At 43.9% G+C, this 60,948-nt stretch overlaps 2 protein-coding genes and 2 long non-coding RNA genes across 14 annotated transcripts in view; 3 read left to right on the top strand and 1 right to left on the bottom strand.

The window, feature by feature from the left end:
• The first annotated feature begins 10,486 nt into the window (after positions 1-10,486).
• On the top strand, positions 10,487-32,433 carry LOC128321978 (uncharacterized). Its single transcript, XR_008305451.1, has 5 exons — positions 10,487-10,540; positions 20,934-21,003; positions 28,853-28,899; positions 28,981-29,123; positions 32,343-32,433. It is a non-coding gene; the product is annotated as an uncharacterized LOC128321978 (long non-coding RNA).
• A 1,622-nt stretch (positions 32,434-34,055) lies between these two features.
• MYOG (myogenin) lies at positions 34,056-46,562 on the top strand. The gene is made up of 3 exons (XM_053242593.1): positions 34,056-34,610; positions 37,982-38,063; positions 45,676-46,562. The coding sequence occupies exons 1-3, from the start codon at positions 34,056-34,058 to the stop codon at positions 45,795-45,797; spliced, it is 759 nt and encodes a 252-aa protein (XP_053098568.1). The 3' UTR covers positions 45,798-46,562.
• Positions 46,563-52,089: 5,527 nt separating this feature from the next.
• PPFIA4 (PTPRF interacting protein alpha 4) overlaps positions 52,090-60,948 on the bottom strand; it is a 211,518-nt gene continuing 202,659 nt past the window's right edge. For 10 of the 11 annotated variants that reach the window (XM_053243184.1, XM_053243185.1, XM_053243192.1 and 7 more), the window contains 3 exons: positions 56,735-56,912; positions 55,638-55,730; positions 52,090-53,267 (listed from right to left, as the gene is read on the bottom strand). In XM_053243184.1, the coding sequence (XP_053099159.1) occupies positions 55,672-55,730; positions 56,735-56,912 (237 nt within the window). In that variant the 3' untranslated portion in view covers positions 52,090-53,267; positions 55,638-55,671. Of the gene's footprint in view, positions 53,268-55,637; positions 55,731-56,734; positions 56,913-60,699 lie in introns of those variants that run through there. The other variant, XR_008305632.1, reaches the window with a different exon arrangement.
• Positions 60,899-60,948, top strand: part of LOC128322259 (uncharacterized) — a 37,138-nt gene continuing 37,088 nt past the window's right edge. Inside the window, exon 1 of the long non-coding RNA XR_008305633.1 lies at positions 60,899-60,948. This exon is cut by the window's right edge and continues 64 nt beyond it. This is a non-coding gene — a long non-coding RNA (uncharacterized LOC128322259).

The following is a 60,948-nucleotide window of genomic DNA, read 5'->3' as shown; positions in this document are numbered from 1 at the left end:
AGTCTAAATCCTTACCTTCCTTAGACGTGGGAGGTCGAGCAAAATGCCCTGGAGCAAACTGAGCACAGATTTCCAAATTAATTTCTAAAACACCTTGAGCCGCATTTTGTTTGCCAAGAAAGTCTGCTCTCATCAACAGTTTCTGCATCAAAACAATTAACCAAATGGATCAAAAGTGACCAGCTGTGACACGGGCATTGGGCATAAGGATCCTGGGGTGCACATAGCCGGTAAACAGGGCCGTGGGAATTTCTGCTTTCCTGAACTCCATCTAAGCAGGGAAAAACCTAGAGATCCTGAGAGGATCAGGACTGCTGGGGAGCAGAACAGAGAGTTGACATGTTTCTATGGAACGCTCTCTACTCTCCAAAAGCATGTAATAAATTGGCAAGTAATACATTTGCAAGATAACCCCGCATGATGACTTAACTCTCTTACCTACAGCTGCCAATTGTAAAGAGTCCAAAAGAGGCCGATTTGGACACCTTCATCTGATAGATAAGATCTTGATTCCTACCTTCAGTCACTAATAATTGAACCATTAAAGCCAAGGAATCCAGGGTGTATGTCATATTGCTAAAAACAAAAGCTCTACAATCTCTGTACTAAAACTGATCTGCCAGGTTCGCTATGGACATGATGATGCGGTCACCACATGATTCTGGGGTGAGTAGGCTCCGAATTGAGCATACAGAAACTATGAATCCAAGCTGAGAAGTTAACCTCAGTTGATTTCAATAGGCTGATAGTGCCCTCTCGTGATAAAGCATGGAAGAGCAAGTGTTAGTGGTGAAGGGCATCGCTCTTGTTTCCAGGGCATGAGAACAGCACACTGCAGGCTCCTTTACCAGGGAGGTGTCTGCATCAACTGATGATGAAGGCCCTGAAAGGAGACTTCTGAAATCTAGGTTCGTTTTGCTTTCAGGTGCACAACTTGTGCTGTGCCTAGAAGGCACTTGCTCGGCTTTTTACCTGTGAAACAGATGCAGTTCTCACTTTCAACAAAGCAAGATTACTCTCAGAAAACATTCACACCTCTGCCCTAACAAGAACAAGATCTAGCAGATATAACACGAACAATAAAACCCAAATTTACATTTGAATTAGCTGTAAGGGACCGTTTTGAACAGTGAATGTGAATAAGCTTGAACCAAGCTGGAACCCATTACTAATTTTAATTAGTAATTGATTAATCACGCCAATTACTTGATTACAGTTGGCAGCCCTATTCTAAGATCACCCATTTCTCCAGAACAGTATCCGGGACAGAGTATCTAGGTATTGTACTGTGAATTAACTGTGCATTGCCCCACTATGATGAACATAGTGCCTTGGGGGATTTCCCCCATCAGACGAGCACTCTAGGAGCCCGTCTCTGTGTCTCCTTGGGTTGCACGCGACCCCAGGGAACACATGATCCTGGCAGACAGATTAAGGGAGAGCTTGTTGCTCCCTTAACCTTGGCTAAGGGCTGGGTGGGAGCGCTGGGATCCGTGCAGATCGCAGTGCGCCACACAAGCAGCCTCAGTTAATCTTAAGGAAGAGGGTGAAGAACATATTTGAAAATAAGCCTCACATTGCATTGAGGTTTGCTTTCTGGTAAGACTGCAGGCTTAACCTCCCTGATGACCAAGTGTTTGAAAATTAAATTTACTTCCTTCTTAACGTTGCTACTTAGATGGGTCTAACATTCTAAATCTATTTTAATACCATTGGAAAGATTACCATAGCTTAATTTCAAGATTGTTGAAGGCTGATAGAAAATTCCACTCCCAAATACCTAACAGGTTGACTAGTCTGTTTCAGTTCCAAATGAGCTAATCTTTGCTTCTTCCTCTGGCATTGCACTTATAGCTACTCCTTCAGATCTTGATATTAAGCTATATGAATTCACGAGTCATCTATATTATGAAGCACCTTGAACAGAGGAACCTGTCCTAGACCAAACCAGTCCATAGGTCCATCTAGTTTAAAACTGTATACACTGACAGTGGCTCTCTAAGGATTCAGGCAGGAGCCTTTCCCAGCCCTACCTGGGGATGCCAGGACTGAACCTGGGACCTTCTGCATGCAAAGCAGATGCTCTACCACTGAGCTACTACAGCCCCTTCCCCCAAAGCAGGAATCCATCTGGAAGAATTTTCTGGAGCAGTGGTCTGGCAACTCACATTACCAAATCTCCACAATGGCAGCAGGCCTTACCACTTCTCAAGTATCTTTTTGCTAGTAACAGTTGAAGTCAACCAAAAATAAATGGTGTGGAAATAACAGTACAGTTGATTCTGGAGGAAATGGGGAACATATGTAGTATCTGGTCACATATCAGAGCTACTGTGTGACCACATACTACATAGTGATCTGATAGGAAAGAGAAGAAGGGGGAAAGGCCCAGGCCAGCCAGGGCATTGAGCAGGGCTGCTCAACTTTGGCTTTCCTGCAGATGTTGGCCTACAGCTCCCGTAATCCCTGGTTATTGGCCACTGTGGCTAGGGATTATGGGAGCTCTAGCAGCGGGGAAATGACTTGACAAGCAAGCCAGAGGTTGCCAGTTTGAATCCCTGCTGATATGTTTCCCAGACTATGGGAAACACCTATATTGGGCAGCAGCAATATAGGAACATGTTGAAAGGCATCATCTCATACTGCACAGGAGATGGCAATGGTAAACCCTTCCTGTATTCTACCAAAGACAACCACAGGGCTCTGTGGTTGCCAGGAGTTGACACCGACTTGACGACACACTTTACTTTAGTCCAAAAACAGCTGAGAGGGCCTAAATTGAACAGGCCTGACAGAGACTTAGGCTCAGCCCCACCTCTTGTTTCCACTAGAGGGTGTGATGAGGACTGTCAATACTAGTCTGCTCTATCTTACTTCTATCTCTGTGTTTGTTGAGACCTCTGTGTAGAAAGAATACCAAACAGTGTAAAGCAGTTGCAGAAAGGAATTGCTAGGCCTAATTCACTCTGTGTGGCCTAGTTCAATTATTATATCTCATTTGAATAATTGAATGCCAATTTAAAACTGCCTATTGCTTAGCACTCTCTGTGCTAAAAATGGCATCTGTTAATTCATTCAGTTGTCTACAAATTTATCATTGCCTAGCTTTTCAGCTGAGCTAAAGGAAATCTCAGTCAGATGGATGCGATACACGTATGTTAAATAATCTAGAATGGGAAACTATGACCTGTGATTCCTGACCAAGAAACAACATTGTAACTCATACAGATTTATTGCAAGTCCAATGTTTTTATGATGAGTTTAATGATGCATTTATAAAGTCTTAAAATGAGACATTCATGATTCTCTTTCTCTCATGTTTAGTCATGTATAGCTTTCCCTTGATTATTTTTAAGGCTAAAAACAGCCTCAGGAGGCTGTAGGTTTGAGCAGAGGAAAGGTAGGGGATGAATTTCTTAACCCTTTCCCTCCCTCCCAGCATTTTCCCACTAAAAAAACCACCATCTTCCTCGGTGCAATGGGGGGAGAAGATATGGGTGCATTAATCTTTTCCCCTAAAGGTGAAAAAGCAGCAGGTGAGAAGATTCTGAGCAGAAAAGCGGAGAGAAGAGTTAAGCAATCCCTCCCCTGCTTTCCCTCTCCTCAAATGTGTAGCGTTTCAATGGTTGTCTAAATTTCAGTTCTCATTTTGTTCATTCATTTGCTTATTTAGCACCTACAATTTTCTGTGCTGTACAAAGAATGAGGAGAGAAGAAGTAGTCTTCAAAAGGCAGACAGTTTAAAGCTGGTTCACACATGCATGTTCCTCATAGTACTTCATTTTTCATCATTTGATTATTAAACACTCGTTGACATGCAGCTGAATGTGTAAATAGACTCATCTGAAAAGCAGTGGCTGACATCCAAACTAAGTAGTACTACTCAGGAGTCACTCTAAAGGGCTACTTAATTCTGATGAGACTACTCAAGGGTTATTTAGTCTGGATGTCAGCTACTGTGAGATGAGATGATATGAAATTCTAGGAACATAGGAAGCTGGCTTGTACTGAGTCAATCTTGGTCCATATAGTTCAGTATTGTCCAAGCTCACAGGTTCCAGACAGTGGTCTTTCCCAGCCCTATCTGGAGACCCCAGGGATCTTTCTGCATGCAGAGATAATTCTAAAGCCTTGCAGTAACCTCTTCTGGCCACTAGAGGCATGGTGAGATCTGTGTTCTCTCTCATTTTTCCATCTGTTTGCGGAATGAGTTTTGTTCTGGTTGGCAGTATCAAGGCAGTGTGTGCACACATGCATTCAGAATGGGCCCTTCCTGATTCAACCTGAGCGGGATCTAAAATTAACTGACCAGACATTAGAAAATATGTGAGAACACGCACATGTGCACGCCTTAGAGGGAACAGTGGGTGAGATGTTCATAGGTCTGTCTTGGTCAAGTAGAGTCAGTTAGAACTGTTCAGTTATTGTGGAAAGCTAGTGCCTATAAGTTGTTCTATGGCTGGCTCTCTCTCTCTCTCTCTCTCTCTCTCTCTCTCTCTCTCTCTCTCTCTCTTTCTCTCTCTCTCTCTCTCTCTCTCTCACACACACACAGTAATGGAGGTTTTATTTTCTTAATAAATCTTTGTTTTCTGAACTCAGTCTGGTATCTTCAGATACTCTCTTGGGCTAAACGTCTTTACCAATAGAGCATACTCTGCTGTGTTAGGATTTATAATGTTTCTCCCCACGCCCCTCAACACAAAGCAGATCTCTTCTCCACTGAGATACACCTTCCCCAATTCAGTCTGGGATAATGGTTGAGAGCCAGACTAAATTGCTCATGAGAAGTCCCACTGAAGCTAATGGGACAAATTAGTCATGACATTTATCCCATTAATTTCAACAAGACTACTCATGAATAATTTAGTCTGGATGTCAGCCATTGTATGTGGGATGGCTCATTTCCACATGCAAATCACCACTGGATGCTAGTAAACAAGTGATTAACATGCATGTGTGAATCAGCCCTAATGAAATGGGACGGAGAGCTGAAACAGCTAAATCAAAGACAGAGCTGGAGCAGGCTCTCCAGCTAGAGAGTGCAGCTCCATAGGAACGAAGCAGAGACTTTAAACCGACTGCTCTCTAAAGAGAAATCAAGGACAGAGACGATATCTCTGAATGGGAGAAAAGGGATGGGGAAAGCTGGCAATGGGTTGAAAAGTGACAGTCCCCCAGGAATGGCAGGCCAGGCCAACATTTGGTCTTGACTGAAACATTGCCAACAACTAGCTAGTGCTCTGACCTGTGGGATGACATTAATGTGACCGAGGCCAGCGCTTAGGTTAGAATACAGGTTGGCAGCCTTCACCATGGGCCTGGCACCACATTCAGCAGCCCAACAGCTGAGAATCCTAGCATGACTCAGTGTGTTTACAATGCACTGTGTTGTGTGGGACAGAACCCAAAGCATGTCTCACATTCAGGAGCTTAGTTATCATTCCAGAAATCAGAGATGGGGGTGGGGGAATGCAGCTGCCCCCTAAGGAGGAATTAGTTGAGTGGAAGGGGAAGAGAAAAGGTATGGTTGGTGACTCCCTTTGGACTCGAGGCAGATAGGCCAGGAGAACCAGGATTCTCCTTTCACAGAAAGCCATCAGAGTCAGAGGGGTTCCAGTGCTAGTCCCTGAGGAGAACATAAAAGACTTCCTTGTCTCACACCTTTCCCCCAACCTCCCTGCCTGTTTTCAGTTACTCCACTTGCATTTGCTTATTAAAAATCAGTACTGCAAAGGATTTGAGTTATGTCTGGAAATTTTTGAAAAATAGTTTTTTTAAAAACAGGATGAGTTGCAAGTTGAACAGGTTCTGAATTATTCATTAAGACTGATTCTACACAAGGAAGCAACCTCAGTCAGTCTCTGTTAGGTGAAAATAATAATGATGGGTATTTTTTTAAAAAAGAAATATATACTGTACATTGCTCCTACCCACACGTGCAATAGGTTTAAAATGACCTCTCATGGAAGACAATTACAAGCTTTTTGACACTCATTCTCAAGCCAGCTCCTTTGCCCTAGTATTATTTATTATTATTGCTTACATTTCTATAGTGTCCCATACAAAAAAGTCCCTGGGCGGTGTCAGGGGCGTAACGATAGGGGGGGCAGGCAGGGCACGTGCCCTGGGTGCCACTTTGGTGGGCCATGTGGGGGGGTGCCAAAAAGTAGCATGACCCCCCCCCCAGATCGCGGGGTGGCAGGCAGGCGGTGGCGGGACTCAGGAGTGAGCGCAGCGGTGGCTGGCGGGCAGCGGCGGGACTCGGGACTGAGCGTGGCGGCGGTGGCTGCCGGGCGGCGGCGGATCGCCGCCGAGTGTAGCAGAGCGACGCCGAGGCCTACCTTCTGGCCCGGCGTCACTTCCCAACTGTGCAGGCGCGCCTGCGCAGTTCATAGACTGAACGTGCCTCCAGAGGGGATTCCCCCGTTCGGAAGCAGCCCAGATCCGAAGAGAAACTTCCTTGGGTCCGCGTCTGTCGAGTGAGCGTCCTGGGGTTTTTTGAGGGGATGGATCAGATGGCGCCGTTCCAGCTCACCCCGCCGCAGCCGCCCTATGCTACCACAGGCGCAGCCCCAAGAATGGGGGCCCTCCTCTATTCTCTTGCCTTGGCGGCGCTTGCTCGATGGGGTCGGTCCTGCCTGGGTGTCTGCTGCCGCCGCCTCTTCATTCTGCTCTGTGCTTCACTCTGCTCCGCGCTTCGCTCCTCTGCTCCCCCCAGCTCACTCCCCTGGCAGCCGGAGGCAGAAGGGAAGGCGGATCCCCCGCCATCCCCACCCCACTCCCAGCAGATCTCCCCGCTCCAACCGGCGGCCGCCCCTGGGACGTCCCATCCAGAGGAGGGGTGGGCGTCGGCTCATCTCTTGCGGGCGCCTCTCTCTCATCTCTGTGCGCAGCAGCCTTGAAATCCTAAACGGCGGCGAGGGGGGGAGGAGGAGGCGGAGGAGGCAGAAGGCTCAGGGCGGGGAGCGCGGCCAGACAGCAGCAGTGGGACGGGAAGGCTTGGAGTGAGAGAAGAAGGAGTTGCCAGCCACCGGGGCTTCGTCTAGGCCAGGCTTCCCACCGCAGTCCCTACCGGGGCTCACGCATGGGCGTGGAGAGGGCCTCTGAGCAAGTTCAGAGTCCCCTCGCCATGCCCACTGAGTAGCGCTGCACACATCACGGGGGAAGAGCGCGTCGCAGCTCAGAGGAAGAGGCTTCAAAATAGGCGACCCGCCGCCGCCCGCCCGCCCGCCAGCCACCGCCGCCGCGCTCAGTCCCCAGTCCCGCCGCCGACCGCCAGCCACCACCGCGGGGGCGCACACAGGTATGTGGGGGAGCGGGGGGAGGGCGCAATTTCAGGGCCAGACCTTGCCCTGGGCGCCGTTTCCCCCCGCTACGCCACTAGGCGGTGTACAATCTAAAAAGCCATTAAGACATTGACACAATTAAAACCACTTAAAAATACAGATAAAAACGCTAAAACCGAAGCTTTAAAACTATAAACTAAAAGCCTGACTAAACAGGAATGTTCTCAGGACCTCCTTAAAAACATTCAGAGAAGGGGAAACTCTAATTTCATTAGAAAGCACATACCAGAGTCCCGGGGCAACTCTAGAAAAGGCCCAGTTTTGAGTCGCCACCAACTGAGCCTGTAGCAACCACAACCGGGCCTCTTCAGATGATCTTAATAGGCGGTGGGGTTGATGAAGAAGAAGGTGTTCTCTGAGTAGAAGTTCTCTAGTAGATGAACTTATATTCATATGACTTTCTTGTCTCCTGCAAAAGCTAATGAGTCTCCTGCAAAAGCTAATAATCCTATCCTTCTGGTGGCTAACCATGTTCTATAATCTCCCTACAATCTAGGGCCAGAGGATGTGATGTAGTCCAAAACACAGGTCTCCCAAACTGAATTCATGTGGCAGGAAACTATGTCCAACAAGGAGCATGAACCCATATCAAACATGTGTAACTAAGTAGTATGTGTGACTAAAACAATAAGTTATTTTTCCTTTGTATACTGCTGCATCCACCTCTATTCCCTTTCTCTATAGTTCCTGTGAGTTGTATTTCAGGTTTTTGGTCCTATATTACTACTACTAACAGCAAACAACAACAATTAAAAATAATAAATTGTATTATACTTGGGATATAGATTGCAGCTCACTGGTAGAACATCTGATTTGCATGAAAAAGGTCCCAGGTTCAATCCCTCTATCTCTAGGTAGGGCTGGAAAAGACTGCCTGAAACCATGGAGAGCAACACAACCATGGAGAGCAACACAACTGAGCTAGATGGACCAATAGGCAGCTTCCTATGGTTTTGCATGCTCCTACTGCTGAACAATTAGAAGTTCCAGGCAGGGGTGTAGCTAGGGGAGAAGGGGCCCGTGTTAACCCTTCTCTCTGGCAGCCCCTTGGAGTGATGGAGATAATGGAGAAAGGGAAGGGTGGAGCTGGGGGCCCTCAGGAGCTTGGGGGCCCGGGTTATTTGAACCCATCTGCTCAATTAAAGCTACACCCCTAGTTCCAGGGGTACTGCAACATTTGTGTTCTGTTTTCCCGTGGAAGAGAGATCACTGGAGGCTCATGATCTCTGACAGATATACAAGCTGAGCACTAAATGGAATTCAAATAGCAGTCCACTCCCTACAAACAGCAATGGATTTCATCAGATCTCCAGAAAGGCATTCCTTCCCTGCTCTCTCCCATAGCTTCCATTCCCATCTCTGTCCTGCTGATTCAGCCTATCTGTCTCATTCAGATGCTGCCTGCTTGCCCTATGCTGCTGCTTTTGTTCTTTTCATCAGTCCATCCTATCAGGTGGAGCTGGATACATGCCACCTTACAAATCTCTTATGACTTCCCCCTCCAGGGCCATCTTTCAGTTACTCACTCACATTTAGAATCATCCGCTGGCATCCTGGAGTCTCAGCCCATGATCTGCCTAAGAAGATTAGGCCAGGTAGCATTCACAGTCATAACCCCATGCTCATTACAATATAAAACTACATATTACATCTGTAGTGCATACAATTAAGGTAACTGTTAAAACGTACAGGGACTCCTAGGTGCATATTGCTTAAATCTTACAGGCAACTTGCAAGCCCTGATCTTTCTTTAGATCTTCTCCATCCCTTAAATCATTTCAGTGCCCAGACAGCTGTCATTCTAGCTGCTGTTGCATATCACTCAGAATCCCCTTCCTTCATAACTTTGCCCCAGAACAGCCACCTGTCTTGTCTACCCGAGGGCAAGCAAACTGCTCTTGATAACTGGTGACATCACTATTGTTTTCCTCTTAAGTGTGTTTAGCAAGAGCCACACTGTTTTCTGTACTGCCACAGAAAATAAAAAGAGTGTGGAACCCTCTTTGCCCTGACGCCCCCCCCATGACATTTATTTCATGTGTTCCCCTCTCATTAAGACAGAATGAGAAAAGAGATCCGTACTTATTTAATTGGTATGGTACCTTTTTTCTCACCTTGTGCATGGGTTGCTGGTATGCATTGAATGTGCACCTAATACTTGTTAGAGAATACTTGCTCATTTGAGTTGTCAGCAGAGTTTGGAAATGAGGTCTTTTAACATGCATGCACTACATATTGATAATAATTTGGTGTTTGATTAACAGGATGCATAAGGAATTGGCTACGGCTCACGTAGAGCAAACGTTTTGCATGAAGAAGGTCCCAGGTTCAATCCCTGGCATCTGCAGGTAGGGCAGGAAAAAGCCCTGTTACGAATCCCTGGAGAACCGCAGCCTCTGTTGTTATATAACAACAAAAATGGTATGATATCTAGATATGAAATAATTGCATTCTGAAATCCCATGCACACAATGCCTTAGGCCAGTGACAGCTGCATTTTTTCAGGCCGCTCGTGCCCCCATGCTGATTCAAGTTCAAGTCACATGACCACAGGCAGTGACACAATGACATCACATCCTGAACTCAGTGCAGACCCGCTTTTGGGGACCTGATTACAATCCCAATGTAGGAGCATGAGAAACAGTTGCTCTATAAGCAAGAGCAAAGTGTGAAGGAAACCCCCAGAGCAGCCAATGTGAAACCCCCATCTTCTGACCAGTACTACCATCCGTCTCCTCACTTTGCAGTGCAGAGGACCAGTGAATACCGAAGGAAAGTGCAGTGTGGATCACAGGGACTTGGTGAGAATCTCCACACAACTGAACTCCACACAATAGCACACACAACTGAACACCTCAACTGAACACCAGTATTTTTATGCAGTCTTATCGTATGGAGAGTCTGACATATCTTTGATCCAGCCAAAATTGCAGTTGAGCTCACCTCATGTTATGCTGGAAAGTATTTGAAATATGGATAGAACCAGGGCACTGGTTCAGTGTGATTTGAAGAAAATTGGAGTATTCACAGGTTTGGTCATCATACACCATGGAAACATGAAGTGACTTCACTATGGTCACAAGACTCATTCTTGGTTCATCACCTATGATGTAGATAGATAGATAGATTCCTTTATTACAGTCATCGACCAGATAACAATCATTATACAGTTTAAAGGTAAAGTTTACAGCAAGGTAAGCATCTCTTGTCATATTTTACAGGCTATAAGGCAAGATCTAGCCACATTTAAAGAAATAGAATCATCATGATCAGACAATAGATGACCTATGATGCTATGACCTATGATTTCATACTTCATACCCCACAGACACAAGTCATAAGCCTTTATAAGAGGTAATGGTTCTTAAGCTCATTGGCTGACATGATGAGGATAATAATCCCACTGAAATAAAAAGGATAGATAGGCATTGCCTAACTTGTCCTTTTAATTTCAATGGGACTACACTGAGTAATTTTCCTCACCATGCCAGCCACTGAAATCAATGGGTTTAAGTATATATAACCCTATATCACATTGTAGCCACAATTTCTAACACCATTTAAAATCACATTGCATCCATAAGTATGCATGTAAGAGGAAAATCATTCATTTTAACCAGCCTTTTTCATCACTACTTGTAAGTATAGAAGGGTCATTATCACATGTTGAAGGATAACTAATCTGTGGTATAATACGTTGAGTGTGCCCCTCCCAAAACCTACATTTTGCCACTGTCAGGTTTTGCGAAGGATAATTCTGAGAGAGCAATTGACAGTGGCTGTTCTGATTATCCAAGAAGAGGAAAATGTCAAGTGCATTCTGGGAGGTGGCTTGTACAGAATGTTACCCCATAATCTGCTGCGTAACTCCTCATAGACTTTAAAGCTTGCCATCTGAGGACCAAAGGTTCCTAGAAAGGGGTTGTTGTTACGACCCCATTTTGCAGAGCATCTGTTGCCTTCACTGCAGGCTCCATTGAGTCTCCCCTGAGCAAGCTCGGTTGGAAATATTGTGTGTCAGCACAGGGAAAGGGCCTGTTCCACATTCCACAAGAGGGGGTGTGAGGGTGGGTGGAGTCAGCCTAGCATCTTGGGGCAGGGTAAGAGCAGCTGTTCCAAAATATGTTACAACTTGTCATTGTCAAAGGAGCAGTAGCATGTGCTAAGTGGGTGGAAAAGCAGAGGGGACCTGGAAACCCAGATGAAGGACTGAGAGAAGAGGAGGGACAGTGTAGTTCTTGAGAAACTGGGATACAATTCTGAATGCACTTACTAGGGCATAGGCCCCATTGAACACTGTGGTAAGCATGCCCAGGGCTGCACTGTGGGGAAAGCAGGAGGAGTAGAAGCTGGACCCCTTTGATAGAAAACAACAGGTCTCCCAGAAAGGTGGAAAAAGAAGGTGAAGATGTGACATTGTTTCAGAGCAATGGGGCAGTTTGGAAGGCCCCTCAGTGCATTCAGTTCAAATATACCTTGCAATAAAATAGTTAGTATAGAAAGAAGTTGGTCTCACCCCATGGCTGTGGGATGCACTGGGGATTCTTTTTTATCTTCCATGAAAATGAGACTGGAGGCCTTGAAAAGACTGATCACAATTCAGGCTACTATTACAAGTTCAGGATGCATGTCTTCCTTTGCATCTGGTCACTTTGCAAACCTCTCTGCCCATAAAAAAGATAACAAGACTATCTCAAGAGGTTATTCAAGACATAGATCTGACCATGGATGAGATCTGTGTGTTGATGACCAAGATAAATTTATTATTAACATGACCACCAGAGTCAGAGCAAAAATACAAAAGTATTGTGCGCCCTGAATACTTTTAACACCACACCTATCTTTATTTTTATGCCATTGAACATATTTGCAGGGAGGCACAGCTTGGCAGAGAACATATGAATAATGTAGAAAGTCTCAGGTTCAAAGCAGCAAAATGTCTCCGTTCAGGCAAGTCGCATTGAAAAGATAAACAGCAGGGGGAGCAGTCTCGCGGCAACTAATAACCCAAAAAACCAAAAACTTTTTCACGCTGGATATACCACATCCTAGCTTTATATTGCAGCGATTAAGTGCAAAAAAGGCATTGGAAATGTGAACGGTACCCTGTTGTCCGCGTAGGAACTGCGGTGTCACAATGCAGGAACTGCGGAAGCACACTTCCAAGATACATCTTGACCCCCTTGTAGGGTCTAGTCTGGAAAGCACCCAGGGCAGGGCTGGGAAAGATTTCTGTCCGCAACTTTGGAGAGTTGCTGCCAGTACTGAGCTAGATGGACCAATAATCAGACTTACTAAAAGGCAGTTTCATATGTTCATATAGAAAACAATCTAGACAATTTTACAACAACTTTGACACATGTTACTGGCCCCTCCTCAGGTCCCATCATAGCTTCTCAGATTAAATCACCAATCTCTTTCCATCCATGCACGATAAAGCCTGCAAGAGCTCATACAGAGGTGTGCTTGGTGGCTGCTCTTCTCCTGTTCTCACTCCTTTGAGAAGGGGCTTCATAAAACCAAAAACATTTTCAAACCATTCTATCAACATATTTAAATACAGGAATATCCTAGTGTTCTTGCAAATCTACAAGGTATACATGTAGGCAAAATCCTGGGGAAGATATTGTGCTCTATCCTTTTGTATAGCTGGAATAAGAATGATAGAAACAGATATCTTTTGGGACTGTTTAGATACTTTGTTAGAATCACAGAGCCCGTGACAGGATTATTTATGTGCTGCCTCGTTTTGATAAATATATTACTTAGAAGACAATTTTATATGCTGCTGCTGCAGCAGCTGAGAAAATGAGAGGTATGTTAAATCTATTATCAGAGTTCTCCTGCTAAGAATGATGCTAAGGGTTTTGATACACAATCTAATTTGTGTTACACATCTTGGATTGTTGTATTGAAGCCCACCTGGATTTTATTTTCTTCTGTTAAATTTTCCTTTTCTATAATCCGGCCTTACCTCCAGCCTCAGAGGCAAGATGCCTCTAAATACCAGTTGCAGAGGAACAACAGCAGGAGAGAGGGCATGCCTTCATCTCTTGCCTGTGGGCTTCTCAGAGACATCTGGTGGGCCACTGTGGGAAACAGGATGCTGGACTGGATGGGCCTTGGGCCTGATCCAGCAGGGCTGTTCTTATATAATGACCTTTGGCTTCAGAAAAAAAGGGGACTAAGTGATTGGCTCCCCCCTTCAAAGATTACCTGAAGGTCAAGCCTGCTGCACATATTTTAGAGATCATGTAAGATTTTTTTATTTAGGGTGTTTTTTGGCAGTCATGTAAGACCAAGCTCTGGGGTATTTGGAATTGGCCACTGGGGGAAATGGAGTTTCATTAGTCAGCTTTTAATTGTTGTTTGTTTGTTTATACAGTCAAGACTTACAGATTGTCTTAAGACTGTTGTAAAGAGACAACCATCACTGACACTATGAACCCAGAATTCCAGTGTTTCAATTACATCCCCTTTCTAACTGCAGTCATTCACAGCTAAATGTTTCCTAGTACAATAAATATTAAACATTTATCTTTAAAATATTTATTTACTGCTACAATACATACTGGAGAAGAAAAATGACAAACATCAACTTCTGAAAGACAATATACATGCATATTAAAAATATTATTAAACCAATGACAAATCATTCATCTTCACATTTCCATTTGCCTCCTTTCTGTTCTAAAACTGAACTGCCATTGCTTCTGAAACGGAGAGCTAAACTTAGATTTTTTTGCCAATGAATTTTTATATGCAGTCAACTTCTTCATGAGCATGTTGTGGTGCCTTATGCATCCATTCCTCTGATCTTAGTGACTGATTGAGTCTCCAGTACTTTACTATTAAGTTCATGGTGTAAGCAGCAGATTTATAGCTAAATATTTACAATACTTAGGAATACAGGCCAATATCCAGAGCAGCAATCTCAGAGGAGCAAGCAGAGAGGCTGCTCTTAACGTAGAGTGTTGTCAAGCAACAGAGTGAGCACATGGGGAGAGGGAGTGATTTTTGCTGCTTCCTTATGCCTTCATAAATGCTCTTTCTTTGCCTATCAAAAATATGTCCCTGAGGGTTGTACAGCCCTCAGGGACATATTTTTGGAAGGCAAAGAGCACTGTTGGAAGGCAAAGAGGCTGAGGAGAGCTGCAAAAATTGCTTCTCCCCACCACACATGCACTTTTTGATGCTCACTAACTGTTTGGCTGACATCCCTTCTCTGAAACATAGGAATATGGGAAACTGCCTTATACGGAGTCAGACCATTGGTCCACACTCATTTCTGTAACCCAGAAGGATCAACATGTTTTTCTATGCTGCTGTGACAACTCTAGTCAAGCCACCTGCAGTCACCTACTTCAGAGGTTCCTAGTTCCCCAGATGTTGTTGGACAATGACTCCTATCACTCCCAGCCGCAATAGCTGAATAACATTGTGGCTGGAGGATGATGGGAATTACAGTCCAACAATACTTGATGAACCAAGTTAGGAACTTCTGGACTACTTGATTACTTACCCTGGGACAAAAGAGAGGAAAAGCAAGTGAAGTATCCTGAACTTTGCCAGAAATGGAACTCAGCTCTAAGCTCCCTTTGAATGGTGGACCATATAAACCAGGGACAGTAAATTTCTTTATTCTTAAGAGACCACTTTTTCTCTAAACAGTGGTCCACCTATTTCATAAAATATTTTGCCTCACAACCTGAGTTCTTCGCAGGTGCCAAGATTCGACAATAAAGTTTGTTTCTTATTTAGGGGATCTCTACCCCACCTTTCCACTCTGCAACAGAGTGCTCAAGGTGGCTTACAACATCAAATTGCACTAAAATAAATTCAAACCCAGCAACATTATAAACCTAAAGCTGCCAGGGGATAGGGAAAATAAAAACAACCAAAGGCCATGCCAAATGCCTACCCTTTGCGGTAAGAGAGAGCAAATCTTTGCCCTCTTCTCTGTGACAGCCCTAGATAGGTATGCTATCATGTCCCATCCCTCCACCCCCCACCCCCGCCAGTTTTCTCTTCTTCAAGTTACACATACCCAACTCCTTCAACCTCTTCTCTCAGAGCTTGTTTTCCAGACCCTGGCCTGACCATCTCCATTGCTTTCCTTTATTCATTCATTCATTCATTCAGTTTTTATACCACCCTTCCAAAGTGTCTCAGGGCGGTTTACAATTAAAACAAAACAATTAAAATCAATAACAGTTCAAACAGAAATATAAACAATGTAAAACATCAATTAACTATTAAAACATCATAAAAAACAAACAATCGGAACAATTAAAAAACCCTGAAAAACAGGTTACAACGTTAAAACAATTAAAACTAATTAAAAACCCTGGAAGGCCAGAATCCATTCAAACAACACACAGAACTAGACACAATGGCCGGGTTCAGATGTAGCACGGAACTGCGGGACCAATGGACCCACAGTTCTACTTCCCCTCCCCCCACTCTCCTGACCATGTTTAGACTTTGGGGAGAGGGGCCTTTCTGCAGTCAGTGAGACTATAGAGAGGTGGGGAGCTGGCTGTGTGGTCTTCCTTCTTGCCAGAAGGACAGCCTGCACAGTCAGTTGGGCCAGAGTTAGGGAGGAGCTTACTCCCTCAACTCGTGTCCCATCAGCCCCAAACTGTGGTGTCAGCATTCGAATGTGGCATTGGCAGGCTCGTTGGCATTGAACTCTAGAGTTAGAGCCCTTAACTCTAAACCAGAGTTAAAGATGGCAAAACTCCTCTCATCACAGAGTGGAGTTTGGCGAGGAAACTGCAGGTCCCTATTTGCCCTTAACTCCTGTTTGCTGAGTTCTGGACATGCAGAGGTGAAAGGACCTCTGGTTTCCCAGTGCACCTGAACTCAGTCAAAATTTCTTATTCCATGTCCTTGGCCACTATTCATTCTTTGCCAGCTTTTCCTGCCTTCTCAAGTTACTCAACCAGGGAGGGAAGACATTTGCAGCCATTTCTGGTGGCTAGAATGGGCCCTGAGTCTGGGCAGTAGCAAGAATCACTTCCCTGTACCCTCCAACATTTCACCACTGGGAAGAGTGACATGCCCAAGAATGTGTAGGAAGCATGGCCAAGTGCCTGGGAGGCAGAGTGTGCAATATGTAGAGGATGTAGCTAAGTGACCTAGCAGAAGTTCCTTACACCTCTGACTAAAAGCATGCCATAAATGGAAGGCAAGTAATAAAGTGCACACAGAGCATTTATTCCAGATTACCAAAAGCAGATGAGCCAAGCCCATACTGTCCAGCATTTCACAGATCGAAGCAGGGAGACACTTGTAACCACAATTCTCACCCCAAGGAATACTGCCCAACCTCCCACCCCCTCTTATACGATGCTAAATACTGGATTCCATCCACTGTTCCCTGTGCACCCATTTACACACAGGTGCGCCAGAGGCACCTGCCACAAGATGTGGTGACTGCCAACAACCTGGATGGCTTTAAGAGGGGTTTGCATAACTTCATGGAGGAGAGGTCTGTCAACGGCTACTAGTCAAGGGCTATAGGCCACCTCCAGACTCAGGCAGGATGCCTCTGAGTACCAATTGCAGGGGAGTAACAGCAGGAGGGAGAGCATGCCCTCAGCTCCTGCCTGTGGGCTTCCAGTGGCATCTGGTGGGCCACTATGTGAAACAGGTTGCTGGACTAGCTGGGCCTTATTATTTATTTGATTTCTATACCGCCCTTCCAAAAATGGCTCAGGGCGGTTTACACAGAGAAATGACAAACAAATAAGATTGAACCCTGACCCCAAAGGGCTCACAATCTAAAAAACCCCATAAGATAGTCACCAGCAACAGTCACTGGAAGTACTGTGCTGGGGGTGGATAGGGCCAGTTACTCTCCCCCTGCTATATAAAGAGAATCACCACATTAAAAGGTGCCACTTTGCCCAGTTAGCAGGGGTTCCAGCAACTGACATGGCGGGAGGTGGGGGCTGGAATAGCCAAGGGATCCCCAAGAAGCAAGAAATAGGAGCAGTGATTTACCAAGAACAGGTTCCAGAAACTAGAGACTGTCCTCAGTAAACAGGGACAGTTGGAGTTGCTGGTTGGCAGTAGTGACATCACTTCTGCTAAGTTGGTGTCTGTACAGCACACACTGTATTAATGCAAGGTGCTGGTTTTGACATTTAAAGCCCTTCATGGTTTGGGCCCTGGATACCTGAGGTACCACCTGCTCTCAAGGGTTTTTGCCTGCTTGACGAGGTCATCATCGGAGGGGGCTCTGCTTCATATGCCAATAGACAGGGAGGCTCGGCTGTCATGCATGCAGGACAGGGCCATCTCAGTTATTGCCCCCAGACTTTGGAATGCTCTCCCGGTGGGCTTCCACTCCCCAGTCTCCATCAGATTTTTAGAAAGCAAGTGAAATCTTGGTTTTTTACCCAGGCTTCTATATGAGTGTTGTTTTTGTTGCTGCTCCTCTGTATTTTATGGTCATACTGTGTATTTTTTTAAACCTTTTAATTAGTTTTGTATTTTTATATTCCAATTTAATATTTTATTGTGCAACTTTTATAGTCTTATATTGTTTTTAATGTTTTGTAAACCACCTTGGGATTGTTTTAATGAAAGGTCGTATAAAAATGTAACAATAAACAAGCAAACAGTGTCGTGATAATTCCTTCTTGCAAATGGGTGGGGAACTTTAACGCAAGCTAATGTTTGGCACAGTGTTGTCTCTAGTGGCAGAGAGGAGGGCTCAGGCATACATTGTAGTTCACTCTAAACAAAGCTAAATATACATGATTGAAGTGAATGTGTTTTCATCCCTTGTTACTCTTGCCTCCATCTTTCTCCCCTCCTTCTGTTCTCCCCTTAACAAAGTTTTAGACTGTAAACTCCTTGGGGCAGGGGCCTATCGTTCTTATTCTGTAAGGCACCATACACATCAATGGTGCTAAATGCAGAACAACTGATGTGGATATCATTTGATATCCACAACTGATGTGGATATCAATGAGCCCCTGGTGGTGCAGTGGTAAAACTGCTGCCCTGTAACCAGAAGGTTACAAGTTCGATCCTGACCAGGGGCTCAAGGTTGACTCAGCCTTCCATCCTTCTGAGGTCGGTAAAATGAGTACGCAGAATGTTGGGGGCAATATGCTAAATCATTGTAAACCGCTTAGAGAGCTTCGGCTATAGAGCGGTATATAAATGTAAGTGCTATTGCTATTGCTATTGCTATTGCTATATGACTTTCCAGAAGTGGTTGCTAACCATACACATAGGAACTTGGGTACCTGATGTTTTATGCAGATGAGACAGAATTTTCACTGAAAGAAAGATTATTACTGCCAGAAAGAGGAAGAATACAGGAGTGGACAATAAGATGGGACTGGATGGAAGGATGTGGAGAAATGAGCTCTGGCAAACAGCCAAAAAGGTTGTTCAGAGAGTTCAGGAGTAATGAAGGAGGGAGAGGTGGGAAAACTTGACAAGTAAGGCTCTTTTGGTTGATTTTTAATCATATATCCTCTAAATCAGGGGTTCTCAACGTTGGGTCCCCAGATGTTCTTGGACTTCAACTCCCATAATCCCCAACCAAAGGCCACTGGGGCTGGGGATTATGGGAGTTGAAGTCCAATTACATCTGGGGACCCAACGTTGAGAATCCCTGCTCTAAATAATGTGTTAGATTTAAATATATGTGGATATTACCCAAACATTAATTCAGGTGATACTGATGAAAATATCATAAACACAAGCTACCATCCATTGTTAGAATTAAAAGCCACAAGACTTCCTTTTTCATTCCCCATTACAACAACACATCCCTAAAACTTAAATTTATGAGCTCTTAACTCACATCCCCACCAATTAAAATTTGCCCACACCAATTAATCATCTTCAGTCTACTTATTAAGGCATAGTTCGAGCTTGAAGGCAATTGAAATGTCCCGAAAGGTGGGGACAAGATTTTGTATGTCATCTGTATGACTAATTGCCAGAAAAAAGGCACTAGGAACAAAGGAGGAACAGATGAAGCTTTCATCAGCAGGGGCAGCATTAAAGCTGAATTGCTGGACAGGCAAATTAACTCATTTCTTTTGGCTCTGTGTGGCTTGTTTGTGAATTTGTTTATCTGAATGTTCCTAGGAAACACATGAGTGGATCTTGATCCATTTTCACTCTGTCAAACCAAGTTTTGTGCATGAAGGAACACATACTGTAAACGAGCATGGCTGTGTCCCCAGAGACCTGAAGTCTCTCAAAAACAGAAGACCCCAAGACCCCAAAGTCAGACTTTGCACCCTGTGATCCAAAGTCAGTATTTATTAGTCAAGACTCAGCTCTGCCAATTTTCTCCCTTGCTTGCTAGCTGCCCCCACAAAGGGCCCTCCAGCCAGCCTCCTCCTTTTAACACAAAAATGTCAGCCCATGACGGATTGGAACACGTTCGCCTCTTGCCTGCACAGTGTTGTCTTTGTGCTGCTACCATCAGTGACCATCCATCACCGTCTAACCTGACAGCCGGCAGCAGAGCCCTAATCCCGCAGGCCAGTTTGGAATTACGCTGCCACAAGAGCCACCTCCACACGCCAGCCTTGTCCTGAGGCCGAGGAAGAAAGGAAGAGCTGCAGCACTCAAGCGTTACAGAGCTGGGAAGCCCCGATTGTCTCTCAGCCCTGCTCAGTGCTGTTCACTTGTCCAGACAATATGCTAGTTGAGGGCTAGATTTCCCTGCCAAGTACCAGACACAAAAGAAGTGCCACTTCTAATGGCAGCTCAAGGCCTCTGTGGTGCCAACTGCTGCCCCCCATTTTGTGCTCACCTTTCTCCCCTTCTCCACCTTTTTTTAAAAATAGAGGGCAGCACACACCTGCCACTTCACTAATGCCCAAATAGTCTGCTGCCTGAAGCGACCACCTCGCCTCATCCTATGGAAGTTCTGCCCTGGTCACTTCACATGTGGCAGTTTGACTTTCAGAGGTATATATGGATATACAGTGACATATGCTCGCACATGTACCCTGTAATGTAAAGATTATTGCGGATGAATGATTATTAAAAATATTATACGCCCCTTTTCAGTTTTTTGAAAAAGTTCTCAAAGCAGTTTACATGGCAAAAAGGATGAGAAAATGATTCCCTATCTCAAAGGGGCTCACAGTCCAAAAAGGAGCACAAGGGAGAAACCATCAACAGCAACTGGGAGGAATGTTATGCTGGGATGAATAGCTCTCGCCCTGCTAAATGTAAGAGGGCCATCACTTTGAAACAGGGGCGTAGCTAGGGAAGAGGAGGCTCGTGTTCACCTCTCTCCATGGTGGCCCCTCGGAGTGAGGGAGATAATGAAGAAAATAGGGAGGGATGGAGCTGGGGGCCCCTCAGGAGCTGGGGGGCCTGGGCTCTTTGAACCCATCCACTCAATTAAAGCTACACCCCGGCTTTGAAAGGTATGTCTTTGCCTAGTTAGCAAGGGTTAGAATATGTGCATAACTATTTTACCGCAGTCCTAGTCAAACATTACTTTGTATAAGTTACAGATGTCTCTACATTCATAAGTGTATTTTGTGTGAATGACTGTATCTGCATTCATTTTAAATATGAACCTGGGTACAGGTCCCTCAAATGCATGGTCAGATAGGAAGTCTACTGCTGTCCCCGTGGTCAACATAATGTAAGAACAACAGTAAGTACCTATTTACATATCTGTACCCGTGTACATGGTGAGCTCATTGTATGAGTGTTCAACATAATGTCTGAATAGGGCTTATGTGTCCATATGTTGGAGACGATGGAGTGAGATATTAGGAGATCACTGTAAAGAAGGGAGAAATATTCATGTGATGAAGAATAGAAGAATGTGATAAAGTAATGGTGGAATAAGGACAAAAATGCAGGGTGTTAGTTTGCACAAACATAACAGAAACTCCAGAAAAGTAAGTGCCCTTTATGTGAAGTACCAGCTTCACAGCTGGGGGAAAAAAACCCAGAGGAGAAACAATAACTAGGACAGGAACTGAGGTAAGGACTGCACAAGCCACTTGTATTCTCAAGTACAAATTGTGTGAAGATGCAGCAGTATCTCCAAAGGAGCTTTGATGTCACGTTCCCTGAGTAGTTTAAGATGGTACAAGCAAGTACAATAGACCAGGGAAATGTTCTGAAAGTACTGTATGTTATGTTCATTCTTAAAAGGAACATTATAACTCTAAGCTAGGTTCTGCTTCAACATATTTCACCATATTTCTCCACAAGTTCATAAAGTCTCACCAATATTTTAAGGAAAGATAATATCCTACCTTGTATCAAAAGACAAATAAGAATATCCAACAAGCCCAAGAAATCTTTAGAAATGCTGCAAGAGATCTCAAAATATTCCATGCAAGAGACACAAAATACAGTATTTACTGTGATATATTTTAATGAACCACAAAAAGTAATCATGGCCCCTTAAAAATTTACAACTGTACTGTGGCGTTAGATTTCATGGACTAGAGCCCACTTCAGTCTTTAACTTGCCAAAGGAGCCGGGATTCCTTTTTGTGTGTGCTATAAAATATCTGGCAACATTTCTGGAATTTAATGAGCCAGCTTCTTTTGGTAAAAAGCAGGTCAAGCTTTCAGTTTTCAGAGGAGCAGCCCTCCTCACATCTCTGATCCTTTGGGACCAACATGGTAACAACAATTTAAAGCAGTCTTCAAACATCGTGGAATAGATTCCACACTCCTGAATGAATTGTTCTCAACTGTAATTTGCCCTTCCAGATTCTTTTGAAATAATTGTATCTGCGAGTGAGTTTCTTATGGATGTGTCTCCACTTGCAAAGTTACACCGACTGGGGCCATTTGGGATGAAGCTCAAAGCAGAATTGACCTAAGGAAGCTGCCCTGTGTACCATGCCAGACGTTTGCAGGGTCAGGAACATTGTCCACACAGGCCCCTTTGCCCAATTGCCATCCCTTCTATTTCAGCGGAAGCAATTCGGGAGCAGCATTGGCTCGCTGCCCTTCATTGCTGGAGGTGAAAGGCAGGGAGCCGTCAATGCTGTCCCCTGACACTCCCTCCATCCCTGATGCCAACTCCTGACACCAATACTAGCTCCACCTCCCTTGCCAGTGCCTCTCTCTTGCCCCTCACTGGACTGCCTCACCTTCTGGGTACAACTGTGCTTTACATCATAGGTTGACAGCAGTGAGGGTGGAGCTTCTTGCATGTAGCACCAGCCTCACCGCTTCACTCCAATCACTGGATTACTCTTGATCTCATTCTCTTCCCCCCTGCCTTGCTTCAGCCAATTTCTCTGCTGTGTTTTGCCTGTTCCTGAAACGGAGCAGAAAAAGGCGACCATTTGTTGGTGGAAGATGGGTGAGGGAGATCAAGAGAGATCAAGCAAATGGAGTAAAGCAAAGGTGATCAGGAGAGGTCACCACTCCATGCAAGATGTCCTCCATGCTCTGTCCTCACTGCCACTGCAAGCCTACTACAGGTGCACCTGTAAGGTGAGGCAGCCCAGCAAGGGGATAGAGGGCAGTGCTGGCAAGGGAGAAGGGGCTGTTGTCACGGTTTGTGGGGGGGAACCCACAGGGAGGGCAGCCTGGGCACATGTTAGATGCCACTGTGCTACAAAATAATATACTGGCTTGACCCTGAAGCCCTTTAATCTGCTTAATAATGACCGCCTTTCCTCACACAAACTTGGTTGCCAGTTTAAGATTCTCTTCATAGGCACTTTTCAGGTACCCCACCTTTGGAAGTTAGGCAGGTAGCTATTGGAGAAAGGGGTGGTAGTGGTACCCAAATTTTGGAATACTCTCCTCAGGTGTGTTCACTTTGCATCAGACAAAATCTGCCCTTTTCTCTCACACTTTTAACGGTATACAGTTTTGGGTATGCGGTTTTGAGTATATGGGAATAGAAAATTGTGACAGGTCTTGCCAACTGTGACTCAATTATCTGTAGTTGGCAAAGTTTTTTCGTGATTTGGGGAGGGGGTTTCAGCAATTGGGGGGGGGTTCAGAGATTCAATCTGCTCATTCCTCTTGGTGACCCTTGCTGACCTTGCTGTCCCTTGTCAATTTAAAATGCCTTTTAGTTATTTGGGGGTTATTTGGGTTGATCCATTCCTTGATCCAGGCCAGCTGGATTTAAAAAAAAAAAATCCCAGGGGTTCAATCTGCTCATTCTTCTTGGTGACTCTTGGTGATATTACAGGATTTCTTGTGATTTTTTAGCTTTTTGGGTGTGTGTGTGTATTTTCCCCTTTATTTTAAGGTCTTTTTGCAGTCATGGTTCCCCTAACTCCATTTCCCATAGACTTGAATGCCTTGCAAACTGCAAATTTGCCAATGGCGAGGTTTTGCCAGAACGGAACCCTAGTAGTTGTCGAGGGATGACTGTATATGGAGATCCTTTTAATAGCCTTTTCCAGGCTCTTTTTTAAAAGTTCTTTTTCTCTTTTTAACTTGTTTTTTTTTTTAACCTGCACATTCTGTTGTTTCATCTTGCTTGCTTATTTCATTGCATGTTTGTATTTTAATATTGCATGGTATCCACGCTGGAATGAGTGCAATCAAAGTTCCTAAGAGCAGTTCTTCAAGTACCAAGAAGTGTATCTAATGCTATCCTGAGACTAGAGACAGGCCTAATGAAAGTGGAGGCAAGGGTATGGATGACCATACTGAACTACTGGCTAAAGCTCTCCCTTTCCCCCTCAGGCCTAGCCCTCCAAATGCTATGTGATGACTTCCAATCCAGTTGGAAACAGACAGCTATGAATAAAATAAAGTCCCTGGGCCTATCCCCAATTCACTTAGTTAACTTAGGGTATGACCCAGCCAAGGCACTCATCAAACAACGTATTACGGATATAGAGTGCCAATCTGACATAGGCAAGGCCCCTAACTTCCCTGTAAGTGAAGGACTCAGGTATGTCAGCGCCCCCTTGCCATACCTAACGCAATTGGAGGTCCTGAAGCATAGGAGGGCCATTACACTGGCGCGCTGCTATGTGCTTCCTTCAGCCATGCTTGAAGGTCGCTATAGGAAGATCCCAATCTCAGAGCGCAAGTGCCCCTGCGGCTCAGGGCAGGAAGAATCAGCAGGACCTACAGTGTCACCAGGTTCTGTGCGGCAGAAATTAATATCCAGTGGACGATGATCACGCATGCCCAGAGCCCACCTCTATGAACTGGAGAACAGCCATGGCTACTGCCTTAGTGTGACAACCCAACGACCTACAGACCCGCAACTTCCTGGCTACTATTTTACTGGCTTATATTTTTGTGTGTATTATATGATATCCTTTTAACGCATATTAGCTCTTATTATTTTAAATGATGACTGTCATGATTTTATATTTTTAAAATCTTTTTAAACCTTTTCTTACTTTATAAGCATGCAACGTGATATAGGGTACTGCTACATGGTTTATTCCTATGCTTCTTATTGCAGCTGTAGTTAAATCAAAATGTAGCCCAGTCTACTATGTCTCTTATTAAAGCCATAGCTAGGTTTTTAGTGCAGTCACATGCCTATTTTTTATATTTTAAATCATTTAATGTTAGTAATGTATTTTAGCATCTTTTATATTTCTTACTGTATATTTTAAATCATCTTATGATAGTCTTCAAGTGTAAAATCTATTGCTACTTACGTTTTAAATGTACTTTATGCTGGTCTGTGACTGTAATAAAGATTGATTGATTGATTGATTGATATTGCAAGGTACTCTTGGGGCTGTCCCAGTGAAAGGCAGGATAGAAATTCCATCAATCAATAAATAGGCCATAAAACCTACTGTAATACCTGCCCACATGTACCCAATTGTGTGTCCCAAAAGGAAAAAAGAGAGCAAACTTTTATAAGCTTACCTTTCTGGTCAGCTGGATTACCAAGTGGAATTAACAAGTCTGAGGTCAACCCATGCTGTAGCTGTATTATTTTCTTTCTGGGCACGTTTCTTAAGGCTCCAGTTCACTAAACTGCTGCATCAAGATCAGCAGAAACTCCCATGTGTGGTGTTTTTGGTTGATCCATTCCTTGATCCAGGCCAGCTTTTGAATGGAGCATAAATTACTTGTATTCCACTTCTGGAGTAGAGGTGAGGCTAAAGAACAGCCAGCAGCAAGAGCACTGAAAAGCAGTCCGCATGTGCCTCCCTGTACATAATATCTATTTCATTAAACTATTAATATTCCTGATTCCACTCCACTGCCTTGTCCTTGCATACTACAACTCTTTCCCTTTGGTTCAACATCGGCCATTTGTGTGGTTGCATTCGAGGCCATCATTCTCCATCATGTAGATATTGCGGGAAAATGAAGTTTCTCTTGCTAGAGATATAACCTACACATGACTGTGTTGAAGTGCAAGTTGATTTAGAGACACTCAAGTTGAAAGAATCTTTCAGAGGCCAAGTATAGTGGCTGATATCCAGACTCAGTTGATCAATAGCACTACTCTGGAGTCTCTAAAGGACTACTTACTTTGTAATCTGTGTGTCAGCCACTGACTTGCTATTGTATACCAACATTTTCCAAATGCCCAGCGTACATCTCACCATCCCTAATGAAAATCCATGCCTTGTGGAAGTATTTCAGTGGATTCCTGTTAGGGTTACAGCTATTTTTACAGGCCAGCCTCCTGTGCCTTTGCAGCAGCCTGACATGCAGAAATTAAGCAGGGGGACTTTTCTCCTTACGTGATCTCCAAGCAAGGAGAAGCCACATCTGCTTATGCATGTCCGATTAATGTTTACAGACACAGGAGCAAAGGCCGCCTAAAACTGGTGATCCCGTCTTTTGCTGCTGTGAAGAAAGGGCCAGAGCAAATGTAGGTTTGACCTGCTGAGGAGAACTCAGTCTGCCAACCAGATTTTGCCCTGTCATGTTGAACAACTTTCAGACTGGACCAAAGGCATTGTACAGCAGACAAATTTGACCAAGCTCCAACAGTATCTAGCCACTCACCCAGCCCTGTCTCGGGCGCAGCTTGCTTGCCTAGCCTCAAATGAATGACGCACAATGCAAAGGGGCTGCCATGATTGATCAGCTGCTGGCTAGGGGAGGGGTGGTGCCATACAGCCATTGGTGCTTTCACCTTCTCTGGTTAGCAGTCCGTACTGGGAGAGCAACCCTTCTGTCCCTCTCTCCCTGAGGCATAGTGTGGGCTTTGGCTGGTCAACTTTTGCGGGGGCTGAGCAGGAATCTTTTGGCACCATGCTGATTGGCCTTGTATGGGCTATTTTTTGCCTGCCTCAGACTATGCTCTCCTAGGGTAGTTAGGTTTCCCTGGTCACAACACCAGGTACTGTGCAGAGGGAACATATTATATAGGGTTGGTGAGCACCTTAAGGTATGGTTTTGGCATGTGAGGAGTCCTTGTCAGTCTGTAGATACGCCACAATTCAGGGAGTGCTGATTAGGGGCTTCCTCCAAACAGCTGAAGCACCACCAATCCAAAGCATTCTATGGCTTGGGGTGGGCACTGCCAAGGAAGATACCTTGACTTTGGGTCAGCTAAGATAGGCAGCATTATGGTGATACAGTCTGAAGCCAGGGTGTATCGTCCAATCAGAGGCGCTCGAAGGACTTCGAAGGACTTCGAAGGACTTCGGCCCCGAAGTCCAGGGCCTCCACAGCTCCTCCCCCCCGCAATCCTCTTTAGTCTATCCTGGGTGGTGTGGTCACCCAGCAGAGCATGAAAATGCTTAATTTTCAGGGGAAGGGGGCCCTCCAAAATTACCTAGGTGCACTTCTGCATCCAATGCATTAGAGATGAGACCTGTACCATAGGTAGTGAGCCTCTAGTTTCCGCACTGTAGGAGGGTGGTAAAGCCAATCCCTGTTTGCTCTAACTTAATGTTAAATTAATAAAGTTGTGGCCCTTTACTTCCAATAGACTGCCACTTGCCTTTATTGGTGTGAGTACAATCTCAAATGCAGTTGTAAAGTGATGCAGATATTGTTGAAGCAGGACTTCCTAGGTGGAGGCTGAAGGCTCTGAACAATGCAGATGACACTGAACACTGTGGTTTGGAGTAACTGGGTTTCATTCTCTCAATTGATAGACAATGAAGCAAACCTGTCATCACTTATACCCAATGGCATAGTAATAGATAAAATATCCCCTTCTTTTGTGAAATAAGCAAACTTTTCTAGCCTTAATTTAATGATTTTGTGGATTAGAAGTATATTGAATAAAGCTAAAAGGTAAGGTCTTACTGGATCTCTAGTAGTTTACAATTTAAATTATAGCATCCAACTCAGAATGCCACAAAGCTTTACCTAGGACTAGTTTTATAATCAGATTTAGTATGACATACAAAATCTGCACATCTCAAACCACTCAGTGTGGTGTGTCTATTCAGATCAGTAGATCAACTCAAAATGTTTGACTTGATAGTTGTTTCTGTGTTGAATGTGGTGGTTGGGCTCTTTTAAAAGTGTCTATAGCCCTTTCAGTGGTTTTACACCTTGTAAAACTGTCTGCCTTGAGATGTCAGATAGTGTGACGCTTTCTCAGCAGACAGAGGATTTGAGTTTGGGGATTAAGTTACTAACCCCTAGACATAGCTTTACATCTATTCTGTAACTCAGTCTTAGAGATTCTTCCTTGTTCTTCAGCCCACTATGATGCACTATGCCCCTGAAGTGACAGAGTGGCCAGGCTAAGACACCAACTGCACCCTGGAGTGGCAAGTTGTCTTTATAGTATGTTATAGGCTGGTGGAGGGGCAATCAAGAAGCCTGGAGAGACCAAGCAGCAGATCCAACACTATGGTTCAGACAGAGCAATGTAAATGCCGTTTGGACAGCAAAGGCTTCAATGCAATGGATTGTGCCAGAAGGGGATAGCATAGCTCTCTGAGTTACCCACATGGGGTGCCCAGGTGCAAGAAAGGTCAGCTTCTGTACTTTTAATTGTTGTGTAGAAGAGGGGATTTTGACAGATGCATCTTTTCTAATACTGTCACCATGTGGCATGTTAAGTTGTATTTGTCAAAATTTCCTCTTCTATACCTGTAGAAGGAAGGATGAAATACAGACTCAGAAGCAAGATGGACCTGGTGTAGCAAACACTGGGCTGCTTCACACAATGCTAATTAGAGTAAGAGATGCATCCTACCCAAGTTCAGGAGCTGTGTGCACTCCCATTCTGCCATCATCTGTGAGTAAAAAGCAAGGTGGGAGGGGGAGGAAGCAATTGTTTGTCTCCCTCCCGCCTTGCTTTTTCTCACAGACAGTAGAAAAGTGGAAAGCGCGCTGCTCCCAAACTTGGGCGGGATGCATCTCCTGTCCTAATCAGAATTGTGAGAACTGCCCTATACTCTGCTTCCCCTTCCCCTCTTCTTAACAGCTATTGAAGGTACTGATGTCCTGTGCTCCATTATAGGTCACCGTATACAAACATGTGATGTGGATAACACACTGAGGACTAGAAAAACATGACTGCTCTAGGAAGTGGTGTTTTTCTGCCCAAGTGTTCTTTTTATTTCTATTTTTTATTTTAAGGAAGTGATTTTTTTTTTCCCCAGGCCAAAGAGCATGGAATGTGTTGGGCTGAATACAAACAACATTTCAGGTAGGGAGGAACACATCATCCAGTAAATGCTTTTTGTCCTCTGCTTAAGTTAAAACATAAAATGTTTTAATGTTTTGACAGCTCAGTTATGAACTTCCAAAAAAAGACCAAGATTTTAAGATGAATCATAGCCTGGTTTGTCTTCTGACTGTGCAAAGGCAAACTTGAAACATGTTAGAAATCTGCTGAAAGTCCCTCCCCATTGAGCTTGTGGGCTGAGAAATGTGAGTAAAATAGAAAGTGCCTCTCATTGGGAGGGGGATTTTGAAAGAGAAAATGTTATCCTTTTCCCCCTGACATTCTTTCCATAGACCAGTCCCTTGGCTGGTATTTGGCCTGGGGAAAGGCTGTACCCAGATGGGATGGATGGACGGATGGAAGACTTTTACAGTCCAGTTCAGTGCATGCTTGTTCAAAAATAAGTCTAAGTGGAACTTACTTCTCCCTAAGGATGCTTGGGGTTGCAGCCTTGCATTTCCAAAGAGGACAAAGCCTTGCTTGGAATGTGGTGTAGCAAATGAAGACGAGAAAAAGAAGGAAGGAGAGAAGAGTAGTTGGTGAGGTGGCAGCAGGTGTACGTGGTATTTCCATGGGTGGTCCTTTCATGAGGCAAAGTGAGGCAGTCTCCTTGGGCACGGGTTCAAGGAGGGGCATAGTGCCAGGCCCTCGCTACCATGGGCAACACCTTGCCCTCCACTGCTGCTGCTCTTCCTCACCCTGCTAGAACATATGGTTCATTTTCTCTTTCTCACCTCACTGGGGTGCACGTCTTTGTCCACAACTCAAACTAGGAATGCCCCTGCCACCACTGCCTGATTTAGTGGCATAGTCAGAGTGCTCATGTGTTGCCGTTACTGCCTTAGCAGTACGGCCTAAGAATGCTGAGCACCCAGCTGCAGACGCAAGGGGGAGGCATCATATTGGCCTTTTCCTCAGGCTGCCAAATGTCCTGAGACTGCCCCTGGACACTTGGTTCCCCACCTCTGGTGCCCAAAGGTCTTGGGCCAACACTGTAAAGAGAGGAGAATGGAATTCAAATCTCTGCTCAGCCACGAAGCTGAGAAGGTAGTTTGGGGGCAAGTCACTCAAGCTAATCGACCTCATAGGTTATTGCAAGAATCAAGTAGGGTGAGCTCATGGACTCTTGCCCTGAGCTCCCTAGAGGAAGAGCGGGATTCAAAAGTGATGAATAAACAATACGGTGTAATGTTCAGAGTACTTGACAAGCAGACAAGACACCTGTGGAAATGTCTGTGCAGTCATCTCCTTGCTTTGTTCCTCCTCTTGCTCATCTTTCATGAGGAGATCAAAATGGCTTGCAATAGTATTACAGAGAGGCTGAACAGCAGCACTGGCAACAAAGGGCAGATAATTTAGTAGAGTAGGCTGGTCAGCCTTTCTCTGCATCCTACCCTTGCTACTCCTTTAGAAAAGTATGTCCTTTGCCCAGGGCGTTTAACTCAGATTGTGCGTGAATACTGAGCGACTTCAGTCATCAGGTGAAGCAAGTTTGAAGTTTGGTTCCACGTTACATCCTTGAGCCTCCAGTGCTCAGGTTGCCTCCACCTGCCTGCACCAGACTCCAAGGAATTCTACTTCTGCTTTAGGTTAGAAATAAAGAAACATCAGCTATGATGATCTTGTTTTATTCTAACCAACTTCCTGGGGGGGAAATGGGATATGAAACTTACTTCAAACCTTGAGTTCTCTCCGTGACTGACACCCTGACTAAATTTACTAAAGGAAGTCCTATTGAAATATACTAGTCCTATGGAGTAATTCCTGAGTAGTACTACTGAGTAATTTAGTTAGGATGGCAGCCAGTTTATCTGAAGGAAGTTGGTTAAACTAAACCAAGATCAGTCCATTAAGACATCATAATTAATCTTGGTTTGTTCCTTACCTAAATCAGCAGAAGAATTCTTCCGTGGACAATGCAGGCAGGGTAGGATGACATTTAGGGCTGTCACACAGAACTGAGATTTAACTGTGATTCTGCATATTTGAATCAGCCCACTTGCAAGGATTGCCCTGATTCAGTAACAAACAGGAGTAATGACCCTCATTCGGAGCACTCAGGGTTGGAGAGGAAGTGCAAGACTGGGGTAAGCAGTGAAGTGGCCAAATTTGCAGATGACACTAAACTATTTAGGGTAGTGAAATCCAAAACAGAGCTCCAAAAGATCTCTCCAAAATGGGGGAGTGTCAATAAAATGGTAAATGCGGTTCAATGTAAACAAGTGTAAAGTGGTGTATGTTGGGGCAACCTCCCCCCCACTGCTACACACACACTTCACATATATCAGTGACTGACCAGGAGAGAGATTTGGGGGTTGTGGTGGACAGCATTGAAAGTGTCAATTCAGTGTGCAGCAGCTGTGAAAAAACCGAATTCCATGCCAAGGATCATTAGGAAGGGGGTTGAAAATATAAATGCCCTTATACAAATCTATGGTGTGGCCACATTTAGAGTACTGCGTGCAGTTCTGGTCACCGTATCTTAAGGAGGACATTGTAGAACTGGAAAAGGTGCAGAAGAGGGCAACCAAGATGATCAGGGGCCTGGAATATTTGTTATTTATTGATTTATTACATTTTATATCCTGCTTTTCCTCCAAGGAGCCCAGAACGGTGTACTACATACTTAGGTTTCTCCTCACAACAACCCTGTGAAGTAGGTTAGGCTGAGAGAGAAGTGACTGGCCCAGAGTCACCCAGCAAGTATCATGGCTGAATGGGGATTTGAACTTTGGTCTCTCCGGTCCTAGTCCAGCCTCCAGCTCTCTAACCACTACACCATGCAGGCTCTCTTTTTGTTTCATTCATAAGGAATACCTTCCTTATGAAGCAAGGCTACAGCATCTGAGACTTTTTCATTTGGAAAAGAGGCGACTATGGGAAGACATGACAGAGGCGTATAAAATTATACATTGACATAATTTGGAGAGAGAGAAATTTTTCTCCCTCTCTCATAACGCTAGAACCAGGGGTCATCCCATGAAACTGAAGACTGGGAGTTTTAGGACCAACAAAAGGAAGTACTTCTTCACACAGCGCATAATTAATCTATGGAATTCTCTGTCACGGGATGTGGTGATGGCAACTAGCTTGGATGGCTTTGAAAGGGGCTTAGACAAATTCACAGGGGACAAGTCTATCAATTACTACTAGTCTGGTGGCTATAGGCCAGCCTCAGAGGCAGGATGCCTCCAAATACCAGTTGCGGGGGAGCAACAGCAAGAGAGAGGGCATGCTGCCTGCTCTTGCCTGTGGCCTTCTGGTGGGTCACTGTGTGAAACAGGATTCTGAATTGGATGGGTCTTTGGCCTGATCCAGCAGGGCTGTTCTTATTTTCTTAAGATATTCTTGAGCTAAGACAGAGATCTTCATTTCATCACATAAACAAATGCAAAATAAATTATGATAATGGTTTTCCTTTCTAGGTACTGAAGGTGCAATAGCAATGGCTACTCTTCCTCACTGTGCAGTACCCAAGCTCAGCAGTTATAATTCTTCTTTCAAGAAATATGCAGGGTAAAATGGTATGTGGTGTCATCTTATTTATTAAATATATTTATTATTTACATGCATATGTAAATGAGGCTGCAAGATGGTGAACAACAAATTAAAAACACCATCAGTTTCCATTTCATACCCGAAAACAAAACAATTTTGGATGCACATCCCATATCTTAATATATGGCACTGGGGTGTGGGTGGGAGAGTTCATTATATGCAGAAGTGTATCCCTTCACTGGATACTCTGATTTTAAGTATTTTTAAGTATATACCTTACTTTTCCATGCCATTAGGAAGAGGATGCACTGAGAGTGTACCTGTTGTGATGTCCTCCATGGACGTCCCAATGCTCTCTGACTACATCCTTTTATCACATGGAGGGCTATGTAGAGGGGCCATTCAGATGAACAGCCCTCCACATAATAAAGGGATGTACTGAGAGGGTGAGGACATCTGCAGATGACATTATGATGGGCGTGCTTTTGTGTGGGCCAGTAAGGTATCGTTCACTGGCCCAAATTGCATGAGCCAGTAAACACACCGATAAACTGTACAAAAATGTAATATTTAAATTTTATTTATGTATTTAGCATATTTTTATACCACCTATATAACCAATGTCTCAAGGCGTTTCACAGCCAGTTAAAACATCCATATAAAAACCAACAGTTAAAAACAAATACAAATCATTTAGTTGATTTTGAAATCAAGTTAAAAAGTCAACTAAAACGCTTTGGAATGGGCATTTCCAACTCTGTACTCTTGCTCTACAAATTTAACACCTATCAAAAGACAATGGGGATTCTAATAAAAATAAAATTAAGTAGACTACGCCAGACAGGGGCAGGCTTGATTATTAAGTATTATCAGTATTAAGTGATTGGTAGTACCAGTAACATGAGATGCAGAGAGAGTAGGAGATGTAACAGAAGATGTGATGGTAGGGCATGCAAAGTGAGTGAGATGGTTTCATTCCTCTCTAGGACTGCTACCTTAGAAAAAGAAGGCGACGACGTGCTTTTAACAACTGCATGGGAGGTAGAAAAACCAGCAAGTGAAGCCTCTTCAGCATTGAGCTGCAATGCTGAGAAAAGCTTCACCTGTTGATTTCCAGCCTCCCATGTACCTGTTAAAGGCACAGGTTTTCTGTCCCTAAAGAGGTGGCAGCCCTCCTCATGCCACTGGGCCAAGGCAGACTCGGAGGTGTTGGAAGGGCGATGCTCTTCCATTCAGGATGTCTGTCCCTGCAATGTTTTGTTTCCAGAGGCCATGGTGCTGGCAGGGAGCAGTAATTGAAAGGAGCAGATGAGGCAGGAATGCCGCACGGAGCTGCCAGCTCAGGGAGCCGACTGATCATCAATATCATTGTAGGAGAGCACATGAACATAAATCCAATGGGGCTGTTGTTTGAGAGGCGGCTGGTCTTCTCTGGAGCACATGTCAGCCCCCACCCCAGTCCACCCCCCCCCCCCGCCACAGCCACAACACTGCCCCAAGCAGCAGACTAATCCCCACAGAGAGAGTACATGAAATCAGATGGACAAGTTTTGATGCGAAGCAGCAGCTTAGGGCGAGCTCAGGTTTCCTGGAGGTTTGCTATATTTATCTCTGTGATTTAATGCCAGCACGGGGTTTAAATGCCACCAAGCAGTTGGTGTGAGGAGTCGGAGTTTCACTCCGCAGCTCAGGCTTTGCCTTGCCAGACGCTCGCCATGGAACTCCTAGAGACCAACCCTTACTTTTTCACAGACCAACGGTTTTATGATGGGGAAAACTACTTGAGCCCCCGTTTACACAGCTATGAGCAGACAGCCTACCAAGACCGAGCAGCTATCACTCTGTGCCCTGAGGGCAGGGCTGGTCTGGAGGAGAAGGCCTCAGTCCTGCCAGACCACAGTCCTGGCCAGTGCCTGCCCTGGGCATGCAAAGTATGCAAGAGGAAAAGTGTTTCCATCGACAGGCGCCGAGCTGCCACCCTCAGGGAGAAGCGCCGGCTGAAGAAAGTCAACGAAGCCTTCGAAGCTCTCAAAAGGAGCACTTTACTCAACCCCAACCAGCGGCTTCCCAAGGTGGAGATCTTGCGCAGTGCCATCCAGTATATTGAACGCTTGCAAGCTCTGCTCAGTACCCTCAACCAACAGGAGCGGGACCAGCGGGAACTGCGGTACTGTAGCACCAGCACCCAGCCAGTGGTAAGTGCCAGGGGAAGGGTACAAGCTGTCAGTTGTGTCAGCATTACCATGGAGCACACTCATCTACAAAAACACAGGAGCCAATGGCTACTGTGTACCGGCCATTCCTACAAAGTGTTTAGTGTAGCCCACAGACATCCAGCCATATGTTCCAAAGTTCCAAACTAAGAAATGGCACCTTTTCTAACTTAGGTTATAGGCTCCCACACCATAGCTATTTTGCATAACAACCTCAGCCAAAGCAAAAAAAACACACACACACACACACACACACACTTGCACAGGAGATAGGCTACACCATGTTTCTGACTTTATGCAGCCTAAGGTACCTGTAAAGCCAGCCTGAGCACCAATTCAGAGAAGTTCATATGGCCCAAAGAATCATGCTCTTTCCACATAAACTACCATAATAGGTGGGACATTTAATTTAGAGAATGTGACTCGGTTAAGCCAAGCTACAATGGTTCTATACAAGTTGTTTTAAAGCCTTCATGTTCCCACCAGATCTAGTAAGCAGGAAAACTTCAACAATATGATTGTATTTCTTCATTGTGGTATTCTACAGCTGCAGTTAAGACTGTAGTGGTATCTCCCAGTTAGATTCACTGAGCATATAGGTACCATTGAGCTGCTCAAAAGAGTGTAGCAGAGTGCCAGAACTAAAACCTAGCTGATTAGGTGTAGGGTCCACATTGAGGAAATGCACATTAGATGCTAGTTACCTAAAAGGAGCATCCCTGTTAGCCACATAGAAATTTTCCAAGGTGGGCATACACAGCAGGATCATGATTAGCACCATCCTTATGACCAAAGTGACCAGCGGGCAGAATTTTAATCAACAGATGCTACTTCAGACACATACTCTTGTCTATATGCCAGTGAGAAAAGATGGGAGGGGGGCTTGAGAGCCAGACACCTGCTGAGTTCAAATGGATTACAGGATGCCTCCATTTAAAGCTGCACAAGGGCATCTGGGTACAAACCTGAACCTCCAGTCTTAATGGACTGAACATTTAATTAAATGATGAACAAGTGTCTGAAAAGCATTCTGGGTTCTTCCTAAAAGACTCCATGAGCTTTAGATTGCTGCTCTCAGAGTATCCTTTTCCGGAACACAGATATTGCCATAGGATTTATTGTCCCAGTGACTTCCCTATCATTAAAATATATAAAATTAGGAAGATCACTGTGAGAAAAAACAGCAAAAATGAAAACTTGCAAAAGCAGATTCCTATGGGATTGCTCTTGCTTTGTCCAATGGTTTCATGTTAACCACTGTCTGAAATCAGGAGATAAGCTAATGATCAGCCCTGAAAGTTGTTCCAACTATTTTTTCTTCCATTGGCTTGAACAATAAGACAACAATTTGTGGAGGATCGCCACTGGAAAGTGTGTGGTATAAATACTTTTATCATCAACATAAATGAAGACACACATTTTTTATTTTCATCTACTGAAAAACGGAAGGATAATATTAGAATCATGTTATAACATTTGATTTCTTTTGCCACATTTGACATTTTTTACTTGAACCTCAAACTTCCATATTTATGGGGAGCTCTCCATTTCCTCCATGTAGCTATAGCCTCAGGGTTGCTGTTCTGTTTATCAGTACAGTATGTTTTGTACCTGGGAAGTCCTCCAAAACACAGCCATTGCAACTGCCATGTGGAATGTGGTTGCCCAAAGATCACAGGCACCAGCTGGTTATTGTGTGGGATATCATTTGTGACAATGGACACTTCCTACTGTGCCTATCCCGCTTCCTGCACTTGTCATCTGGTTCTGCTGAAACAGGTTAAGAACTGGCTGTCTGTTTTTAGTGCTGGAGCTTTCATGCAGCATTAGATGTTCTTAGTTTTTAAGATTAGTTTTAAATGCTGATCAGTGATCAGCATGGTTGTCTCTCCTGTTTTCATACTGCCCTATCATTTCAGGAGGAATCTTTAGCTTTAAACTTCTTAAAAACAAACAAAAAATCCTTGGAGACTGTATGGTCCCACATTGCACAAAGCCATTCAGCATCATGATACCAGAGAGAGAGAGAGAGAATTGTGAACAGCTGCATGCTTTTCCTCACTTCTTCCTACCCCATCGTGTGGCTACACAGGCTGCTATTAGGTAGGTTAATACTAAATATTTAGTTAATAGTAAATTAGGTAGGTTAATACTTAAATATTTGGGATAGCTTTTTTTAAAATAATGTAACAAATACCCTAAAACAAAAGAAAGAGAAAAGTGAAAATCTTAGTGTCCCGCAACTAAACGACTTGATTGGTTTAGTTAAAATAATTTGGTGAAAAGAAATCTGACATAAGCCACATTTTCTGGCCAACCCAATGCCAGGTTTTTGGGCTAAAGTTGTGGGTACACAACTTCAGAAGAATGCAGATCACAGCTAAGAGAGAGGGCCTCGCTTGTCTCTGTGTTACTGGGCTCCTTGTATTCAGTGAAACAGTCACTTCTTGGGAAAGGTCCAGTGCAAATAAAACTGCATTGAAAAGGACAAGTTTAGGTACATAGTGATGCAATTGGGTTATGGTAAAACAGCCAGTGTGGTGTAGTGGTTAGAGTGCTGGACTAGGACCAGGGAGACCTGAGTTCAAATCCCCATTCAGCCATGATACTTGCTGGGTGACTCTGGGCCAGTCACTTCTCTCTCAGCCTAACCTACTTCACAGGGTTGTTGTAAGGAGAAACCTAAGTATGTAGTACACTGCTCTGGGCTCCTTGGAGGAAGAGCGGGATGTAACATGTAAATAAATAAATAAATAAATAAATAAATAAATAAATAAATAAATAAATAATGAGCCTAGCTACACTCATGTCACATCACTATGAACCCAGCTCACAGGAACCAGTTTACAGGCCAGCCAGTCTTCTGTCCCCTATTTGTTACTGAAGCACAGTCACCTCTTCAAAGACTGATCTGCTTTGTCTGTGAATGATGTTCCCAACTCCAGTTCAGCAGCATTCAAGCATCCATTGTCCATCACATATCTCTCCTTGACTGGACTGGGCTTCAGATACTCATCCCATCCCCCGTGTCAACCCTGGGAAACGGCTGGACTATATTATGGTTGAATTGCCCCAAATGCCAGGAGCACAAACTGATACCAAGAATGCTTGGATTATACGAGCCCTGCCCACAATCCAAAATGCAGTGGATTGTGCGGTCTCATCACCTTTGCAGTTTCTTGCTGTCTGTATTTTCACTAATAAACCTAATCTGATGAGATGGAAGATATTTCTGGAAAGAACAAAAATGAATGCTAAACAGAGACTTGCAGTGAAGCAAATAATGCAAGGTTGCAGTCATACTGGTGGCCTTCAAGTGATTAATTCTAAAAGTTAGAGTTTTCTAATTTCAGGTGGCTAGTGACCATGGACCCAGCAGCACCTCATGTAGCCCAGAGTGGAGCACCCAGCTAGAGTTCAACACTCATCCTGCAGGTAAGAACATCACATTGCTCTGTAGGGACTCAATAAAATCCAGTCCAATTGCTCTTTGGAGGTATCACTGTACTCCACAGATGGCCAACATCATCACTCCCAAGTGCTACTCCCAAGCTCTTCTCCTCCCCTTCCTCTTTATTTTACTACTAGTAATTTTAAGCCCGTTAGATTAATGGGCGCTAGTAGACCGCCCCCACCACCGCGCCCAGTCCTTCCGCCGCGGCCCCCACCGCCATTGGGCCCAGTCTCCTTGCCGTGGCGGCCGCCGCCATCGGGACCAGTCGCCCCACCATGGCCACCACCGCCTCGCCCACACTCCCGCCGCCGTCGCCATCGCAGCCAGTCGCCCCGCCGCTGCCGCATTGCCCGCACTACTGCTGCGGCCGCCGCCGCCGCCATCGGGGCCAGTCGCCCCGCCGCGGCCACCGCCGCCTCACTCGCACTCTCCTCCCTGCATTGGTGGCAGCCGCTTCTCCTCGGCCCGCCGCTTCTCCTCCTCCCGGCCCCAAAATGGCCGCTGTGTCTCTGCAGCCGTATCTTTCTCGGACGTTCTGGGCATGCACAGAGCGCATGCCCAGAACAGCCAAGAAAGACACGGGCAGGGAGACACGGGATTACACCGTGGCTCTTTATTATAGAGGATATACACTCTTATGAGGAGGTACCTCTGCTCCTGCTCTTATGTCACCAGATCACATTTGCTTGCTCTCAGAGGAATCATAGAATGTTAGAGTTGGAAGGCAAGGATGTACACAAAACCTGTGTGCCCAGCCCTGCTAGAGTTTGATCCAGATTCAAACTGAACCAGGCATGTTCAGTTTTGTGTCCCCTGAACAAACTGTCTCAGCTCGGATCCTAGCCGGTTTGGGGGTCATAAAGTAATTTTTTTAAAAAAAACTCACCGCTGCCACGTCCAGCGGTCTGCAGGAGTGCTGCTGCGACATGGGGTGTGTGCCATTTCCACCTCCCCCAGCCAGCCTCCCCCTGCTCTTCCAAGCGCCATTTCAACCCATTTTGTGGGCATTCTGGCCCTTTCTCTGGTGGCAGCAGCCATTTTGGAGGCTGCTGCACATGCGCCCTGCCTGAGTCATAACCCGGCCATGCAAATGGCCAGCGTGCATGTGCGGCAGCCTCCAAAATGGCCACCACCACCAGAGAAAGGGCCAGAATGGCCTAAAAGCAGGCCAAAGGCCCTTGAAAGAGCAGGGGGAGGGGGAAATGGCAGAGACCCTCCTTCCGCAGCAGCACTGCTGGACCTGGTGGTGAGTTTTGTTTTGTTTTTTAAAACTTTTTTTAGAACATTAGGACTCCTGAACTGGCCCCAAGCTAGCCTGGGGGTTTTGGTGAGCCCTCGAGCCAGACTGGTTTGATGGCGAACCGGCTCCACCTCAAGCCAGTTTGCACATCTATATTGGAAGGGACCTTGGAAACCTTTTAGTCTAACCCCCTGCTCAGTGCAGAACAAATAGCTGCCTGGTCTGTCATATATCTGTCCACCACATCAGATATGAGACCAGCATACAAGTCCTTTAAGGAGGTGATTTTATTTATTTGATTGATTAGATAGATATGTTGTGGGAGGAGAGCTGGTCTTGTGGCAGCAAGCATGACTTGTCCCCTTAGCTAAGCAGGCTCTGCCCTGGTTGCATACAAATAGGAGACTACATGTGTAAGCACTGTAAAATATTCCTCTTAGTGGATGGAGCTGCTCTGGGAAGAGAATCTAGGTTCCCTCCCTGGCACCTCCAAAACAGGACTGAGAGAGATCCCTGCTTGCAATTTTGGAGAAGCTGCTGCCAGTCTCTGTAGACAATACTGAGCTAGATGGACCAATGGTTTGACTCAGTATATGGCAGCTTCCTATGTTCGTATGTTCCAGAAAGGTATATTTTCTTTTCCTCCTGCCAGTGCCTGTCCTGGAAATTGACAATGTTTCTGGAAACACAAGCATGTTCATGTTGTCTGCTCCCATAGGACTAGAAGGAGATAACTCTTCTAGGTTTCCTTACTGGGAAGTAACTGTAGGCCTGGTAAAAGGCTAAACAGATCTGGAGCCTAAGAGGCTATGTGTGACCTATTGTCTTCTTAAAAAATATAAAACTGGCAGTCAAGTGCTCTGGGCAACTTAGAACTTTTCCTAAGGACTGGAAACTGTGCTGTCACAGATGTACTGTGCTGTCTTCAACCCCCTGAAGAGACACCAAAAGTAATTAAAAGTAGCTAAAAATTCGATGTTAGCCTTTTCATCTTTTCAAGCAAAATGTTATTTTCAACATGTAAATAGTTTCTCTTTTGCTTAACTATAGTTGGTGAATGCAGATAATTATTTTAATAATGAAATGTGTATGAGTCAAACCAGCAAAGTAAATAATATCAATCCCCCCAAATCAGGCTATAACACATTATTGTACAATTATAAGAATACAAAAAGAGTCCTTATGGATTAGACCTAAGGAGGCCCATCAATCCAGTAGCATCCAGAAGCTTTTGGGAAATCCACAAGTAGGACAAGAAGGCAATACTCCTCAATGAGTCCTATCGCATTATTGCTACCTGTAGTGGTTATTCTTTGAAAGTAGCCCATACAGCTACACTTACTCCTGCCTGCCCATTTAGACCCATCCCCTCACTGCCTCAGGCTACTAACAGGTAAGGTAATGAGCCTCTCAACTCTAAAGTGCCACTTTCGCTCATCAAGTAGCCATCTTATTATAAATGTGCAGATTACTCTGCAAGAATAAAAATCACAGGTAAATGAAAAAGAGGTTTCACCACTGTAGTTCCCACCAGTTAGGAAAAAATCTGAGGAAGAGCTCCTTCACCTGCATATATAATTATCTGAACAGAGGGAGGCAGCAATGGGGATGTCTGCTTTAAAAATGTTATTATTCAGTTCTTACCTCAAAGTGATTACAAGTCACCTAGTTTTATTGTTGTTTGCTGAAATCTGCTCATAGGCAGCAGAAATCAAGGTTTGAAATTCCTATTTGGCCATGCCCCCACAAAACAGGCAGCTGCCATGTTGGCTCTGCTGCGACATCATTGCTGCTGTCTTTGTGTGAGGCCTGGACATTCTGAGGATGGGGAACGAAGTGTCCTGCAGTAATCTGACCCAAACCAACCATGATTTTGAAAAATCCAGAAGGTAGAAGCAGTGTACAGTCTTTATAATCTTTTAATTATATCTATATTTTAGCTAATACTTTAATTGTGTAATTCTTGTTGTCTAGTTTTAAGTTTTGTGTGAACTGCCTTGAGATTGTTTTAATGAAAGGCGGTATAGAAATGTCACAACCGACCAATCAATCATATAGTATCCCTGTGCAAGAGCACAACAAAAAGCACACCAAATTTTTTTTAAAAAATGCACATGTACCTAAGGAGAAGCAACAGAAAGCTTGGGTAGATGCAGTGAGAAAAGTTGTTTAGTGAGAAAACCCTGTTTGTGTGTCAGGATCATTTAAATGTTAGTACAAATAAGTCATAAAATGTTTATTATCCTCAAATATTGTATACAGTGGTCCCTCGACTTACGAACTACTCGACATCCGTAGTTTTCGACTTACGAACGACAAAAATGACCGGAAGTCGTTGCCGGTTTAGATGCGGCTTCCTCGACTTATGAATTTTTAGATGCGGTTTCCTCGACTTACGAATGTTTCCAGACCTCCGTGGGTGCGCTTTTCGACTTACGAAAATTTCGACCTACGAACGTGCGTTCGGAACGGATTAACTTCGTAAGTTGAGGGACCACTGTATTATGCAAACAGTGGTCCCTCGGCTTACGAAGTTAATCCGTTCCGAATGCACGTTCGTAGGTCGAAATTTTCGTAAGTCGAAAAGCGCACCCACAGAGGTCTGGAAACATTCGTAAATCGAGGAAACCGCATCTAAAAATTCGTAAGTCGAGGAAGCCGCATCTAAACCGGCAACGACTTCCGGTCATTTTTGTCGTTCGTAAGTCAAAAACTATGGATGTCGAGTAGTTCGTAAGTTGAGGGACCACTGTATTTTAATTTGATTTCCCTGCCCCCCCCCCATTTTAAGGGAGCAACTGTATGGAGAAAGGTGGGGGTGGGGGTGAAGAGATTCTCGGGAGCGGAGATGAGGGAAGTAAAGACCATAAGGTTAGTATTAGAGCTAGTTTTATAACTCAAAAAATCTGCCCTTCCCCGCAAATTGCCCTTTTATATGGCATGCCAGAATAAAGGGAAATTATTTTTATTTTTCTCTGCCTTTAAAAAAAGGAGGGGAGAAGCAACTGTGTGAAGAAACAGGGCTGAACAGTATCTGTTTCCTGTTCATTTTGCCTTTTGCCCAAGTAACAGCTGAGAATAATTTTTGTCAGGGCTGGTGTAATCTGCCCCTCCACCCCACTTCTAGGAAAGAGAAATCTCTTGAAAATAAAAGACAATGATTATTACATTGGAATGCTTTAACTCATGTCTCTGAGGTAGATTGGCCTATTCTATCACATAGGCCTCAACTGCTTAGCAGTGTTAATGTTGCCGCTTCTATACAACAGTGGTCATTTCCTTCATTTTGTTTCATTTTAACATCCTCATATGGTAGGTAAAGTTGCAACCGTTGGTTGTCTTGCTTGTCATGCTAAATGTCCTGGGCCCTCTGACCCTTACAAGCAGCACCATCTTAGCAGCACCATCTGCAAGGTTGGAGCGCCAAATAGGCGCATCAAGGTGAGGCCTAGCAGTCCTGAGGTAAAATGAAGGAAAAGGCCACTTTCAGATAGAAGAAATGAAGGAAGAGGCCACTGTCACAGCTAAGAAGCTAAGGCCTATGTGACTGTGTTTCTCTATTTACCTCAGAGACATGAGTTAAACCATTCAAGTGTAATAATGTTTGCCCTTTATTTTCAAGAGATTTCTCATTTCCTGGGAGCAGATTTCACCAGGCCTGAGAGAAATTATTCTCAGGTGTTACTAGGGTGAAAGGCAAAAGAGCAGGAAACAAGCACTGTACATCTCCCCCCACCCGCCACACACCTTTTCTTCACACAGTCACTCCTTTTTCCCCCAACGAAAAAAATCAAAAATATTTTTCCTTTATACTGGCACGCCATGTAAAAGCGCAATATTTTTGAAAGGGGAGTTTTGAGTTCTAGAACCAGCTCTAATACTAACCTTATGGTCTTCACTCCCCTCAGCTCCACTCCAACATCATCTTCATTGCCAGGGAAGAAGGTTGTGATCAAACAGGAATCTACAAATGGCAGATTTCCTTTTACAAATCCTTTTTCAGTTATATTCAGGAATTTTTTTTTTTTTAAAAAGGCCACACAATTCAGCCAGGCCTTCTACACATATCAGGAAGCTACAGGGAGGTTGAGCAGTGCTGATGTCATAATCACCTCAACCAATGGGAGTGTGTTTTTGCTCTGCCAAGGAAATTCACATTTCCTTTAAACGGGTTTTAAAAACTACTTTGTATAGGATGAAAAAATCAGAACATTGCCTAATGGTGAGCTGGAGTAATACTACTAAAAATGCAATGAGAGATTTAGGAGACATCCTCATTCTAAAGCATTGTTTTTGGAGAGCTTCTTGCAAATTTGCTAACCCAGCCAGTCACAAATAAAATAATGTGACACAATTGAAACCATGGTAATTTTAACCTCTTCATTGGTAAGCTTTAACAGCACATATGAGTCATAATCGTCACATTTTTAAAATGTGGGGAAGGTGTAGATAGAATGCTAAAATGTGGGGAAGGTGTAGATAGAAGCTTCAAAAATTCATCCATGGCTGAAAAACCACACACTACACTACACTACACTGTGTGTGTACGCACGGGTGTGTGTGTGTGTGTGTGTATATATATGTGTATATATATATATATATATATATATATATATATATATATATATATATATATCTGTGAGCCTACCAGTTCGTGTTTACTTTTTATCCAAGATGCTAAAACAATGACAAATGTACTATTTTTAAAATCAGAACCAAGAGACCATAGTAGAGAAAAAGACATGGCTATAACTTAAAACTGTATATGGAAATTAGGAAGGCACAACTTTTACAAACGAGGATCATTTGACAGTGGAAGGAGGTTGGTTGGCCTCTTTCCAGTCTTCAGATAAAGAACAGATGGTAATATAAGGGAAATATTTGAACATAGCAGTTTTTAACAGTCTTTATCATGTAACAACTTTGGGACTCGCACACCTATCTGTTCAGTTCATCCTCTCTTAACCAGCAGCAATCAAGAGAAGTGAAGGGCTGAGGTGGCCATTCTTGGCAGTGCAGGATGCAGATACTTTGTGGACCAGTCCTTTCTCCATAGGCAACATTTGTGTACTTTGTCATGTTAATAAATTATCTGTGATTATATTGGTAGAATGAAAGAACACTGGGGCAAGAAGAGGCAGGTATGGTAGAAGGAGGCAGAGAAAAGCAGACAGTCGCTTAGTTCATCCTGCTCAACAATCTCTCTTTGTCATAAGCACAGAAAGGAGAATCACAAGTGTCAACAAAAAGAGAAACAAGGTGTATGTTTAAAAGCATTGCAAATTTTCGTGTTTACAAACCATTAATACTGGCCCACATGAAGCAAAGTGATAGAGAGCCACTGCACACCGCATAGGGGCTGCTGCAGACTCTTAGGGCAGATGCAATGTGTAGAGAATGGGCGGTTGTGCAAGCTGCACTGCTTGCACAGCCACACATTCTCTACAGCAGTGGGACTGCCTTATGGCTCTGCAGTAGCCCTGATGCAGTGCAGTGGTTCTGTACTGCTGTGCATCATGTTGGCCAGCATTATTAAGTGTTAGTAGTCCCAGTCGGTTCCAACAGAAAACCTATGCTTGAGGATTCTCCTGACCTTACATTAAACAAGTTAACACGAAACATTAACAGAAATTTGATCAAGAACAATTTTTTTTCTTTTTTTCATATTTTTTAAATTTATAACAGAAAAGAAAATTACAGAAAAGAAAAAGATAAAAAGAAAATTACACAAATGCAGCAGATAACATTTCACATATGTCTTATACATCAACCTGGATTTCAACTCTTTATCATATCAACACCCTATTCGATCTACTCTCATTTCAATTTAGTCTGCTGACCTCCAATTAGAATGAAATGTCTAAGTATATTAGGGATCAATGTTAATCAATACTAAAATTAAAAACATTTTGCTCATGAGTTTATTTGCAGAGAAAATTTGGATCAAGAACAATATTAAAGTTTTTATTTATGAATTTATATGTTTCCCACAGTATCCAGTATTCCCAGTAGGATTTGACATAGTACCTTCTGCAGCAACATGTCCCAGAAATTTAGAATTATCTGGGACAGAAGGTCTTTTAAACAAAATAAGATGCTTGATGAAAGAAGTGACTGTGTGTGTAGAATGAGGCAGGGGCGCATTAGCCATCAAACTATCATCCAGAGTCATCAATACTTCTGTATTAAGGGGGAGGGAATAGCTTTCAAGGAAATAGTTGAGTGCCAGACCAGATTTCAATCACAAAGTTTGTGGCTTTGCTTCTTCCCAAGGACTTCTGCTGCCCCATTCAGCAGTGACCAGATTCTCAGAGAAAGCTGCCTGTTTAAGGGCCCTCTTTTGTTCTCCGCAGACCACTTGCTGACTGATGATTCTTCTGAGGACCGCAATCTTCACTCCCTGTCTTCTATCGTGGACAGTATTGCTGTGGAGGATGTGGCTATTGCGTTCCAAGAGGAGAGGGCTCCAAACTGAGGCTGCAGAAAACCATGTCCAAGTTTCTCTCTCCTTTTTCTTTTTAAAGTCATCACCACCAGCAGATTGTAGGATAGAAGAAACATGATACACTAGGACTTTACGAATGGGAGAAGTTTTCCCCCTCACTAACACTGATGTTTCAAATGGGGAAAAATTCCCCACTAACACTGGACAATGCTTTATTTCTCTACCCAAAGTCATAGACTATAATGGTGAAGCCACTTATCCAGTTCCATAGGCCTGAAAAGTGTTCTGGTTTTGTTTTCAAATTTAGAGACAAGCTACAGAAAAAGATGCTGAGCAATAATTATTTATATATCTGCCTGGTTTCCAAAAAGGAAAAGTGACTTCACTGGCATCTTATGGATTTCATCTCCTCTGAAAACTGGGCTGGGATTCACTGATCATTCGGATATATTATTGGGAACACTGATTAAGGGTGAGAGAAGTGACACCACTTCCGTTTGTTAAGGAAGGATTCCAGTGTGGCTTTCTGTTTTCTTCGTTTCTAAGTTTTGTTTATTTGGGGGCCAATGGATTTTTCTTATGGGTGTGTGCAAGTTTGTGTGTGTGGGTTGTTGCTGTTTTTTTAAAAATGCTATCCGACCAACTTCTTTTGGCAGTTTGCAATTTCCAGGCACAGAAGCCATATAAAATGCTGTCAATGAAGTCTTTTCTACTGTGTGGAGTTGCCATTTTTGTATTTTTGCTAACTTATTGTGAAATATTTTTTCAAAATAATAAAGGCATCTTTTGTTTGAACTGATTTACTGAATTCTGTATAAAAGATGCTACCTTTGCCTGGAAATATCTGTCCATGCAAGAGCTGATTTGCTCTCTTTGGCAAGTGAATCCACAGAATTAGAGAACAAATAAAGCTCTTGGGTTAGGGGTTATTCATTACCTAGATCACAACAGGACAAATTAGGCCCAAATTTCAAAAGCCTTAAAGCATATCAAAGCCACCTAATGGCGCAGCAGGAAATAACTTGACTAGCAAGCCAGAGGTTGCTGGTTCGAATCCCCACTGGTATTTTTCCCAGACTATGGGAAACATCTATATCGGGTAGCAGCGATATAGGAAGATGCTGAAAGGCATCATCTCATACGGCACAGGAGGAGGCAATGGTAAACCCCTCCTGTATTCTACCAAAGACAACCACAGGGCTCTGTGGTCACCAGGAGTTGCCAACTCAACGGCACACTTTACTGTCCTAAACCATATCAACAGTTTCCAGAGTTTTATTACAAGCATTTGCGAAAGTTAAGCAGCATCTATCTCGTTACCTGGCTTGTATGACTAATACTTCAGTCCATGTTGTAAACTACACTGCAAATATAAATGAATGTAAAATTGACTTAACGGTTATGGTTTCCTTTCAAAGAATTTTGGAAATTATCATTTTATGAAAACACATTGCTAGAAGTTCTTGGTTGGGAGCCAAAAAAGCTCAAAACAATTTGATGCTGTTTTAAATGTGAAGACATGTCCCTAATATCTCATTATTAACCTTGTCAAAAAAGTTTGGATATAAATATCAGTGTACTTTATCCTGGCTATTGTTCCACCACTCCACCCCACATTATGAAAGCTTGATTGTTGTTTTTTAATTTCCACAGACATGTCCATCTATCCAACAATTCTCACTGGGATATTCACGGTTAATAAAGTGCAAAGCAAAGCAAAATGTAAAGAACAGCAGTGGAGGGGCAATACACAGCAATCCATATAGGAGTCAAGATATCAAACATTCTACTTGCTAGCTACAGAAACAGGGTTGTGAATTAGTTTCCTCAAAATCACAACTTGAAACCATTGCCAAAATAACAATGCAGGGGGGGGGGGCTGTCCAGGAATATTTATTCTTTCAGCAATCATTTTGAGTTTCTTGCTCTCCTAGGTTCATAAAATATTATTTTATGATAGTGACATATATTATTAGTATGATAGCACATTTGCTATCTATATGATACCACCATCTGTTGGCAATTGCTGACAATCCAAAAGATTGCCAGTAGATGGAGCTAATAATGTTGCACATCTTTGAACATCATCTGAATTTAACTCCTGTCATAATTTGCACTAGAACTAGAATATATAATTGTATAGAAGAGCCCCAAGTGCTTAGGCATTCTCCATAGCACTCTCTGTGCACAAACAAGGATACAGAAAGAGCTGCTGAAATGGCCTTCCAGAGAGGTTTACAAAGGCGGAGTATGGATAGTGACTAGCTGGAAGAATGGAATTATCTTGCAAAAGTAGTTAAATCAGACAGTGAAATCATTCACACAATCCAAAACTGTGTTCTACCCAGGTTTGGGAGCTGTGTGTACTCCCAATTTTCGCTTGTGTGGAAGCAAAGTAGGAGGAAAACCTGGGTAGAAGTGATTGTGTGGAAGCAAGGTAGGAGGAAAATGTGGATAGCTTTTCCACCTACCTTGCTTCCACACTATGGTGATCAGCCCTCCCCTAAAGAGTGAACCAGAAGTGAACCTTGTCCTGTCTGTCAGGCAGTGACCTCTAGGGATCAGCCACTCAGCACAAGGCAACCAGGACCTAGAGGGTCTGGCAGCAGGAAGTGAAGGAGGTCTTTGTTCTCAGAAGGAGCCAGGAGGGCGATGAGATGGGGAGGAGACTTTGTGAGCACCAGCCATGAAATCTGGCTGCCTCGTGGCCAACAGCCAGCCTGGAGACTTCTCTCATGGAAGGACATCTGCAGATCGTGAGAGAGAGGATTTCAAGAAACTTGAATTATCTCCTGGAGTTTGGGGTGAGTTCAAGGGGAAAGGAAGCCAAGGGCTTTGGCTTCATGGAAAGGATTAGCCAGGGAACTGCGTGCTAAGTAGCCTGCATTAGATTTCTTTTGATTTTGTGCTTTTGCAAATCCTTACAATTGATCTATAGTGTTTTTATCTGTAACATAACTAAGAGGAACTGAACCTGAGCCCTTTTATCCACCTAGGGCTCTGTAGAAGTCTCTATACCCTGTAAAGGTGATTTTAAAGGTTCCTTGCAACTGGGGGTGCTTTTTGAATTATCTTTGCAACTGGATAACCACGATTTCTAAAGTCTGCCACTCCAAATAGCAGCTGGAGTGCTCTTTGAAAGTATTCTTGCAAGTACTGAGTGTTTCTTTTACCTGTAACTGAAAGCTGAGAAAGCCTCAGACTGAAGCAGTCTGTAGTATTTTGAATAAAGTTTTTTTCTCTTTTTGTGCTTTGGATTTTACTTGCCTCTGAGTGGACTTTTAAAACTCAGGAAAAGGGGTTTTTACTCTGGTGAAAACATGCCTCAATGTTAATTGTTCAGCAACCTACTGGGTTTTCCCACCACGTGGAAGCTGCACATGGAGGGGTTTTTGTAGTTTTCCATTGGTAAATGAGAAGGAGAGAGTCCCCTGGACATTCACCCAAATCTGGGGGTGGGGCACAACTCATAATTAGGCTGTGGTGGCAGCATATTTTCTACCAATTTAAGTTTTAAAGGAACAGCCTTTGTTGAGTAGACACGGAGAAAATGGATCAGCATTTTTCTTTCCCCCATGTGGGCTTGCCTTGAGACAAAGGCTGGACTTCTGTCCGCTATTCGCTACACACACAATCACTTCTATCCAGGTCTCTTACCTTGTTTCCACACAGTCAAAAATTAGGAGCACACATAGGTCTCAAACCTGGGTAGAACACGGTTTTGGATTGTGTGAATGATCTTGGTGACTACCCAGCTGGCATTTGCTGTTAGTAAAGCTGCAAAGGGGCTCCCTGCATTCCTAGTTCAGTGTGGAAGGCAGTGCTGAGGTTGGGGGGGAGGGTTTGAGGTTTTTTGGCATTCTGCCACCAAATGGACAGCAGCAGCACCTCTCTCTCTCTCTCTCTCTCTCTCTCTCTCTCTCTCTCTCTCTCTATATATATATATATATATATATAATTCTCTAAGACATACCCGTGGCTAATCCTGTGTTTGGCAGCTCTTGCGAAAGTTCAGCAGAGGAGATTCCATATGCAGATAGGGAGAAGGAGCCTGTGAGAGCAGAAGCACCATGGTGACTGGGCAGTGGGGATTCCATATGCAGATAGGGAGGCGAAGCCTGTGATGGTAAAGGTCAGTTGGAATGCAACCGTTACTAGTCAGAAGTTGTTCTTGATTGGAGAGGAGAGGAATTACACACACACACACACACACACACACATATATACACCCTGTTTCCCCAAAAGTAAGACCTAGTAGTAATTTCTGATGTACCGCTAATTGCCCTAGTGCATTTTTTGAGGCTATTAAACACTGTGTGTGTGTGTGTGTGTGTGTGTGTGTGTGTATAGATAGATAGATAGATAGATAGATAGATAGATAGATAGATAGTGGGCAGGTGTCTGAAAAGACAAGGGTTGTGAGCCCCTGCCGTTGTGTGAATTAGATGAGGAAACAAGATGAACAAGATGTTAACTCAGGAAGGGAGGGGGAGAGAGTGAGTGGAGGAGAGAGAGAGAAAGGAGGGGAAGAGATAAAGGAGGAAGGGTGAGAGATGGGCTCGAGCCTGTCAGCGGTCTGAGGGGAATGACAGCAGCAGCAAGGAAGGGCCCAGTCAGCCACTGCTGCTGTTTGGAGCTACCAAGGCCATTGGTGGAGGGAGGAAAGAAGGCAAGGGTTGGGCCCGGGCCTGTCAGCAGCCTCAGGGAAATGAGCGGCCATGGCGGTGGCGGCAGCGAAGAAGAGCCTGGTCAACCGCTGCAGCTCCTGTGGGGAGAAGCAGGAGTGGGGCTCCGGTGAGGAGGTTTCTGGGGATAGGGGCTGCAGCTTAGCCAATAGACGCCAGCAACACTACAGCCGTAACCAAGAGGGGTGAGGAGAATGGAGTAAAGAGATGGTTTAGTGACCAAGAGGGTTGTGGGGAATGGAAGCAACTGGATGGAGGAGGAGCAGGAGTGTGGCTCAGGTGAGGATGGAGAGATTTCTGAGTTGAGGAGGGCTGTGGCAGGGGGTGAGGGAATCAATCAAGTACTAGCACGCAGGTGCTCTGTGCAGGTTAAGCTAGTTTCCATTATTCTCTTAGTGCAACCATTCTCAGACTATGTGCTGTGTCAATGGGTGTGCTGTAAGAAATACAGAGTTGGGTTTTCAAGAGCTCAAGGTATCCACCTACTGAGGAAGTTACCCACTACATTTCTGTAGCATTTGCTGCTTTGAATGACTTTGCAAGACCAGAAGAGGTGTGTAATATTCACTCCAAAGCACCCGCATTTCCAATAATGATCTGAATCTGTATTTCACTCATCTAACCTTGCCAGGGAAGTGCTCACCTTTGCTGGAGGTCTTCCATGAAGGGGCTAGACAGCCCTCTGTTAAAGATGATCTAACTCTGGATTTGCTGCATTGAGGAAGTGTTTGGACTAGATGGAGTACAAGACCCTCTCCAACTCCCTAATTCTGTTATTCTGCCTCTTCTTGAGACATTGCTGTCCTGAAGAGTGATTCATGCAGAAGTATGAGTGGGCAATTTTTACTCTGACATATTCTACAAGAAAATTTGTGGGGGGCGGGGAGAGTGAAGTGTGCTTCCAGTTTTAATTCCAAAGAAGCGTGCTTCAGCTATGAGAAGCCTGGTGGACTCCGCCCTACTCTGTTGTAGTGTGAAGCGGGAGATCTGTGTACGATCCGTACAAGAAGCATGTGATCTGTGATGATCCGATGCAAGAAATCGCAAATCAAAGACCACAAAAAATGTTCTGTGTAGACATTCCCTTAAAACACAAGGTAGAACCTGTGCCATCAGGATCCTAACCAAGTGTTCTCATCTCAAAGATCAGTTCACTTGGGCCCACCTGCAGAATGGCTGGTTACTAAAGACAGTGGTCAGGAAAGAGCAGTGGGCAAATCTAGAGCAGAGGACCACACACACACACACCCTTCACTTACTTACTCTTGCTAGAGTACTGCTAGCTGATGCAAGGTGAAGAGATTAAAGCTGATTATTAAGCACTATTCCAGGGAGGGAGGCTATTGTAAGGAGAATGGCACAATCTTTGTGCTTCCACCTGCTTTCATCACCTCACGCTATGAGGTTGGCTAGGGCTAGAAGTCTCTATTTAGCCATGGGGAGGGTCAGGTGCAGGCGAGTGGTGGGCTAATTAACCATCCTGTGCAGGCCAGAAGTAGCCCAGTTACTCACCACAAGCATCAGAACTGTGTTTTATCAGAGAGCTGTTCCAAATGATAACCATGCAGCTCTAAGCTAGTTGTGGTTGTGCAGAAAGTATCTACAGCAATGCAGAAGAGAATTATGAATCCATCAGCCTTGCTTTAAAATCCGATTTATTGGAACACACATACACCCATTCCTGACCTGTTCGCAGGGTTTGGAATCCATGCAGTACCAATATGACAAAAGAAATAGGTTATTGATATAAAGGGATCACTTACTCTTTAAATTAAAAAAATATTTAATACTGTATTAGGCAAGTCGTACACCAAAAAGACATGGCAACTGTACAGTCTCTTGGATATTGCACTTCCAAACATCACGTTATGAGTATAGGGCATTCCAGCCACCAAGAAATACCACGTCAGTAGTAGGGGGCCACACAAGGCAAAGGCAGCAAGAGGAGACAAACAGATTCTACCCTAAGAGGGGAGAAACAGTAAGAGCTAGGAACCTTCTGGATCACAGGCTACCAGTAAATGCAAAGAGGAGAAAGGGGAATTTTCTGTTTGCCTACAAGGGAGAGGGCATTTAGTGGGTACCCAATAGAGATATGGGGACTTGGCTTGTACTCCCAGCAGCAGAATTCCTACATGACATGGGACCTGGAAGACTTGCTGCATAGCTGATCTTTCTGTCCTTCCAGTAAACACCACTCCACCCTGTTCTCAGCCCTGACCCTTCCATATCTGAGGGCCAATGCTGTCCATGTTTTCTGTGGCACAGTGGGCAGTCCCAGCAGAATCTTGGTGTGCCTGAGGGAGATTTCCAGGCTGGGGTTTCCCATATTCTTGTCTTCTTGGCGATTGTCTTCGTGGGTCCCAGCTGTACGGTGGGAACAAGCAGGTACTTCTGCTCTCAGGCATATTGGCAAAATGAAGCACAGGCAGATAATGGTGCAGGAACTGCTGCTGACCAGCATTAAGGTGCTTCTATGTCTTACCAGACCTATGTCAAGATCACAGCATCACACACAGGACAGACCTGGGGAGAGAAAAGTCTGTTCTCTTTCTTAGTGAGGAGTGTGTCTGTTTACAGCCAAAGGAAGGGAGAGAGATAAATGGAAAATCACAGATATAGTTGGGGTTTAAGATCACCAAACATGAGACTGGGGTTGTGTACAAGCAGGAGGAAGAGTATCCTTTTGGCCATGTGGCCTGAAACAGTTGGCCTGTAGCTTCTGTTCTTTGGAGCCAAGGAGCAGACATACTCTGGCCTCTGGCCTACTCCCAGAAAGCAGACAGTGTATGACCATACAAGTAGTGGGAATGTGCTGCAAAACAAACAGGTAGAGAAGTGACATTAAACACGAGAGGATATTATACTGTGTCAATCTGCTCTGCACCTCTGCTTTCATTCCCATCTGGCAATCTAACTTTGCTCTACTACAGCAGCTGGGTTTGCCCTGCAAATATGAGAGATAAAGTGTTAACAATACTTCTTCCTTCCCTGCTTGGACAGTGAGGAACATATCCGCCCAACAAAGAGAAGCATGTGATATATTACTGTCAGTGGTGGCACCAGAAAAAAACTGGGGAGGCAGAGAAGGGGCAAAGTGCATGTATGGGTGGCAGAGCTGTGCCCCACATATTGGATTCCTGGAGTAGGTGGGGGGGGCAAGTCACTTGTTTGGGAGGCTTGCCCCCCTTGCCCCCTCTCTGGAGCCACCCTTGAATACTGTAAAGTACTAAGTAAAGCGGAGGCAGCCTGCCATCACCACTTTGCTCCTCCTGTGCTCCAATTCACCATGGACAGCTCCCAAGGGTGGCAAGATCCAAAATTATCTGGGTGAAAACAGCAGCAGAGGACTCCTTTTGCCATTAGCTGGCACTCTCACTTTGCACAAAGCACCTATGGAAGTTAGGGTAACTCTGAATCTTCTGCTTGCATATTACACCTCTTTCCAGGTTAGGGGCCCTTGCCTGAAGACCCTCAGAATTCCGGGACTGGCCCTGCTTTTCAGCTGCTCTTGGCAAAGATTTAGAAGTCATGCTGATCAGCACCAAAGTGGCAGAAGGACGGCTAGAAACAAATACAGCAGTGGGGGTTGATTCTGGATCCCCCACTGAGCTGGGACCAGGTCTCTTCTTGTCATTGGGAGTTTCTGTGCTGATGTTGCCTTGCAGGAGGAAAGGAAGAAAGCAAGTCTGCTATCTTTATCCAACAGCTGTCATCTTCACTTCCATAGATGCCTCCCCATCCCCTTTTGAGCACATTCCTACTCCCTACTCCTCTTTGTTACTGTGACCTATACAGTTTCACTAACACTTGAGGCAGTTGCATCTCTTGGCTCTCACAACATGTAACCAGACTGGCTAATATCATACTGTGAAGAGAACAGATTCTGTAATTATTAGGAAATGGAGAAATGTTCAAGTGGCTCAACTATAGCCATTGCTCTTCCAAAAAATGGCTCCTGAACGCAAATGTTTTAGTTATTAAAGCCATCTTGGAGAAGAGTTTTTAAAACTGATGCTTCTTTGGGGGGGGGGGGACAACTTGATGGTCAAACTGAATACACTGGCCCAGAAAGAAGATTAATCTGCTATGATCTACTGCTAGACTGCTCTTGATCCAAGATATGCTGGCCAACATCCAGACTAATACAGCACTGGTGCTACAAGGGAGGAATGATTTTCATCCATCTCTCCTCCCCACTAAAGCTCACCATGTGTCACTACGATATGTCCCTGGGGGTCATTATTTATTCAGTTTCTATACCATCCTTCCAAATTGGCTCAGGGTGGTTTAAAATTAAAACATGAAGCTCTCAGGGACTTTACAGTTTTACCCCACCTTTCTTCCAAGGAGCGCAAAATAGCATTTCAACTTCACAGTAGCTAAAGGACAGTGACTTGCCCAGTAAGCTTCACAGCCAAGCTGGGATGTATATGTGGTTTTCCCATATCAAAGTCCAATAATTTCATTGCTACCCCGCACTGTCTATGGATACTTCACATGCTTAAAATACCTGTGAGTTAATAGACTCCAGCATTATTTCTATGTTACCATTCACATTTGGGACTGGAACTAGGAGGTCAATTACTCTGTCCACTTGCTTTTCCTGATTCACTATTATCTAAAACATGGATTACAATATTTTAGGACAAAAAGGGCCTGTGCATTATGGTCCTGCAGAACAAAGAGAGGCCACTTCATCAGGAATAAATTACATTACTGTGCTGATATCTGTTCCTGCAAAGCTCAAGCAACCTTGATGGTATCTAAGGCCATGTTTGCACTGGGACTTTGATGTAGCTAGGGTTGCTGATCAGTAAAATCTGGTCCCCAAAGCCATATGACAATGGTGCTAAGCTTTCTGGTCCAACATATGGACTAAAGAAAGTTCTAGGGTCAGTGTGGGTTCTGCAGTCTGCATAAGAATGCTGCATAAAGCTCAGCATATCTTCCTTTATCCTCATTTTGCTTCCCATAGTTCTAGCGTATTCCTGCAGAGCTGAACCAGCATCACAGAAACCTCCACTTTAAAAATGGCCTAAGACAACAGAAGCTGTGTTTAGAAGCATGAGGGAAGAGCAGTAGAGTTCTGTACTTCAAGGAAGCTCTGGTTTTACTCATCTGTGCCTAGCAATTCTGTATATTACTGGGATTGTAATTTCTCTGTCCTAGTTTTAAAACTTACCTGGGGCCTGGACCAAGTCCCATTGGAAACAATCTCAGCAGGAGTATGTGCGAACTGTGGATGTCTCCAGTCTTTGGGACCCAGTTGCACCAACTACAAACCATTCAGCAACAACACACAAGAGCATGCCATTAGTAAGGTCACTGCACTCATGCAGAACACACAATTAAATCCTTGGTTACCTGTAGACTGACTGACTCACTAGCTTGGCTGATTAAGCAGGTCAAGAGTTAGATATTTTTGTTTGTAATATTTTAGTCAAAAAGATGGACTACCCAATGCTAAAGTACAGAATCCAGACATGAGAGTATATGAAGCTGCCATATATGGAATCATAGGAAGCTGCCATATTCTGAGTCAGACCATTGGTCCATCTAGCTCAGTATTGTCTACACAGACTGACAGTGGCTTCTCCAAGGTTACAGGCAGGAGCCCCTTTCAGCCCAACCTTGAAGATGCCAGGGAGGGAACTTGGAACCTTCTGCTCTTCCCAGAGCAGACACAGTGAGAACTGAGGAAAATTGCAGACACAAATGACCAAATAAAACCTGAAGCAGCCACAGGGTGATTTTTCTGTGTGAACATATTGGAGGGAGGGAAGCTGCTAAGTTTTGTGGGAGCTGACACCCATTGGCTTTGTTTAATTGTTCATGAACCTTTAACCTGCAGCTCACCCTATTTACAAAGGCTCAGGTCCAAGTCTTTTTTTAGAGGTATGTTAAAAACCAATCAATGGCCGTAGCATAGTTTGCTTCTTTTATCTTTATAGACTGTAATTCTATCTCCAGGAACTAAGCAAATCCTGTGCACAGGATTCAGACACAAGTATCTCAGCCAGAAAAAAGTTGAACATTTACTGCGCTCAGGGCTTTCTGCCCAGAGTAAAACTTTTCAGCATCAACATTGGCTGCAACAGCCAAGATAACAACCCAAAGGTTTCTAGGCAAGAGGTCAGTTTAGTAATTCTGGTGCTACTCAAGTGAACTAGGTTTTGTTTCAGCAGAAAACACACCATAATACAGCATCCAGACACCCGATAGTTTGGAACTGCCTGATTCATATTCCATGAATAAGAACAGAGAAAAATTGGATCTTACCTTCCGGTGGCATTTTCTTCGGTGGTGCTGAAGGTGGAGGCAGAGGCACCAGAGAGGTCACTCGGAACCCTGCTGGGAGTGTCTCTGCTGACCCACTGAGCATGTTGATGCTGTGAAATTCTCGTGGGCGGAAACGTTTTCTCCAGGAAGGAGTTCGCCGAAAAGTCTTGTCATCACCCTGTAAGGAAAGGGAAGGTTACACTTCATACTGGACAAAGTCACCATGTAGATCTACATCACAAGGATGGAAGGCAGAAAGTCTTGTAATTTGTGAAGGAAAGAAAGGGCTCAAGGAAGCCTCTTATACTGTATGGAAGGCAGAAATTAGGCAAGATTGTAGCACAAGAGTGTAATTTAGTTAGCTCTGTTACTGAAATGGGAAATTTCAAGCATTCAAATGACAGAAGGGAGCTATGTTTGGAAGCATAAAGGAAAAACAGTAGAATTTTTGAGATATAAGACAATTATATTGTCTTAACTATAAGATAATTCTGGATTCATCCATTAGGCCTTTATTGCAAAGAGGGCAAAAGAGGAAGGTCTGCATAACAAAACCTGCCCAGAGCATTCCTGCACTGTAAGGTACATCTATGAAAAAACCTTATGGAAATGCTTGAGGCCAGGCTCTTGCGTACCGGAATGATTTACCAGGAAGGATGTTAGGGCTTCCATTTCCTCCTTTCTTAGCAAATGGAGGAGTTGGTTGCTTCAGAATAGAGCTTGAGAATGAGAACAGAAGAACTTTCTAGGAAGAATCAGGAGGAAGAAGCCATCTATGGGAGTTGATGAAAAGACTGTAGCTCAATTCCTTTATGTTGAGAACCAAAATCAATAACCTAATCCACCTAAAGGGACAATGTTGGCTAAATCATAAGTATTATTTCCCCCCATTAAATAGGTTTTTAATTTTCCTTTTGACCAATTTCTCCCCCATCACATCACACAAAGTCAAATAGCTTCTTTATTGAGAAAAATGACACATTATTGGAGCCTGCAATCCCTCCAAAGCAAGCTGCAAATTCAGGGTTGTTACTTTATAACTGAATCTGTGTCATAGCTGCCATAACTCTGAATTGGCAGTCAATAATCATGCTTGTAACATGTTTGAAGACAACACATCTCCAAGAAACTGATAAAATTATGGCTGTCATCTTAGCATTCAAAACAAAACAAAACCCTAGCAACCTGTCAACACTGACCTGGCCTTAAAGCTAATGATAATCTCACAGGGATGAGCACAGAGTTGTACATAGCCACTGGAGGAAGAAAGGCAGAAGTCTAGTTCAGCATGACCTCATTCTAATTATTTCCACATGGAGGCTTTCATGTAATCACTATTAAAAGTCTATAAAGACACTAAAATGTCTATAACGTTCAAACATTGGAAATAATCCCAATCTGCCAGGAATTGCAAAACTATCTTTTTGCTTCCCACAATGGCCCAGTTCAGATGTACAAGTTAACGGGAGTTAAGCATGGCTGAGGTTTCAATTCTTAACTCCAAATTGCGCTGCAGATGTTCACCAAACCCCGTCGCCTCTATGACTGGAATTTGGAATAGGCACGAAATCGTGGTTATTGCCGAGTCAGCATTCAGGCATAAAACCTCAGTAGAAAAACCTGTTGTTGTTGTTGTTGAGATTAAGAGATAACTGAAGGTTCCAGTTGGAGTTTGGCAAGGCAAACCAGAATTAGCTGTTGGCCCATAACCGCAGTTTTGCACATTTGGGCGTACTATAGTTACAACCTTGGCCAGCTATAACTGTGTTTATCCTGTATGTGGTTATCAACCGTATTATTTCCATACACTAAACCAAGGTGCATATACAATATTTATTTTGAATAATGTTCCCTGACCAAGTCATTTTCTGTGACTTGTTTTTCTTTTATTCATTGTCTGATTGACGATTCTCACAACCAAATTGACATGCTGAGAATTAAGTCATGTGATTACTTTATCATACGCCCACCTCATTCCACATATACGTCACTGCAAAGATTCTGAAAGTGGGTTAAACAGTGGTATGGAAATGAGTTGAACTGTAAGCTGGGCATTAAGTGAACAACTGATCTACCCAGTTGTGATCTTCATCTTTACTTGAGTGTGTGAATAGGTATTCAGTCTCCTGTTCATACAAGGGTAAATAGTACTATTTATTTATTTATTTATTTACATTTTAAATCCCGCTCTTCCTCCAAGGAGCCCAGAGTGGTGTACTACATACTTAGGTTTCTCTTCACAACAACCCTATGAAGTAGGTTAGGCTGAGAGAGAAGTGACTGGCCCAGAGTCACCCGGCTAGTTTTCATGGCTGAATGGGGATTTGAACTCGGGTCTCCCTGGTCCTAGTCCAGCACTCTAGTCACTACACCACGCTGGCAATGAACTCTGCATCCAGAAGAAATCTCTGTCATATTTTTACTGTAGTCACATATTCCAGAAATTGGCCCTATTTCCTTATATGGATAGCCCTTCCAAAGCTCTGGAAATGTTCTAGGAATTTGGCTGTTCCATAAATGGGGATAATGGAGATCATAATAGTGGCTTACTGCTAAGGAACATTTGGCTTGATCAAGTAGCACCACTTCTACCTCACATTAAATGTACCAAATTCTAAAAGAGCAGTTATGAAGCTCTATGTAGGGCTGCCTTTGAATGTAGTTTGGAAACTTCAGTTAGTTCAAAATGCAGCAGCCAGGTTGGTCTCTGGGATATCCTGGAGAGACCACATTATGCCTGTTCTTAAAACTGTTGCACTGGCTGCCAATAGGTTTCTGGGCAACGTACAAAGTGTTGGTTATTACCTTTAAAGCCCTGAATGGCTTTCCAGGTTACCTGAAAGAGCGCCTTTCTCTAAAAGATCCTCACTGCTCATTAAGATCATCAGGAAGGGTCCATCTTCGGGTGCCACCGGTTCAATTGGTGGTGACCTGGGATTGGGCCTTCTCAGTTGTTGCTCCTTGGTTGTGGAACGTGCTCCCCATGGATATGAGAGGATTATCTTCCTCGGAGGCCTTCAGGAGAGCCTTAAAGACCCATCTTTTTAGCTTGCCTTTTAATGATATTTAGTTTTAGTTTTAATCTAGTTCAAATGTTTTAAAATTGTTTTATTATGTGTTTTTGATTTTAATGTAAACTGCCCTGAGCCATTTTAGGAAGGGCAGCATATAAATAGAATTAATTAATCAATCAATTCAGCGAAAAGCATTGGAGGGAATTGTTGCCTTCCTTCACTCAGTCTTCTTATAGATGAAAACTGAGATGCTGATAGTAGGAACTGGTTAACTGAAATATGAAAAAAGTCTAATTACTTTGATTTACATAGGAGAAGAGACTATTGTTGACTTGCCAGTGCAGTGACTGTACATTTTGTCCCTTTAGAAGAACCAAACCTCTTTCTTATGACCTTCCCAGTCTGATATCAATACTCCAAATGGACCTTCACACTTTCCTTTTAGTCCTCTAGGCAATTGAGGCTGCCTCAGTTTGACCTATAAAATCAAGGTATAGGTTTACCAGTTGCATGACCCTAAGGTACATATTTATGCAAATGGAAAGTGCTTTGGGAGAGAGGAGAAAGAAGTGAAACATTGCTTTGCTCCCCACCTTCACCTCAGTGGGCCGTCACTGCAGGGACACTAGAGGCTCCTTGTGAATCCACAGCCCTTCTTAAGCTGACCTATTACCGTGCATCATGTTGGCCACTGACTTGGCATTGGTGGCTCTCAAAATGGAGTTTTTATCTTTTAAAATTGAACCTAGCCATGTTGGTCAGACCTTAGCAATCATGGCCAATGCAGGCCAGATTCATCATAAGCAGAAACACAAGCTAAGGGCAAAAGAGCTATTTCCTTGTCACTCTGTATTCACTCAGAATATATAACTCTTGGCTCCTCTTGACGATACCACAAAATTGAGTGCTATTATATGACATCTTCTTATACATTTCTACTGCTGTCCCTACCAGTACAATTTCCAAAAGAGAAGATGACTCTATGATGTACACTTTTCAACTATTGAAGTTTTGGTTTATGCACTGTATATGACATTGGTGGAATGTTCCACACACTCCATGCATTTTTTAAAATTTGGTCTTCAACTGTTTTTAAAGTGGCAGTAGAATTGTGGTTGAGTCTAACTATAAAAGGGCAACCCCTCCATTACCAAATTCCTCCTTCTTATGGTTCGAGGAGCTCAGATATGGTTGTAAGAA

This window comes from Hemicordylus capensis, chromosome 4, assembly GCF_027244095.1.
Source record: "Hemicordylus capensis ecotype Gifberg chromosome 4, rHemCap1.1.pri, whole genome shotgun sequence".
NCBI classification, from domain to species: Eukaryota; Metazoa; Chordata; class Lepidosauria; order Squamata; family Cordylidae; genus Hemicordylus; species Hemicordylus capensis.
The sequence above is the reverse complement of the archived record's forward strand: the minus strand, read 5'-3'. Positions and strand labels throughout refer to the sequence as shown.

Bases quoted from the DNA above. Each gene is read 5' to 3' on its own strand.
- MYOG (XM_053242593.1), top strand. From the start codon at position 34,056: ATGCCACCAAGCAGTTGGTGTGAGGAGTCGGAGTTTCACTCCGCAGCT. The intron at 34,611-37,981 runs GTAAGTGCCAGG...TTCTAATTTCAG, and splicing joins GCACCAGCACCCAGCCAGTG to GTGGCTAGTGACCATGGACC. The intron at 38,064-45,675 runs GTAAGAACATCA...TGTTCTCCGCAG, and splicing joins GTTCAACACTCATCCTGCAG to ACCACTTGCTGACTGATGAT.